The 60,948-nt window shown below is 37.3% G+C and overlaps 2 protein-coding genes across 10 annotated transcripts in view; one reads left to right on the top strand and one right to left on the bottom strand.

The window, feature by feature from the left end:
- Window positions 1-1,879: 1,879 nt before the first annotated feature.
- On the bottom strand, window positions 1,880-50,272 carry CPNE3 (copine 3). Of its 5 annotated transcripts, none has more exons than XM_060610848.3 (17): window positions 50,139-50,255; window positions 48,352-48,426; window positions 35,816-35,955; window positions 35,356-35,535; window positions 33,573-33,647; window positions 32,436-32,507; window positions 27,073-27,156; window positions 24,363-24,452; window positions 19,371-19,469; window positions 17,394-17,480; window positions 16,567-16,626; window positions 15,949-16,082; window positions 11,632-11,686; window positions 11,500-11,551; window positions 8,184-8,317; window positions 6,842-7,078; window positions 1,880-4,984 (listed from the first exon to the last, which is right to left on the bottom strand). In XM_060610848.3, exons 3-17 carry the CDS (start codon window positions 35,945-35,947, stop codon window positions 4,874-4,876), a joined length of 1,602 nt encoding a protein of 533 aa, XP_060466831.1. In that variant the 5' UTR covers window positions 35,948-35,955; window positions 48,352-48,426; window positions 50,139-50,255; the 3' UTR covers window positions 1,880-4,873. The 5 variants fall into 5 exon arrangements, with proteins under 5 accessions (XP_060466831.1, XP_060466832.1, XP_060466829.1 ...); XM_060610849.3 differs by lacking the exon at window positions 48,352-48,426 and adding an exon at window positions 40,910-41,099 and having other exon boundaries at window positions 50,139-50,252; XM_060610846.3 differs by lacking the exon at window positions 48,352-48,426 and having other exon boundaries at window positions 50,139-50,272.
- Window positions 50,273-57,904: 7,632 nt separating this feature from the next.
- RMDN1 (regulator of microtubule dynamics 1) overlaps window positions 57,905-60,948 on the top strand; it is a 57,291-nt gene continuing 54,247 nt past the window's right edge. For 2 of the 5 annotated variants that reach the window (XR_009603548.3, XM_060610844.3), the window contains exon 1: window positions 57,905-58,164. Coding sequence is in view for 2 of the 5 variants with exons in the window: in XM_060610844.3 (XP_060466827.3) it covers window positions 58,036-58,164 (129 nt within the window). In the remaining 3 variants the exon portion in view is untranslated. Of the gene's footprint in view, window positions 58,165-58,209; window positions 58,311-60,948 lie in introns of those variants that run through there. The other 3 variants (XM_060610843.3, XM_081792272.1, XM_081792274.1) reach the window with 3 other exon arrangements.

The raw sequence follows: 60,948 nt of genomic DNA, 5'->3' as shown, positions 1-60,948 counted from the left end.
ATGATCTGAACTTCTTGTGAGAACTGGCAGGATCAGTCCTGACAATCTTAGGACAGTGGTGGGGAGAAAGGAGTGCTGGAAAGAGGGGAGAAAGGAACATCTTGCCAGCAGTGTTCACGGGTTCCTTCTGTACTCGTGACTACAGATGCCTGAAGGCGTAAGAAGGGATAGTCTTACTTAAGCACGAAGGGCTTACTAATTCTTTTTTTTTATTATTTCATTCACTTTATTTTTTTATTTTAGCATCATATACTATCTTCTTTTCCGTATTAGATTATAAGCTCTTTGAAGAAATTTTACTCATTTTGACATTGCCTGTTGATTGCCAGTACTAAGCTACTCAATAAATATATGCTCAAAGTGAATACCTCTTACTGGATAGAATAACTGGTTGAAAAAGAGAAATTATTTCCTCTTCAGTCATCTTTCTGAGAACTCTCTTGAGCTCCCCAATTCCTGATATTCTTCTGAGTCTGGTCCTAGAAGACCAGGTGCTATTAGAAAACCTGGTATGTTGAATCTGCTTGTGAAAAGGCCAAAGATATCACGGCCTCCCTTTCTATTGTAAGAATAAAAATTCTGCTGATAATATTTGTCTCACTCATCACGTCTTCTTGGGGAGGAGAGAATCAATAGCCAAGCCAGAATAAAATTCTCCAAGGACACTGCAACTTGCTGTGAGTTTTCTGGGGAATGTGGCCGAATATGGCCATGCTTGGTGACAAGTGACAAAGGTCATGATCTTGCTACAAGCAAGGATTTGACAATCCTGGGGATCTGTGTTGCCATCAGGTGTGAGCCAGCCTCTGGACCACTATGGAATTGATAAGATATGGGCCTAACAGATGATTTGATGTGGAGTCAGGGTTGTGGCAGGAAAAGCACAGAATTCAGAAACTAACCCCAAATCAAGCACTTAGCAAGTGACCAGACAGCTGAGTTTCTACGAGAAGGTAACCACCACTGACTCCCTCCTCAAGGCCTCAGGAAGGCATAGCCATTGGCAATAGGCATCCATCATCTAACCTAAAATCTGAAGCCCTCCAGTTTTTCAAAAACATGAGCCTGATCACATCATTCTTTTGTGTAAGTTGATTCAGTGGCATCCCAGTAACTTTAGTCTAAGCCCGAACTCTCTTGCATGCCCCTGAGGTCTCGCAGGATGTAAACAACACCAACCACTCCATTTTATCTCTCCTCCCTCCTACCACTTTCCCACCCACCTTTTATATTTCAGCACACCTTAAGTTCTTTCCATTCCTAAAAGTCTAAACTTGCTGTTGACCTAACCCCATATAAATGCTTTTAACCCTCTTCACCCAGCTAACGTTAGCTGGTCTTAGCTTAAACGGCACATCCTCAGGGAACTGCTCTTTGCCAGATGGATGGGTCAAGTCTCCTGCTACAATATGTTACATCATACACTGATCTCATGTTTCTGTAATTACTCATTTAATGTTTTCTCTCTCCCCCAGTCCATTATTTCTATGAAGGCAGCAGCTGCAGCCCCTAGGTCACCACTGTATCCCCAAGGCCCTGCCCGATGACTGCAACATAACAGAAGCAATTAAAACAAAAAACAAAAAAGTAAGGTGGGTATACTGCCCTGCTTAACACAACTGATTCAACGTGAGCACCATATTGTTTAGGCCATCCAGCTATAAGCTGAGAACCTATCCCTTGCACCCAGAAATGTATCTTCAATGCATTCATTATATTTTAAATGAATAACTCCTATAAAATAATAAAAAGCCCCAAACTGCTCAGTGCAGCAATACATGAATACAGGCCACCCTAAATACTATATTCACTTTATTTCTAATTTTTCTACTGGTTTTGATAACAATTTAGAGAAAGAATAAATGAAAACAAGGCACTATTATTGAATCACATCAAGAAATAACTTTATCCAAAGGGAATTCAAATGGAAGATATATTTAACATGAATTCATACATTAGTAACTTATACACTTATTATCAAGTACAACATCATTAAAGCACAAGATAGTCTCTTGCCAATCATAACCAAACCTCTGGCTTCCCTTATGTGTCACTCCCATGACTATCAACTGCACACAGAAAGAGACTAGAAGAAATTTATTGAAGATGGTTTTCCTGGAAATTTATAAAATGAAAAAGGCAAAATATGTCAAATAAAGCATAAACAGCAATGGGGCCCAGAACTTTTTCTGGAAAGGGTGCCTAAGGCACTACCAAAATGAACAGTTGTAAATCCCTGATCTGACTTTGAAATTTTATGATCTTAAAAATTTCAATTCAAAGCACAAGGTGACATAACCATGCTAATTGGTATATATTATTTTCTCAGTGCAGGCATATGTGAGAAATATTACGTTTGCCCAGGGCACTGTCACCCCAATACGTGTTTGTAAGACAGATGATCATATGAGATGGAAAAGTCAACTTGGTTATTTTTTTTAATGCATTTTAAGAACTGGTGACAGTGCAGTGCATGGTGGCACAATAGGGAAAAGGACTATTTTTATACAAAACAATATTAAATCAGTATGTGATGAGGTGAAATGGTGAAATAGTAAGAATTTTACCAAATGATAATTTAGAAACTGTAAATGCTTTTATTCAGAACTGCAAAAAGGCATCAATTATCCTCATTTGCTGGAATCATAGTTCCTATGAATAATAGCATCTACTGATGAACCTGATCAAGAATGAATTTTTAAAAAGTAATTTAAAAATTGGAATGATTCTGGTTAAAACCAGCATATAAAATTATGAAGACCAAATCAGACAGTGGTGACAGAAGTAGCAGTATTTGGCTAATGAAAACAATGAATGCTCACGACCAGTGGTTCCCAGGTGCCCAGTGCTGGTGACTCAGGGCTGCCAGCGGCTGGTTAAGGGGAGGGAGGAGGAGGACCAGTGAGAGGGACTCTGGACCCTGCTCCAGCGTAGAGAAGCTCCACTTCTATCTGTTTCACCATACATTGAGGATGTGTGTATGTCATTTTTTTTTAAGGCTCCAAAAAAAAATCCTGAAAACCACAGCAATATATATATGCTGTTTCCAAGCACACAAAGAGAACTGAAATCAGGACATCTGAGACAACAAAGGCTCCAAACTACTGGAAGAATTACCAGTTTTTTTCTCACTTAACTAATGCTAAAATGATTTGTCAACTGAGATATGCCATAGAGTAACAGCCTATTAGGCACCTTCAAGTTAACAGCACGTATGCAGATGCTAGCTAGCTAAGTGGGAAGGCAGGAACTGCTCGCATGAGTTAGGCAACCACAAGCACAAGCAGGTCTCCTCTTAGCCTGACCTTGACAACATGTGACTTCTGAGAAGCCAAAGTTCTTCATGGCTGAGAGCTCATCTCCCTTCGACATTTCAGAGAATGAGAGATATGAGCTGCGATGCAAGTTTCAGTAAGGAAAGGCATGTCAGCAAGGCACCAGGTGCATCCACTTAAGGACATATGATAAACACACAATTTTTAACATTAAATTGTTAGAGATGATTGGCCAACATATGAATATGCATAGTACTTGGCACACAGGTCCTTTAATAAAATGTTACTGAATCTATTCTGAAAATGTCTGAATATGTTCTAAAGGGTAAAAAACAGAGAAAAAAATAATTCTACTCTAAAAAAACAAAAAGCACGTAAAGTCCACCCTATCCTAATGCAGCAGCAGTGGGAAATTTTTTTTTAAGTTACAACAGGTTTTATGCTGAATACATACATTCTGGACTTAGGAAATAACACATTATTAAAATGCAAAATTTGATTTTGATTAATACATGACCACTATCATGAGTTTAAAAATCAGACTAAAATGTTACTAAAAAAACGGAGCAAATGTCTAAATGAATCTGTACAAATGTACAAATCAATGTATGAGATCTTAGCAAGGAAAATATAAAAATTGTCTTTTTTTAATAACTAAAGTATTTCGTTAGTTAAAAGGGAATGGAATTCTGAATTTCCTCTTATATGTTTGGTCCTCATAGCTTCTGTGGACAAAGCAGTCCTAACCATTTTAGCAAATTCCAATTAAAATACTCTAATAATGTTGAATCTAGGATAAACTATCATCTCTGCAGATACAGAATCCTGAATGTCCCACATAGTAAATGAAAAGGTCGAATCTGACCATGTTTACAGTATTCCACAATAGAAATAAAAGATCCAGAAGGGCAAATAAAAATGGCTTACTTACATGAGGTTCCTTTTACCTACTGATTGTACATTTTAAGAATTGAATATGTACCTTCCCTTCGAATGATTCAGTATTATTTATGAAGTCCTAAGCGAATGCATACTGTTTTGTAAACTGCAATGTCTAAAGTGCAGCAATTTTGAGGCAAAAGTGAATGAAGTTTTATCCCATGGAAAAGCATTGAATACAGTTATAGGAACAAATTCAATATCATGTAATTTAAGAAGTTCTTGTCATCAGGTATGGACATTGGTTTATAAAACATATATTGCCTAGAACAAAGTATAGCAACCTGTAAATCACATCCTAGCAATTTTCCATTCTCTCTAGGGGCAAACATTCAAAAAACAGCATTTTCACAATATGTAAATAAACAACCACAACCACCAAATCAGCTCTTCTCACGCGAGCTTCTAATCCTGATAGTGTCACTGCAAGTCACTAGCAATCACAGCACTGATTGAGCAGAGATTAACTTAGCACTTTCCTCCAAAAAAAGTATAAAAAGAATGCTTTAAATAGATATAATCCACAGAGAACTAGGTTTACATCATAAATGCTAGGGATGAAAAGCATGTAAAATAACAGATTCATGATTTGGGGTGGGAGAGGAATCCATTGCTCCATACAGCACAAAAGAATTCTGCTCCTGCGGCCATGGCTCCTTTCATTTCTTAGCTGGGTTCTTGGGAGGAAGGAGTTTGTATGTGTTGAAGTAGCCCACCACCTGCTGGGGGATCTCTGCCAAGACACACTGAGCAAGCGCTTCTTTTGGAGCCTTACGAAAAACAAAATCAAAGTGACTTTATTAGTAACCAAATTTGTACTGGCATTTTGATAACAGACTAGGAATACCTCACCAGTCAGTAAGAAACAGTAATTCCCAATTCCTAGGCCTGTATCTTGTCTTAGGAATGGTCTATGAAGCATGGAATAAGCTAAGTAACTAATGTTACTTAAGAGTGTTTTATTACCCCCACTAACATTTATCAAGTCCTTTTTTGGTGCCAACATTTTGGCATTTGACAATTTTTTTTGTTCCTTAGCTTTTAAATGTGGGTCTTTCATTTACTTAGTGTTAATTTTTTTAACTTTATATTTTGAAATACAGATTCATAGGAAGTTGCAAAAATAATACAGAGAGTCTTCACCCAGTTTCTTCCAAAGGCAATATCTTATATAACTATAGTGTAATATCAAAACCAGGAAACTAGTAATGGTACATTTCACAGACCTTACTCAGATTTTACCAGTTTTATTTTACATGTGTTCATTTGCATGTGTGTTTGCATTATTCTGTGTAATTTTATCATCTGGGTAGATCTGTATAACCATAACCACAATAGAGATACACAATGGTTTTGGGTGCCTCGGGGGCTCAGGTCATGATCTCATGGATCGTGAGTTCAAATCCTACATCTGGTGAAATCGAGCCCTGCTTGGGGTGAGCTCCTGTCCAGCTTCGGGTGAATCCCACTTCTCTCCATCTTTCTTTCTCTCTCTCTCTCTCTCCCCCCTCCCCCGGTAGTATTCTCTCTCTCCTTCTCTCTCGCCCCTCGTTCACTTGCACCCTCTCTCTCTAAAAAAAAAAAAAACAACAAAAAAAGATACACAACAGTTTCATCACCACAAGGATCCCTAACATTACTGCTTTTAATCACCTCCCCCTACACTGACACACTGGCTGGTGGGAATGTAAAAGAGCATAGTTTCTTTCATAATTAAACATGCAGTAATCATACGACCCAGCAACTGCACTTCTGGGTATTTATCCCAGAGAAATAAAAACTCATGTTCACACAAACACCTGTACATGAATGTTTATAGCATGTTGGCATATAATAGACAAAATCTGGAAACAATTAAAGATGTCCTTCAATGAGTGAATGGTTAAATAAACCAGTATACCTATACCTATACCTATACCTCATGGAATAGGTATAGGTATACCTATACCATGGAATACGCCTCATGGAATGGAATACATTCCATGGAATACACCTCAGCAATCAAAATAAACACAAGCAGCAACAATGCATAATACTATGCTGAGTGAAAAAAAGCCAATCCCAACATTTCTATAACATTCTTGAAATGACAAAATTATAGAAATGGAGAACAGATTAGTGGTTGCCAGGGGTTAAGGCAGGGTGGAGGTGCAAGGGAAGTGGGTGTGGCTCTAAGAGGGCCACAAGAGGGGTCCCACAGGTGATGGGCCTTATTTACATCAACGTCTATATCCCAGCTGTGATTCTGTGCTGCAGTTTTACAAGACATTACCATTGGAGTAAACTGGGTAAAACAGGGTCCTGAGAGATTTTCATCAAGTCAACTTCCAGTTTGACAAATTCATCATATACTTGTACAGAATTTTTCTGTTGTTACATACATAGGTAAAGATAAAATTAAAACATTCACAGCAACACCACTTATAACAATTTATCATATAGACTGCAAGAAACACACAAGTACACAACTTGAAGCAAAACTGCTGAATCTAATCAGCACTCTTCAAACCAAAAATCCACACATCCTCTAACCCCAGACTCCCACTCAACCACTTGGTTATGGATTGGTGAAGGTCTGTCGTCAAACTCCTTAGTGTATATGAAGAATAAGGAGGAGTGGTACTCACATTCTGGAACTGTCTGAAAGGCACAAACTGGACGATATCTCGGATGGCTACCTCGCCTGATGGGGACCGCAGACTTCCACCGTCACCATCCAGAAACTCCATGGCACTGAAGTCAGCACCTCCCACTCCAACAATGATGATGGACATAGGAAGCTTGGCAGCATTAACTATAGCTTGTCTGGTCTCATCAAGGTCTGTTATCACACCATCAGTAATGATTAAGAGCACAAAATATTGCTGCCAAAAAAGAAAATTATATCCACTGAGCACAGGTTGAGCTCCCAAACAATAAAAGCAACAGTTAAAAACATCTCCAGCTTGATGAGTCTTTCAGTCTCTTTCTTATTCATTTTCCTTTCCAGTCTCTACCTAGGATACCATCTACATAAAATATTCTAAGACTCTCTAATGACAAGGAAATTTATTTATACAAAAATTGCAGGTTCATTAAAAATGCAACAGACCACAAAATACAGTTGGTATAAATATACAGAAGCAAGACATCTAAATGTCAGACATTAAACTTTTAGTGAGCATTGGAATAAACACTTTGATGTAACAGAAGTATTAAATATGTTAAAGTATCGATCAAGAGAGTAAGTGGCAACTCTGTTTCTAAAAGGTCAAATATGAAAGAAGCAGAATTGTTTATCAAACTAAAGTGCACTTTTTGAAAAATGGATATGGTTTGGGGAGGAATCTTTCTCTCAATACTGTCATCTCTGATAAACATTTTTAGGGAATGGTAAAATGTTACATAAAGTTGTTACCCCATCTTTTGGATCATTTAAGTCTAGAATGGAAATAAGTTTTATAACAGAGCAATCATGTGCTAAGTGTTCACTCTGCCCCAGGCACTGTGCACTTTATATGAATTATATTATTTCACTTTTCAGCAGTTGTATGAGGTAGTTATCCCTGCCTTACTTTTGGGTATAATGAAACTAAGAGAGATTTGGTATCAAAATCCAACAGATAATGGTTGTCTAATTCAGACCCTTTTAGGACAGTAAGTAATTTTTCATCACTAACTGAAACAGTAAATTTCCTCAAGCCTTAATTTGTTAAGTCTACCTTTGAAAAGGTAGGTATTAGCCATTTCTTTTTAGTAGAACCTATCTAAGAAAATTAATTCAAATGGAAGAGAAAAGACTCATGAGTACAAGGGTTATTTTTTTGTTGTCCTGCTTTTAATGATCACTAATTTAAAAATAACAGATGTTACTCTGAAACCAAGGACAGCTATCTTATTATTTCATGCTCTTTGTATCTTGATGGATCTCGGCACCAAAGGCAACTACCAACCCATATTCTCCCTGTCCCCTGGCACTATGATACTTACAGAAGCTGTCTGTTGTTGTGTTGCTGCAGCAGCAAACCTGGCCACATGATTTATGATTGGAGAAAAATTAGTTGGTCCATAGAGTTTTATCTGAGGAAGGCAGGCCCTATATGCCTCTACAATGCCTTGGATTCCTAGGCCAAGAAAAGCAGTATTAAAAATTGTCAAGCACAATTTAATTGTTCATTGTTCACTACACCTGTTAATTTAATTAATATACATGTATAATTATATATATGTATATATATATATATATATATATATATATATATACACACACACACACTATATTGCTTTAAATAGTTAAAAATTCTATATTCAAGAGTTTCTCTTCAGCCATATATTACAAAACTTCTTAGTTATGCTCTATTGCAAAAACCTAAATGCTTCCCTCCTCCAACCAAAGGCATTTATTTTCATCTCAGCCAAATTATTCATTAATCTATAGTAGGACTGTTATATTGCCTAATTTTTGTTGTTTTAGGACTAAGACTCTAATGGAAAAGAATGAAAAAGGTGCTGTATCATACAACTGACGATAAGGCGTAAGTAAAAGTTATTGATTAAAATGGAAAAACTTTTGCATAGATGGCCAAAGATTCTCTGGACTCAGATGGCTATAATCCTAATGTTAATTCTAGTCAAGGGTTTATTCAGTAACTTAAAGATTAAGCATGGTATGATAAACTGTATAGTTCTAAAAACTCATTTCCAGCTTGTGTTTTACATTTTGCTGCAGAAATACTAATGTGTTTGTTGATGCAGTACCGCCCAGGCCTGCCGAGATGTTGCATAGTAGAAGACGGGGCAGGGCCATTTGACTAGCTTTGACCACGCATGTAGATGGACATGACATTCATGTCTAAGTAGATATTTTAAGAACCACTGCCTATTTTCACCAGCAATCTTGCTCTTTCCTTCTGCAAAGAGAGCAGAACATCTCAGTCAAGGTTCTGAGTCCCAGAAAGAGAAGAAATACCGAGCAGACTAGCCACATGTAAAGGGATATATAAAGTGAGCAAGAAATAAACTGTTATTATTATAAATTACTGAGAGATTGGTTATTATAACAGCACAACTTAGTGGAATTTGAATGGCATTCCTGGTAAAAACACTCCTGATGAAGTTTTCATGTGACATACATGCCTGTTGAATCTACCCCTAACATTAGAGTGTCAAGGATGCAGGTAAGATACTAGAAATCCTCAAGAAATTCCCCCACTATACTTGGTGAGATTAAGGAAATCTGCCTGAAAAAGTTTTACATGTAAACTAAAACAGGTGTCTTGCTTTAAAAATGTCCAACAGGGGGTGCCTGGGTGGCTCAGTCAGTTAAACCTCTGACTTTGGCTCAGGTCATGATCTCATGGCTCATGAGTTCAAGCTCTGCATTGGGGTCTGTGCTGACAGCTCAGAGCCTGGAGCCTGCTTCAGATTCTGTGTCTCCCTCTCTCTCTGCCCCTCCCCTGCTCGCACTCTCTCTCTCTCTCCCTCTCTGTCAAAAAAATAATAAATAATTTTTAAAAGTTCTATTTAAAATGTCCAACAGAACAGAGATCAACAAGGAAAAGAAGTATATACTTGATTTAAAAGCTTCACAAGACCAGTGCTCTCCTCTTAACATTTAAGAGTTCTAATTAGCTCCTATTAGTCACTTTGAAGTTAGGAATAAGTCTCATGAACATCCTTTGAGAAAGTGACTAATTCATATGTACAGGTGACTTTACATGCACAAGGTGAAGCTGTAACTAGTGGTCAGTCAGTTCAGTGCTAACAAAAATAATATTAACATAGGCCAGCAGCAGGATCTTACTGCAATGATACATGCTATAGAAAATTTGAGTCCTCACAGCAATAATATTCTTTTTCATTTTTATCATTTCAGTCTGCTTTTCAATCTGAAGATATATAAGCTGTTAATTAAATTTCTTCACAAATATCCATTGCCTTCAGTTCCTCCACTAAAATTAAATTATGCCAAAATCCTTCCTTTGCATTAAAGGAACAAGCAAGACATATTATTTCTGGGCACCTAAGTTCAATGATTAATCAAGAAAAGGGAATTCAACTCCCTTGCTTTAAAATAAGGCATATTTTTTTTCAGTACAGTATGTCCTCTGTCTAAAACCAAATGGATTATTTTTTTCAGACTATAAACCAAAAATAGAAAAGCTATGCTTGGTGACAGCCCAAAGATGGGCTCATTTTACTCAGAGTAAATGAACTTCTAAAATGAACTTTCACATGATGTAAGTCATCCATATTTATTGGCAAGAAATAAAACCTAATTAACACCAAATTCCAAAAATTGTTCCAATTTCATCATAAGCACGAAACACAGTTCTTGACAAGAATTGCTATTCCCGATTTCAAATGGCTAGGGATAAAAAGGTCACAACCAGCCACTGAAAGTACATCAAAGGAACATTGAATTAGTATGGAAAGTGTGTCCTAGAAAAAAACAAGAAAACCCTAATACAAACTATTCCCAACAAAATGTTCATGGTCTTCTGCTCTATGAATATTGTTCATGAAAACTGAAGATAAGGAAAGAACGCCCTCTTCTGTTAGAAATCTAAATATTCTGTAATTGTCAAAAGGACCCTTTGCAGAAAATTAGCTTATTAGCTACAATTATATGCTTCTTTCCCTACCTCCTTTTCCTCCTACAAACAGTTCAGACTTGTATCATATTGTAGGACATTTGGCATTTTAGCTGGATTGTTCACTGGGGTAAAAAGGAGGAAAGACTTGGATATTTGAGGTATAAAGAAGAAAATGAAATGAAACAGATGTTGGTTTTCTGCTGTCTATGTAGAGGAGAGCCACTGTGGGAGCTTAATTCTTTGTTCTGTTGTTAGCCCACTCAGATGTAATCTGAGTAACAAGTAATTTGATGCTGGACATGTTTTCCTTGTAGAGAGTGACTGCTACTCTGAGAAAAGCTTCACAAATCTGTATATTGGATTACTTGTTTTATTAAAGGTTTGTTTTAAAACCAACCTGTATGTGAAAATAATATGATTACGAATATTGATCTGTTCTCAAGACTGAGAATCTTGTTTTTCTATTGAACCTCTCAAGGTAGAACTTAGCCAACAATCATCTTCATAATAGATTTGCACCATTATTATCTTTACCACTTGAACCAACAACCTGGTGTAATTCTTCCACTTTATACAACAGAATGTTAAATATGTCACGAAAAGAAAATGAGGAAGGGAATTTGAGTAGTATTGAATCACAAGAAAACAACAAGTAACAAACACTAGTGAGGCTTTCTGTGTAAAATCTTCCTGTTAACTTTTTAGCTTACCGTTGCAGTAGGGATTGGATGGATTAAAGTTCATTGGAAATTCATGCGAAACCTGTCAAAAGATGAAAGGACTCATTAGACCCTGTTTTGCTTTTGTTGGAGGGAAATATTTAAAATAGGATTTCCTCTCACCTGCCACTGAGGAGGTATCTGAGCTCCAAAACCAAACGCTGGAAACATTTTATCACTAAAAAGAAAATTTGAAAAAACTGAAAAGTAACTTTTTTCTCAAAATAGAAAATTTTATCTTTGCTCATAATAAAACCAATAGAGCTTGTTTTAAAAAAAATTCAAAATCTAAGGCAAACACAAAGATTAAACCCATAATAACCACTAGAGAACTAATGTTAATATTTGGCAACTATCACTCTAAGTACTTTTCTGTGTAACAAGAGTGAAAAATGTCTCTCTCTATATATATTTATAAAACTGGAGTTTATATTCATATTTTATAACATACTCTTTTCTACTTAAACACTGTATATCATTTTGCTGAATAAATATTTAGATAAATCCATAAAGCCCTAAAAAACAAAAGTTCATTCGCTTATAGCAAACTCATTTGGCAGCAAAACCTGACCTCAACTGATATGAGGTTATTTATAGCTTTTATTCATACTACTGAATATGAATATTCATACATTTGGCCACAGAAACATGGTGCAAAGTCACATATAAAATTCTCACATTTCTGTAGCAAAATATATGAATATTTGGCCCCAATGGTGTGGGGATAAGGGATTATGGACCTGAATATATAACATCATGTGAATGGCTAAATATTCCACTGTATGGATATTCTCCCACAACCAATAAACATCCAATGCTTTGCTCTTATAAAACACTGTAATGAACATACTAATTTTTATGCTGGGATATTCTTTTTATATTAATTCTTAATTGTTCTTTTTGCGTTTAGGATAGAACCTAAGTTAGACACATTCTACACTTGCAACATGAAAAAGAAGTAAACACCTATTTTGGTAAATGTATGTTTTTTGGGGGGTGTCTATTTCAGCAGTTTGTCTATATTCTATACAAAATAGTATGCTAACAGGGGCACCTGGCTGCCTCAGTTGGTGGAGCATGTGACTCTTGGTCTCAGGATTGTGAGTTCAAGCCCCATGTTGGGTGTAGAGATTACTTAAAAATTCACCTGGGTGGCTCAGTTGGTTAAGCATCTGACTTCGGCTCAGGTCATGATCCCACGGTTCGTGGGTTCAAGCCCCGTGTCAGGCTCTGTGTTCACAGCTCAGAGCCTGGAGCCTGCTTCAGATTCTCTGTCTCCCTCTCTCTCTGCCCCTCCCCTACTCTGTCTCTCTCTTTCAAAATCAAATAAATATTAAAATAAAATAAATCAAATCAAATCTTAAAAAAAAATAGTGTCCTAACATATATAGGTATGATTTTAGGAATACAAATTCAGTTCTTGTCTAGTTTAGCAGCTGTAACAACCCCTTTCCCTAAAATGTCATCTCTATCACATCTCTATATTAAGTTCAAGTACACCCTAGGCTCTATTTCAAGACTTGTTTTGTTCCACTGTCATGTACTAGTTCTGTAATATTAATTAATACACCTTTTTTTACAGTTTATTTATTTTGAGAGAAAGAGATCAAGCATGTGGTGGGGAGGGGCAGAGAGAGAAGGAGAGAGAATTTCAAGCAGGGTTCAGGCTGTCTGCACAGAGCCCGATTCAAGGCTCCATCCCACGAACCATGAGATCATGACCTGAGCAGAAGTCAGATGATTAACTGAGTGACCCAGGTGCCTCTAATTAATACAGCATTAAAATAAGTTTTAATATCTGCTAAAACAAAACTCCCCTTCATTTCTTTTTTTCTCCCCCTCAAAAATTTTTTGGATTCATTTTTCCCACTAGGAAATTTTAAAAATCATTTTATCAGGGTTCCATTGCAATTTTGATAGGAATTGCTTAATTCTGGGATAATTTTTATATATTACATCATTATGACATCTGCCTATCTAGAATCATGGTATAGCTCTCCATTTAAACAAGTTTCCTTCTTTGTCCCTCAGTACAATTTTGTAGTTTTCCCTCACTAAAGATCCTAGAACTCTCTGAATTCATGCTTAATTTTTATTGCATTATGAACTGTGATCTTGTATCTGCTATAATTTCTTCAATTGGTTATTGCTGGCTACTGAGAAGTTACTGATTTTTTAATTTTATGTTGTATCTGACCACCTTTCTGAACTCTCACTGATTTCTAATATTTTTTTACTTGATTCTCTTAGGTTTAAATTTATTCCTTACAGGTTTGGTAGAATTTATGTATGAAACTGTCTTGGCCTGGTTCTCTTGTGAGGAGTGGCTCTTTGGACTATACCATTCCTTCCATGGTTCTAGTCTCTTCAGGCTTCCTGCCTCTTTGAGTCAACTTTGCTAATTTAAAGCTTCCCCCCAAAATCTTCCTTTAATCCAGATGTTCCAGTGTAATAAGTTTTATTGAGTATTAACTTACAATTGTTAATTTTTTTTTTTGGATCTATGCTTATAATCTCTGTCTCATTACTAATATTCTATGCATGTTGTTGGCAAGATTTGCCTATGTTTTGTTGAACTTGCAAAGAATCATCTTGTCATTTAATTTATTCATTTAGTGGTGGTTTTAAAACTTTCCAAGTCCCTTACTTTTGGTGCTTAGAGGACATACAGCAAAGTACACAAAATAGCCTGGAGAGCATGTCTCTGGAGCAGACAGCCCAGGCTCAATTCTGTTTCTGCCAGTTACCAATTGAGTCACTCTGGACAAGCTACTTAACTTCCTATGCCTAAATTTTCTCATCTACACAATGCAGATGATAATGGATGATAATAGTACATATGTCACAGCAAATTATAAAGATCAGATGAGCATCACATAGAAACTACATTAAATTGTGCCTGACACATGATGGCTCATACACAGATAGAATCTGCTATTATCATCATATCTTTATTTTTTCTTCCTATTCTTTAATTTTATTTTGTTGAAACTCTATTTCATTTATATTTGATTTTTCTTCTTTAAAAAATAAAAGCATGTAAAGCCAGAAATTTTCCTCTATTAAAGATAGGACCATGTATAGTCTTCTTGTTTCCTTCTATTTCTAAATAGTCTGTTGTTATAGTTTGATTTCCTCTTTCATCTAACAACTACTTAAGATTTTTTTAAATTTCCATATGGTAAATTCTTTTTAGTTATCCTTTTGTTATTAACTTCCAGGTGGCAGTCTGAGAAAGAAACCTTATAAATTTTTTATTCTTTATATAAACTCCATTTTAATTGTGTTGCTTTAAAAGTTTTATTATAGGAGAGCCTGGGTGGCTCAGTCAGTTAAGTGTCCAACTCTTGATTTCGGCTTTAGCTGTGATCTTGTGGTTCGTGAGTTCAAGCCTCACATGAGGTTCCATGCTGACAGTGCTGAGGGGCTCCATGCTGAAAGTGTGGAGCCTGCTTGGGATTCTCTCTCTCCCCCTCTCTCTCTGTCCCTTCCCCATTTGTGCTCTCTCTCTCTCAAAATAAATAAATAAAAACTTAAAAATTTTTTTTTAATTATTTCTAACTATTTTCAGTTGAAATACTTTCATACTCTTTTATCAAATATGTCCATGGTTATATTTCCATTTTGGATTATATAACAAAGTATTCTATAAAATAATTTTTTATTACATTTATTGAGTTTTGACTTAAATCATACCAGGTTGATATTGATATTGCCACCTTTGCTTTAGATTAGTTTTCATTTGCCTGAAAAGATTACCTCTTTAAATGTTGTAACAGATTAATAAAAAGCTCCATCAATTTGTGTAAGGGCTTTTATCATAAAATAATAGGCAAAGGCAAGTGAAAATTTATACTGTGCTCTAAGAGATCCAGAACAAAAATGTATTAATGTAGATTGCTTTCTATTGTTTGGTAAACCTTCAAGAGGACCTATTTAATCTCTTAAAAATCTATACATTGAGAATCTATTCAAAATATTTTATAACAGTTAAGTCAAGTTATCTCTTGGCACTTGTTCAAGGTTGCCATTAAGAAAATAATTTGACAGCCACTGGCAAGAAACAGACATGTTAGTAAATAGTGTCTGTGAATGTTTACAGAATGTGTCATCTGAACTTCAATCACACAGGTAACTTATCCCTAATGAGTAAACCCCAAGGAAACCAGATCAAAGAAACAAGCTTGTGGGCTCTTTATAACTGATCACAGCCAGAGATTAGAGGTCAAAAGTAAACACTAAGACTGTCACCAAGAAAAAACTAGAAAAGAGAACAGGAAAGAAATTTTAGGGATAAAGCTACCCTTACCATGCCCCTTCCCCTCCCCCCTGTCAACCCCAGCAGTCTTATCACCAACAACTATATCCAAGTACTAGCAGATGAAACAGAAACTGCCCCTTCTGGGGAGTTATAAAAACAAATATTTTAGTCATACTCACGCATCATAATCTTGAATGACCAGTCCCACAGACCAGATAGCAGTCAAATACTCATTAACACCATTGGGGCTGATGTAATGAAGGGAATCAGGAGACCTTGGGTCGCCATTTGAGCCAGTGAAGTCCACTCCCACCTGCCAAATAACAATTGCAGCCCTTAATAAGGAAAAGCCTACACTCGATGTCCAGGAGATGAAACAAATATTCATCCCAGAGCCTGCTGCTACCATTTTCTAACAAATGCCTGGGCCTACCAGTTTTTCCACAGACAAACAATTAAAGCTTCAGCATGAAACAATCTGTTATTCCTATTTTTTCTAGATGCCTCAAATCCATGACTTTAGATGTAGGGCTTATTTTTGTATGTTGTTTGACTAATGCTTCTATAATTTTAAATTGCTATAGGACATATTTGCTTTCCATCAGAAGAAACAGATCTGATCAACAAAGTTGAAAGCTTGTGGATGAGCTTATTAGACAACCTGTCTGAGGAGATCATACTAAACAGCTTGTATAAATTTCATCACTAAGTCAGTTTTACAGGAAGGATAGAACACTGCAAAATGGTAGGAAAAAGTAATATGTTACACGACTTTTGAAAAAGTCAGTGTTACTTACAGTAAAATTCAGCTGACATCCTCCCATGATATAGTCAAGGAATGTGCATTCCACTGTAATCTAAAAACAGATAGCACTGTTAAAATTAAAACTCTTTTACTATACAAGAGATACAAAGAGCTCTCTGGCATACGTTTTTAACAGTTTAGAAACTGAACAAAACATGATATAAGCATGTGGAAACCACCCCAGCATTTGAGTTTAAGGTACCGCTGCCCCTACTTGTCATGAATTTGTATGATTTTAATTTGAGATAATTAAAGCAATGTTAAGATTAGAATATTAATGGCCAAAGATGAAATCACTTTAGGTTTTAAGAAACTGGCAATGAATCTAATATGTTGAGAGCTTTAATAAGCATAATAATTGAATTTTTTAAATAAAAAACAAAACCAGAAAAACCTCATTTGTTTGTTGTAAGAAATCTCTTGAATTTTCCCCTCTGTTTACAATATCTCAACTCGAAATTATGACCAGGATAGATGCACTGGGTCAGGTCATTTCTGCTAATGCTCTGGGAAAATACCATGATGCTTCATATTTCTTACAATAAGGAAAAAACTTTAATAATCTTTTCTTTTGCTAAAAAGTTGTCAAACCTTGGAACCAAATTTACTTGAAAGATTTCTTTACTATTTCCTACTCTCTTCTTTTCCTTAAGGGTATCCAGATGCTCATGTGATTTTCAATTGCCCAAAATTCAATTCACATTTCTTAAGAAAAAACTTTAATATTCTTTGTCTGTTTGCTTAATATATACCATATTGAAAAAAGCACTTGAAATGGAATCTCATTACACTTACTATAAATGGTCAATATCAACTAACCTCACAATGTTTCACACTGATAACACCTGAATTCTTGTAGCTTTTCTTCTTTTGCCTCTTTTTTTCATTTATGCATTCAAATTCCACCTATAGGAAGAAAAGACAAAATGTTAATTCTTTCTAGCAATACTAAAAATGCCAATGTGGGCCGCCTGGGTAGCTCAGTTGGTTAAGCATTCGACTCTTGGTTTCGGCTCAGGTCATAATCTCACAGTGCTTGAGTTCAAGCCCCACATCGGGCTCTGTGCTGACAGTGCAAAGCCTGTTTGGGATTCTCTGTCTCCCTCTCTCTCTGCAAAGTGTCTACCAAGTGGCAGGCACTATTCCAGGCACTGAAAACAGAGATGGTAAGATATGGCCTTGCTTTTGAAGAATAAGAGTAGGTAAACCTTGCCATGGCAGCAACATTAAAAGCCTCATTCTGTCATGGAGGAGGGAAGGATCAAGATAGTTGGATTTAGGAAAACTCTACATGATCCATAAAGTATTACAGAGTTGGTTGTTCATTCAATATCTTCTAAAAGTAGTTCATTTACTGATTCTGAAGGATAGTGACAACAATCCGGATCACTCTTCATATTTAGTTCTTTTAGGTAGCTTGCTTTTTTTGAATTGTTCAGATTTTTAGCATTTGCCATTAGTTCTGCTTTAAAAAAAATTCTTTAGGATATTTACAGCTGAATTTTGCTGTTTTAATTGAACTACTAGGTATGATTTTTTAAAGTTTATTTATGTATTTTGAGAGAGAGAGCATGAGAGCATGCGAGTGAGGGGGAGGGACAGAGAGAGAGAACCCCTAGCAGGCTCCGTGCTTGGGGCTCAATCTCATGAACCATGAGATCATGACCTGAGCTGAAATCAAGAGTTGTATGCCTAACTGACTGAGCAACCCAGATGCCCCTAAACCATTAGGAATGATTTTAAAAGCCTTTCATACTTCACACAAACATTTTTGTATAGTCTACTTCTAGTACCTGGCCTTTGTGACCAGGGAGTAGGGACAGGGCTATAGATCTCTATGTGACCTACTAAAAATTCTAGTCTCATTATGTTTGTTTAAAACTCATTTCTCCCCATTACTTAAACCAAATGGCTCATAAGTGTTATTTATTTATTTTGTAGTTACGTTTTGATCTAAAACTATCAGTATCTTTTAGATCACCTCACTTACATGACTAGGTAAAAAAGACCTCATCTAACCATAACTTACTCTTATGTTTTCAAAATCAAAGGCTATATGCATGAACATTATGCAGGTAATAATTCATATTATTCTATTTTAAGTAAGCTATAAAGAGAATTAATAGCTTATCTCATTCAAACTAGAAAGGAAATAAGATGGGAGCAATTGATAAATTTTACTTATAAAATGCTCTGGAATAATTTTTAGGCACCTCGGCTTTAGAGACAGGAAAGTTTCAGAAGCACTTTTAGCAATATGTTGGGATGCTAAATAATAAACTGAATGTAGTTAAAGCACATTAATGATCTTGACAAAATTAGTGCCATTAGATGGAGGCTTAATATTACATAATTTGAAATACCATAATTATCCTTTTATCCTTCCCTTCAGTGAAGAAAAGTCGGAGAGAAGAATGAGAGGCATATTGTAAAAGCGGGTCCAAAAGGAATATAAATGTACACAGATCAAGTCCAGGTATTTATCTAGTGTTGTAGAACTTAATTATTATGACCAATGAAATACCAAATGCTTTAAAACTAGGGTTTTCCAATCAAACCACATATGTTGTCTGAAGCCAAAGGAAACCAAACCTCTAAATACAAATGTAAACTTATACTCCAAGATGAATTTTGGATCATCCAATTACTACACAAATAAAATCCACAGATTTCATAGCATTTTATAATACAGAGTAAAACCATGGCAAACTGTTTGCTATACCAAGGGGGAAAAAATGAAATAATAAATACATGGCCAACCATAAAGTACATTCAAATGACAAAGATATAACTTACAGGTGAGTTTCTGGAGGCTTCTTTCAGTTTTGTCATGGTGGTTTGAAATGTTCCAATGAGATCATGTGACCCATCATTATCATAATCATAGCACTCTACCTGGAATTAAGTATAATAAGAATATATAAAAATCAACAAAATTTTGTTTAAAAGGATTGGCTGCAATAATTGAGACTTACCAGGAAGTGCCCTTTTAATTAAAATAAGTGAAAATGTTTATTATGCAGCTCTACTTAGAGAAGTAGGAAGTAACTTCCTGGAGGAGTAATACTGAAACACTTCAAACCCCAGCTATCCTTGGAATGGGGCTCTAGGATAGATCATAGGCAGACAAAAAGTACAAATATTGTTTAAATTCCATATTAAGCAGTTCCCAGTTCACCATCATGCTCTTTATAAGAGCTGATAAAATCAAAATGAAATTACGTCTTCTTTCTCATCCACTTCTTTACTTTGTTATCACTATACAATGACTAAAAGCCATCATCTGCAGGAAGAAAGGAAGTCAGATCCTAGACAGCTAAAAATTGTATAATTAAATCCTAGATGATTTAGAAATATGGAATATGTATTTCATCAGCTGCAATCCGGTAAGGCTAGGTTTGTATTCAGAGTTAGATATGATGAAGTCATATCTGCATCCTTCTGAGAATCACAAGTCTTACAATAAAAAAGAAAATTCAAGGGAAAGAGTACTTGATCCATTGAGGAACTATCTATTCTAGGTCATATTGGCTCTATTTCCATGTAAGACAGGGTGAATTCTAGTCTTACCTATGCCTCTGGTCAAATGTTTGCTCTTTCTTACAGCAGGCAGAAGAGAGCTGAGGGTATATTTGTTTATATTTTTGTTTTTGTTTTTATTTTTAAGTAGGCTCCACCCCCAGCATGGAGCCCGATGTGGGGCTTGAACCCACGATGCTGAGATTAAGACCTGAGCTGAGATCAAGAGTCCGATGCTCAACTGAATGAGCCATCGAGGCACCCCAAGAGCTGCATGTAATTTTGTGCCAAGTTGACAGAGTAACCAGAGGGTAAATATTCACAAGAATACCTGATTATTCATTGTAATGAAAAAATTAATGTGGTGTGAACTGTTAGCAAGGAGAGGTGTCCATTGTGATCACTGGATAACTAACATTTTTAGAGTGCTTTATAATTTCAGAACAGATTATCTCATTTCTGCAAACATTTTTATGTGCACTGCACACATTCTCTACTTAGGCTTGTGAAGTAGGCAAAGGAATTAAATAGTCATAGAAGATGATATGTTTTATTTGGTAACCAATATAGGTAAAGCTATGCTGAGGGCACTTTTGAATTCTTCAAGAGCCTATGATTTAAAATAAAAGCCTATAAGAAGAAGTGATTTGCCAAGAAAGCATCCTTTACAAAGTTATATTAATTGCCAAGCTAAAATGCTGAGCGATTCTATATGTTCAGCCAGCAAAATGATTTACCTTCTTCTCAGTTCTATGAGAAGTGAACTAAGCGCCTATAACAAGGAGTCTTTCATTCCTTACTAATATTTTCATTGGTATTCAGGAAGACTAAAAACCAATCAATAAAAACAAGGCCCAGAATTGCAATTTTGAGTAACAGTAAAGGATTTTTATTTTTAGAAACACTTTGGTCATGTACCAATTATGACAGTTTGATTCTTGCCTTATGTATCTGGTATTTAATTTTTAAACCAAAGCCCTTTATCTGACTCTTCAAAGTATCAGGAGAAAAGAAAATTAATGATCTTACTATTTTTTTTCTAGAGAAATAAAATTAAGATAAAGCCAAAACACTCTTAATATTTTCATGCATTTTTAATGCATTTCTTTAAATTATGGAAAATAGAACTGGACCTTTTTTTTTTTTAGGCAAGCTCTATACCCAATGTGGGGCTTGAACTTACCACCCCATGATCAAGAGTAGCATGCTCTATGGACTGAGCCAGCCAGGTGCCCCCAAATTTTGCATTTTAGATTTGCATTCAGCAAACTCCAATTTATATATAAGATCAAGCTTTTTTTTTTTTTTTTTTAATTTTTTTTTCAACGTTTTTTATTTATTTTTGGGACAGAGAGAGACATAGCATGAACGGGGGAGGGGCAGAGAGAGAGGGAGACACAGAATCAGAAACAGGCTCCAGGCTCTGAGCCATCAGCCCAGAGCCTGACGCGGGGCTCGAACTCATGGACCGTGAGATCGTGACCTGGCTGAAGTCGGACGCTTAACCGACTGCGCCACCCAGGCGCCCCAGATCAAGCTTTGATAAGGCCAATTTTATTTTTAAGAAGCTTATGAACACCTAAAACTCTTCATATGTTTAGACTGCCTGAGACTTCAGGGAATGTTAAAATATTTTTAAACTGTAATTTCTGATAGCACACTATAATAAATATACAGGAAAACCTCACTGTTGCCCCCACTGAAGGCAAATGTTTGGTGCTAAAGAAAGATGTAACATTTATAATACTGGCATATGGTCAGATATAGTTTGAGGTAAATGATATAATAATTTGTGCCATTTAATTTCTCTTCTCAAAAATACAAAAACTAGTACTATTGGCTGTTTTAAACAACAGTATCAGCAGTGCTTATGAAATTGAAATATATGCATATATACATATGCACATATGTATATATGTAAAAGAATGTACACACCACACAATACTACATTCACTAAGGCATTCCCATTTTAGGCAAGGTGGTAGCATGCATGATTATTTCTTTTATTCATTGATATTATGAAAATAATAATACATGCTGGAGTGATAACACTGGCACGTTCACACAGCAAATTACTAATTATTCTGACTCTATTCTGTGCTCTAATGCTCTTTGCTACACCTCTAAACAGTTTCCAAACACCACAAGAATCACAGATGTATGACTTTGTGATATTGCAAAGAAATAGAGAACTAAAGAAAGACAGTCATGATATGGCAAACCAAATTGTGTACAGTTAAAACAAACTGAGAAACTTTTAAGAACGGAAGACATTCATCAGAGAAAGCTCATAAAATCAGTTTACTTACTATAATAAAATAGCCCTGTAAGCATGCCACTGTGTGCAAAAGAAAGTTTAAAAAACATTGTTTCATTGTTAACATATTATTATAAGCAACCAGTTATGTTTTAGGCATTTTTCCCCCAGGCTTTCCTGTTTCTCAGAGCTAATAAAGTATCAACTTACTATTTTTTTTAATCTTTATTTATTTTTGAGAGAGACAGAGAGAGTGACTATAAGCAGGGGAGGGGCAGAGAGAGAAAGGGAGATACAGAATCTGAGGCAGGCTCCAGGCTCTGAGCTATCAGCACAGATCCAGATGCAGGGCTCGAACTCATGGACCACAAGATCATGACCTGAGCCAAAGTTGGATACTCAATCGACTAAGCCACCCAGGTGGGTGCCCCTCAACTTACTATTTTTAATGTGAAATGCAAAAGTTTAATATGACAATAGAAAGTAATTTTTAAAACTACTGTTCTATTTATTTGTTACCTAAATTTTCACTGCTGTTTGAAATACAACATAAATCATACTTATATTGATTTTCAATGTTTATTTATTTATTTATTTTGAAGGTGGAGGGGCACAGAGAGAGGAAAAGAGAGAATCCCAAGCAGGCTCTACCCTATCAGCACAGAGTCCAATGTGGGGAACTCACGATCCGTGAGATCATGACCTGAGGTGAAATAAAGAGTCGGCGCTTAACCAATTGAGCCACCCAAGCGCCTCTATATTGATTTCTGAAGTTCTCTGTCAACTGAGGACAAATTTTTACAGAGCTAAGGAATGAAACTGTTTTCAATGTAACAGTATCTATTCTATGTATAATGGTTTATAAAACTTCTACTTTCATTAATTTAATCCTTCCTTTCTTTTGTAACATAGACATTATTTTCTCTGTTATATAAATGAAGAAGTCAGATGACCTCCCCAAGATCCCTTATCTGGTTGAAAGCCTAAGTCAAGACTTGAACTATAGCCTGACACAAAATCCAGTGTTCCATGCCATCACCTTTCCTGTTTTTACCATATTCATTACCAAAGGAAAAATAAAACAAAAACACCCACTTCAGTTTACTGACTCTAAACACAAGAGACTTCTATCTGGAATCTTATGTAAAGAGACTCTAGGGGTGCCTCATTTGCTCAGTAGGTTAAGTGTCCAACTTTGGCTCAGGTCATGATCTCACGGTTTGTGAGTTCGAGCCCTGCGTCAGGCTCTGTGCTGACAGCTCAGAGCCTGGAGCCTGCTTTGGATTCTGTGTCTCCCTCTCTCTCTGCCCCTCCTCTACCCCCTCACAGTCAGTCTCTGTCTCTCAAAAATAAATAAAACTTAAAAAAAAAACAAGAGACTCTAGTAAAATATGTCTTAAAAATAATAAATATTTTCTGTTAAATAGCTATAAATTAAACCATTAAACAAAAATTCTTAGTCACCTGCTGCTACTCCCTGTACCCACCCTGCTCTCCTAACACTTTATACTAAAGCTATCTAAAAGTTTTCAATGAATACTATCTTGCTCTGAAAATAAGCGATGGAAAATGCCACCACTATTCTCTTTTGCTGCTCCTCTCTGCTATAGGGGGAAGCTTTGGGTTTTTAGTTAAAGTAACATCTGCTTTTATCCACAAGGGCCATACCAAAGTCAAAGATTGCAGTTAAAGGTTTCTATTTGCAGAGCAAATGAATCTTATTAAAAGGAGGAAAGATTTAAATTGGACATTCTATTTTTTAAAATGAAGAGTAAAATAAAAATCACAATGTTTGAATTAAGCATTAGGTCAACATATCAGTCAAACATATCTACTCCTTTGAACTATTTACTTACCAGAGACATTTCTATTTTAGTATTCCTAAATAAAAATACAATTCAATCCTTACAGGTATCTATTATATCATTAACTTTTATTAAATACTATCTAATCTATTAGTTTTATGAAAGACGTATGTGTGTATAAATAACATCCACATAAATTCAAATTACCTTGATAGTTTTGTCCATATCTCCATAGCACAGGGAGTTAAGAGAGATTTTAAAAGGCCTCCAAACAGGATTCAAGTTATTTTTAATAACCTGTAAAGATTCCAAGACTAGTTAGAAAAATATTCAGTTCATTAACATTTTCCCTTCCTTTTCCTAGATTCTTGCTATACTCTCACAATCATCCTTCACCTCTTCACCCAGTCAACTTTTTCAATGAGAAACTTAGGTAGGACAATATTATACAATTGTTATAAGAAAAATGTGACAGATACATTCTGAGAAAAGAAAAAAACTACTTGGAAAATTTATTTTACCCATCACAAGGTACATTTAGAAACTACTGATTGTTGATTCTGTTGGAAACCAGGGTTTTCATTGCAGGACATAGAAGATTCAAATTTGGAATAAAAAAAGGATGAGAAAGAATCTGGGTTGGACTTGAATTGAAAAAATAGTCTAAATTGATGATTTAAAATTGTTATAAATATACATACACATAATAAACAGATATACACAAATACACATTTCCTAGCTCTGTCCATTGAAAAGACCTAAATGCAATGACATCTGGGTAGCAATGAGTACATCTAGCACTACTCTCTTAAGGGTTGATAGGGGGTGGGAGGGAGGGGTGGGTGGGTGATGGGTATTGAGGAGGGCACCTTTTGGGATGAGCACTGGGTGTTGTATGGAAACCAATTTGACAATAAATTTCATATATTGAAAAAAATAATTTATTTATTTTTAATTTACATCCAAGTTAGTATATGGTGCAACAATGATTTCAGGAGTAGATTCCTTAATAGCACTACTGTCTTAAAGGAACTGGGTTCCTCCAGAGAAATGGCTCATTCTGGACCTGGGATAGGGTGAGCACAAGGTGACCTGAGAATATACTTTAATGTAAAGTAAGAGAATGAAGGGTGCCTGGCTGGCTCAGTCTGAAGAGCATATGACTCCTGATCTGGGGGTAATGAGTTTGAGCCCCACATTGGTGTAGACACTACTAAAAAGTAAATAAATAAATAAATAAATAAATAAATAAACTTAAAAAAAACATAAATATGGGGCACCTGGGTGGCTCAGTTGGTTAAGCATTCAACTTTGGCTTAGGTCATGATCTCGTGGTTCTTGAGTTCAAGCCCCGCTCAGGCTGTGCTGACAAGACAGAGTCACCTGCTTCAGATTCTATGTGTCCCTCGCTCTCTGCCCCTCCCCTGTTCATTCTCTCTCTCTTTCTCTCTCTCTCTCAAAAATAAACATTAAAAAATTTTTAAAAATTAAAAACAGTAAACATAAATAAATAAATAAATAAATAAATAAATAAATAAATAAAGTAATGCTTAAAGACTAATGGGGTCATGTTAAAAGAACCCAGGAGCCTTTTGACATCACTCTCCCTGGTCAAACTTGGATTAATTTGAACTGCAAAAATAATGACCATAATGATTTGTGACACAAATACGCTGCTATAAAAGTCATGAGTCTATAATGATACTAAAAATAAAAAAAGGATGTGGGAGAGGAGAGATGAAAGAAGAGTATCTGCTATTATATGTAAAGGGATAAAAGATTTAGGAAAAAATCACTATTTTATAACCCCTAATATAAAAATTGATTCAGGATGGATCATCACTGGACAGGTGATATGCTAAAGAACAATTTATTCGTTCAGTCTCAAAGTATCACACCATAGATCACTTATTAATTACAAAGTTTAAAAAATGGGACTTTATCATAGTAAGATCTGGTGGTCACCAGCTTAACCAAGTAGAACAAGGTTGGCAACATCAATACTGGACAACCTGATACTATGGGTCCCTTGATGATGCAAAGCAAGATGCACACATAATGTTCTTGATGGAAATGTTTGATTTGGATACAATCGTAAGGAAACAAAAGACTCAGAATGTTGGACATACTAGCCTTGATTATTCAGGAGATTCAATGGCATGAAGAAAGATATAAGGCAGATAGGGAGAAGAATCGTATATACTGGGAACATAAGAACCCAATGCAAAATGTGAACCTTGAATTGATCCTGGACAAAACTATACACACACACACACACACACACACACACACACACACACACACACACAGATTTGTGTGTGTGTGTGTGTGTGTGTGTGTGTGTGTGTGTGTGATGTGTGAGACAACTGGGGAAATCTGAAGTTAAAGGATATACTGGGTGATATTATAAATCCATATTAATTCTCTCAAGTGTAGTTGTGTAGGAGAATGCCCTTGTTCTTGAGAAATACCTGTTGTAGTATTAAGGTGAAGGGAATTGATATCTGAAGCCTACATTAGGACAGCTTTGCAAATGGGAACTATTTGTGTGCATGGGTGCATGCGTGTGTGTGTGTGTGTGTGTGTGTGTGTGTGTGTAAGTGAGAGAGAAAGAACACACATACAGATATGACCAGTTGGTAAGTCTAGGTGAAGGATACACAGGTATACATTTTAGTGCTTTTTACAGGGTCTTAAATATTTCAAAATAAAAATTTTGCTAATAATTCAGCATAGTAGCACTTCCTCATGAAAAGAAGAAAAAAAATGAAAAAAATGAGTATGTTGATCTTGCATCTCTGTCTATATATGTCTGAACTCAGATTGATATTTTTATAAATATAAAATTTTTTAAAATTTAGATTACTAGAATTCCAACAGAAACCTCAACTCTACTTTTTCAAATTCAGATACTCACCTCTGTTCGATGAACCATTAGCCAGTTTCCATCAGATGTCTGCTTGTGGAATTCCAGGTATGGATCTGACTTTCCAAATAGATCCTACATTAAAAAAAAGAAATCAATTCTTCTCCTTTGAAACCATGTAAAACCATACTTTATACATGTTACGTGTTAGCAATATCAAAAGTCTAACTCCATAGTACAGATATATACAACACAGTACAGTAGTAAATACAAATCCCATCACCTTACTCATGAACTTATAAACTTGCTGATGTCTATAAGGGGAACTATTAAGGCATTTGTGATATATGCTCATAATCCTATGTATCACAACTTCACTTCTCAAAAAACATGAGAACATTGCTATAAAATATAATGAACAACAGGACCCATAATCAATAAAATATGTTTTGGGCTTGTTTTCATTATTAACAGTATTCATTTGCATAGCACTGAATAGTTTGATATAAATGCCATCCCAAACATTAGTCATACTATATGAAGGGCAGAGCAGTTATCAGCAATAAAATGGATTCAGAGAGGTTAAATAACTTTGCCAAGATCACACATCTAATTTAATTGACGGATCTGAGTCTTGACTTTATATCTTATCCTTCTATGTCCAACACTCTCTCCCCAATTCCACACATTTCTTTACATACATAAGGGAGTAGAGGTAAATATGTAGAGTGCATAATAGAATTATTTCAAGGGTACAAAATACATCTTCTTTTTCCTCTGTAATTCACCACAGCACCTGTATAATGCTGACGCACACTGAGTGTTCAAAAATACCCTTATCGCTATCCTCAACATAAACACACACACACACACACACACACACACACACACAGATAAAATTCTGGAAGAATGACCAAATCACTCACAGAGGTCAAACTTAAGCAGAGATTATAAATGATTTTGTTTTCTCATTTTTGTTTGTTTTCATTTTGAAATTTCCATACTCCTTAGAATATATTACTTATTATTTGTCAAAATGAAAAGACACCTGTTATATCAGGATCTCTTTACTTTTTTAAATTTTTTTAATGTTTATTTATTTTTGAGAGAGAGAGAGAGAGAGAGAGAGAGAGAGAGAGAGAGACAGCATGAGCGGGGGAGGGTCAGAGAGAGAGGGAGATGGAGAATCTGAAGCAGGCTCCAGGCTCTGAGCTGTCAGCACAGAGCCCGATGCTGGGCTTGAACTCACAAACAGTGAGATCATGACCTGAGCCAAAGCTGGACACCTAACCGACTGAGCCACCCAGGAGCCCCAAAAAGACACCTGTTAACTCCACAGTAATGTATGCAGTTAATGTCCTTGAACTGAGCATTTTCTGAGTCCTAAATTAACCTCAGTATTATATTAAGAACTAAGATAATGTTACTTCCCTCTTCAGCAGTTCAATGTCAAGCAAGTAACATATTTGGTACAGTCAAAAATATAAACACAAGGGTGCCTGGCTGGCTTAGTCTAAAGAACATGTGACTCTTGACCTTGGGGTCATGAGTTTGAGCCCCATGTTGAGTGAGAATACTTAAATAAATAAACTTTTAATATATATATGGGTATATAAACACAAAGGCTATGCAGAACTTTTAAAATTTAACCTTATCACTAAGAAGAGTCTTAAGAATCAGGGGCGACTGTGTGGCTCAGTCATTTAAGCATCCAACTTTTGGTTTTGGCTCAGGTCATGATCTCAAGGTTCGTGGGACGGAGCCCTGCATCGGGGTCTGTGCTGACAGCATGGAACCTGCTTGGGATGCTCTCTCTCTTCCCCTCCCCTGCTTGCCCATATGTGCATACTCTCCCTCTCTCAAAATAAATAAATAAACTCTAAAAAAGAATCACTGTAATAAGTCTCTCTGTGAACCATTTTATAATAGCACTTTAGAAAAGTTAACTTTCTAAAAACACATTAATGTACCCTGTCTGGCCTATCTTAGAAATAAACCTATGAGAAGGGCAGAATCATTATCATTCTGAAGGTTAGACAACAAATGTTGTTTGAAAGTTCATGAAGTTGTCAGTAGTAGAATTAAAAGAAGAATTATTAGTTCCTGACTCAGACCTCCATAACATGTTAAGTGATGAAAGCAAGGTGGAGGAAGTGTGTATATGTACATAATATATATATATATATATATATATATATATACACACACACACACACACACACACATATATATACACACATATATACACACACATATATATGTATGAAGGTATATATGTATGTATGTTACAGTTACCCAAGGCCTGGGGGTAGGGAATATAAATACAAATACATACATACATACACACATACATACCTATCTATATGGACATATCAATATACACACATATACATATGTGTATACACAGAGACACATAAATTACATAAACATACACACACACAAAAATCTTAGATTTTTTATAAAATTAAACAATTAAACCATAGAACAAATTTAAAAAAATTACTACCTACCAAGAAGAAAAAAGAAAAAAGAGTGGATGGGGAAAGATGCTAAATTTCTTGAATATATCTAATAATATAGATTTGGCTTTGGAACCATATAAATCTTTTACATAATTATAAAAGAAAGTTAAATTTTTAAAAATTGAAAATAATCCCTAAATTTCAAAAGCAAAATTCAATTGTGTGTCATTGTGATAGAATAATAACTAAAAGATTTCTTTAAACCAAAAGAATTTGAATATACAACCCACGTAGAATATATAACCCTAAAAACAAAAACAACTTCAAAGAGGGGTGCCTGGCTGGCTCAGTTAGTAGAGCATGCAGTTCTTGATCTCAGGGTCATGAGTTCAAGCTACACATTGGGTATAGAGATTATATATGTCAATCGATTAATCAATCAATAAAATTTTAAAAAAGAATTTCAAGGGGCGCCTGGGTGGCTCGGTTGGTTAAGTGTCCGACTTCGGCTCAGGTCGTGATCTCATGGTTCGTGGGTTCAAGCCCCGCAACAGGATCTGTGCTAATATCTCAGAGCCTGGAGCCTGCTCCTCCTCCACTCATGTTCTGTGTGTGTGTGTGTGTGTGTGTGTCTCTCTCTCTCAAAAATAAACATTAAAAAAAATTTTTTTTTTTTTAAATTTTTTTTTTTTCAACGTTTTTTATTTATTTTTGGGACAGAGAGAGACAGAGCATGAACGGAGGAGGGGCAGAGAGAGAGGGAGACACAGAATCGGAAACAGGCTCCAGGCTCCGAGCCATCAGCCCAGAGCCTGACGCGGGGCTCGAACTCACAGACCGCGAGATCGTGACCTGGCTGAAGTCGGAAGCTTAACCGACTGCGCCACCCAGGCGCCCCTAAAAAAAAATTTTTTTAAAGAATTTCAAAGAAAGCTCAAACTGTTTCCAGTAAAAATATTGTTAAAGATAATGTGGATAATTTTATTCTGAAACTATTAGATATTATAAAAGGCACAACAGAGAAACAGTTATGTTAACATCCTTACGAAATGAGATTTTCAGCGTAAGAGACAGGAGGTGTAAATATAGAATTAAAGAAGTAAAACCCTGTAATTCTCTATCTGAACTGGAAATAGCTGTATAAATTTATGATTTAGTTTTTCTTTTAAAAACAAAAACAAAACCAAAACAGTCTTTCCTCTGTCTACTAAAAAGCCTTAGAAACAATAAGTGGCAATAATCAACAATAAGCACCCCTAGCACCAGACTGGTCTCTAAACAACAATTTCCACTAAAACATAATAAGGCTTCTTTTAATCTGCCAGTCTGGGGAAGAAATTAGATAAAATAATCCTGGAACATCTTGTCATGCCACAGAACAAGGAAGCTATCCAAAGATTCCTGGAGATATGCCAATTGACTTCAGGAACAAATTTAAAGAGATTCCCAAAGGCCAAAGTTAAGATAATTTAAGCATCAATAAAAGTTCACTGATAAAGAGCTCATATAATACTAAAAATAAAAAACAACAAACAAATCCTTATTGTCACATTTAGAGGATGATAGGGAACCAACTTATTCTGAGAAATTGTATATATTGGGGGGGAAAAATCAAACATTTTAATTTGCTTCCTGTACAATAATATCTCAGAATAAATAAATACCCAATGTGGGTAAGAATACTTCTCTTTATGGAACTATCCTCATTAATAAATGAAGAAGCAATGATAGAGTGAGAATCTCACTATTTAAAGGACTCTTAATAAAATAATATATCTAGGTAGCACAGTTATCATCAATGTTCACTAACATCCCAAAAAGACAGAACTCAACAATGTGAGCCTCCTGATGTAATGCCACCACCTATGAAACTGCCGTAACAAAATACCATCAAAATATCATCAGATCATTCCTCTAGATTCAATCACCAGCTTATATAAATCAGGAAATAAAGGTGGAGAGATAAACATGTTAAATGATACCACAAGTATTTAATCAGCTATATGCAGAATGTTAAAACATCTATAGGACAAAGGAGTCAGTTCTTTACTGAATAAATTGCATGATGGATGGATGGATGGATGGATGGATGGATGGGATGAAGGGAGAAAATGAGGGGGAATAATGGAAAGAGGGAGGAAGGAAATAAAAGAAAGGGGGAATTTATGGATTAAAAAAGACTTAAAACATACCAACCAATTATAATGTTAAAAGAGTCTTTGGAGATACACCAGAATATTTACAGATGAAATGATATGATGTCTGGGAGGAGAGAAGGTAGATAGGGGTGGAGATAAAACAAAATTGGCCCTGAGTTAGAAGTGTTGAAGATGGGTTATGGGGACATGCAGATGTTTTTTAAATGCTGTTCTTTGTATGTTTAATTTTCTCCAAAATAAAAATAGTTCCTGACTACTAGTCTAAGATGTTTACAAAGTGAATTGTAAGGTAAATGCAAATGATAAAAACTTGATTGGATTATGTAATTAGGTATAAAAATCACTCAAAGAATTATACTCATTCATGCCATAGACTAAGTTGTTGTGTTATTATGTACTGGTACTCCTCCTTCATTTAAAAAAAAAAAACAAAAACATTGACTTTTGGAGGCAAAGAGGAAAATCCATAATTAACAGAACATAAAATTTTTCCTTCTTTCCCTAAAGTAATCCAACAACACTCTCTCAAATATCTTTTACAATAACATTAATGCTTTTATTAACTCTTCTTTTAAGATAGACAAACCCTTTGATAACATCTAGAGGAAAGAGGTTAAGGAAAATGGATTATGCTTAAAAATAGACTGAAAAGCAGAATTTGGAAGTAACTAAATACTAAGTGATGTTCAGATGATGGACTTCATAATGCTAATTGCATTATTATTTTTTTCAAAAAGGAATCAATGTGAGGCAAAACATGATATCCTTGTGGAAATGTGCATCAACTACTCACCTTATTGTCCAGTTTTCTTGCCTCCATTTCAAATAAGACCACTCTGTTATCCTTTATTTCTTCAGCTGAAATCTATAAGTGGATTTCATTAGGTAAGTGAAAGACAATATTTTTTAGGGGTTCTGATAAACTTAGGAAGTACTGATTGATTGTTATTGTGAGTAAATCATACCTAGAGAACACTTTAAATTGAACTTTAAACTGAACTATCAGATCAATAATTTTCATCCAATGTAACTGAAAAACTGTTCTACTTAAAAACAAATTCCAGGCTATCATGACACCAAGGGCAATAAAGCTAACTACTGTAATGCTCTCTGTCCCACAGAAGTCAACACCCCAAAGACACTTAACATTCTTCTGTCTCAGGAAATTTAAACCAGAGCAACAGTTGTGTGGTGAAATGTACTTGACAAGGACAATAACCCTCAAACATGGCCTCTCAGGGAGCCAGCCTTCTATTCTTGGATAAAGTTCAAAACTACTGCTCCAGGCAGTGATAACCTGGACAGGAACTCTGGAAGATAATTATCTTATTCTATTATTTAGAGGTACTTATTTAAAGTGTAGCATTATATAATTTGAAGTCTAAAACAGTATAAACCATATACTCATTTGCCTAGGACCAATAATCAGCAATGGAAAAATCTGAGTGGACGGATGGGTTGCAGAGTGCAAGCACAAAAAAGATGGTTAAGAGTTGAGAGGCTCAATGGGCATGGCATGATATAGAACCGTTTGGAATAAAATCCATTATGCAAAGTTTCTGTCCTATTAAGGGAACTATGTTTGCTTGTAGAGGGTCAAACTGGTCCATTCAGATGATTAAGTTGTTTCTCTCTAGCTTGGGAATTTACACTTCCATGGGGGAGAGGCAAGCATCACCAAGGTGCACCTGATTCCATGGGCAACACAAAAGACTCAAAGAAAGAATTCCCACACTGCATTTTTCTCCTTCTTTTTTGACCCAATACATTTCCCATTTTGTGATCATTATAAGGCAAGTGCCAATGAAGGGCAACATTCAAGATCAAATGATAAAAGCACGGCTACAGAGTATTTGTCTGGTATGTATAGTTTCAGCATGTCCTATCATGCTAAATGTTTTCAGGCAAAAGACACATATCTTATTCTTACCGTAATGGTCCCTTTCCCCGCAGGTTTGCCATTTTTAAGCACCAGTGGTCGAGTTAGCCTCTTACTGGACACAATCTGTTAAAATTGGAAAGTGATACAAAGAGCTATTTCACTTCAACATGTAAATTTTTAAGCTGAATGGTTTGAAAAAAGAGTTGAGTATAAAGTAGACTTAAATCATTACATATGGAAACATTAAGTCAATTCCTTAAAGACTGAGAGATTATAAAACACATCTATTTATTTAAAACCCACTGGAAAAGATTTCCATGGAGCCAATCCTGACAGATACAATCTTCCCAACCACTAGTTTCTTTATCAACTACTTCAAAGTTTAACTGCTTCCCTGTAATGGAAAAAGAGGGCCAGATTCTCTTCACATACACTAATCACTGACCTGAAAACCCTGTAGGTAAGAGGTGGGCCTCAGAACACTCAAAAATGGGATTCAATTTTTCAACTGACACATAACTTTGATATAACCCCCACAAAATATCATTTTGATAAGCAAACCATAAAAGACTCTTAAATACAGGAACAACCTTAGGGTTGAAGGGGTGACAGGCATTAAGGAGGGCTCTTTTCGGGATGAGCACTGGGTGTGATATGTAAGAGATGAATCACTGGGTTCTACTCCTGAAGCCAAGACTACACTGTATGTTAACTAACTTGAATATAAATTTTAAAAAAAAGGGAAATTAAAACTGAAAAAAAATATATCATTTTGATTAAAACAATATAGTACTCTCAAACAGAACATCTCTGAAATTCATCATAATTTTAGCTACAATGTGATTTTTTTTCCAAAAAATAACTACTTTAATTTCTTCTTTGATACTATTCATTAAAGTTTTAGAAAACCAACCAGCTTTTGTCCTTGAGAATAGGAAATACCAAGATCCACAAACAATTCAACACTGAAAAATAAATAAATCTAAGCAATATATGTCACCCACTGAAAAACAATGGCTGCTCCCTCCTGAGATCTTTCCAGCTGTTTTGCAAATGGTCATGATCTCTCCCTAGAAGTCAGACTCTGAGCTAGGAGCTAAATAGTGAGCCTACAGACATACCTGTACCCTGATAAAATCTGTCATATACTGGAAAGATGGATAATTAAGCAACTATAATACAATGTGGTGGATGTTAAGACAGAAGCAGTAGAGAGTACCAGCTGAGATTAGGGTTGTGCTCCAAACTACTCAAGGTGTTCAGAGGATGCTTACTAGGGGAGGAAGGCTTACACTGATGTACCTAATGTTTAGGAAGAGCAAGCCAGGTAGAAGGATGGTGTTGGGCCATCGGGGATCTAGTGGGACCAGTCACATTAGTTAGAACATCAGAGAAGTTGATGTTACTTTGAAAGCGTTTATGACTTAAACATAAGAACAAAACTGTACTGAAATATGTAAATAGGAAACCTGTAAATAGTACACAAAGCAGCTAGAGCAATGGTATTACTTACTGAAATGCTGAAATGACAAACTAAACATGTCTAAAAAAAAAGGAAAAGAAACACCCCAACGCAAAAGAATTAATGGGCTCTGCCAAAAACACACAGTTCCTGCCCTTATGAAAAATAAGATTAAATTATATAATGTTCAAACCAAACATATATATATATATATATATATATATATATATATATATATATGAACCAGGGCTTTAAAGTGATTACATGTTTTTCAACTCTAAAAATTAAACTAATGAGCACTTGTCAAAAATGCCCAATTCTCTGGTTAAAATTTAGATGCAAGATAGTACAACAGCTAATTATACTCACTTGTCCAAGGGTACATTCAAATTCTCCTAGGAAGTCATCATCACTCAGCACGACAGTTTTGTTGTCAATGTCATAAATCCCAAATTTCAATTTCTGAACCACCTCAAAGTAGTAATCAATAATAAATGTCTTGGAAAATGTGGGATTCAAGCAATTCTTAATCCTTTCTGTGCGATCAACCTATACTCCCCCCAAGACAAAAAGTTTCTTCAGATCAAAATGCACTCACATTTTAGCATCTTACTGTCCTACAGGTAACTAGATATAGGCATACTGGATAGGTAAAGGAAGTTTCTATACATAGATGAAAAATTCCGCAATCAAGGACAAACTTGCCTAAAAAAACTGCATTAAGAGATTGTTAATTTTAAATTGTTATTATTTTAACAATTCAAATAAGCACTTCACATTATCAAAAGAGCAATTCAGATTGCTTTTCATCTACAGAATTTAACATTACCTCATACCACTGTTGACCACTCGTATTCAAAAATAACACACATAAGGGGTCCGACTTTGACCCTACATCCATATCCAAAAGATTGTCACAGGAAATGCTCAGTTGCACCTTTGTAACGCATTGGGCAGCCATCTCTCGAGCTGTGAGAAAACCAAGGAAATGAGAAAGCCAATGAAATGGTGCCTTTAAGAAGTACGTGCACGCTCAATGAAATAGTGGAATTCTTAGGACAAACTGTCAGAATAGGATCACAGAATAAACTTGCTAGAATATGACTGTTAATATATGCTCCTTGCCAATTCAGATGGCTATTAGCTCATCCCAGTGATGTTGCTTTAGTCAGATTCTCTTGCTGGGATGAAACTAATTTACTGTATGACAATAAGATGCAGCTTTTAAGATGGCCAATAAAACATACTAATCTTTTCACTTTATTAAAAGTTTTACCATTCAGAAAAAGTCCAAGCAAGTATAATCTTGATCCTTCAGTTAAACATGGTATTCAGCTGAAACACAAGACAGATTAAACTACAACCTTTATCTTTATTTATTTAGCAAGATACTGAGTGAGGTATTTTATTTTCAAAGAATTTCAGGAGCACCTGGCCGGTGCAGCTGGTAGAACGTGCAACTCTTGATCTCAGGGTTGTGGGTTCAAGCCCCATGCTGGGTGTAGAGACTGCTTAAAAATAAAATCTTTTTGGGGGGCGCCTGGGTGGCTCAGTCAGTTCAGCATCTGACTTCAGCTCAGGTCATGATCTCGCGATCCGTGAGTTCGAGCCCCATGTCAGGCGCTATGCTGACAGCTCAGAGCCTGGAGCCCACTTCAGATTCTGTCTCTCTCTCTCTCTCTCTCTGTCCTACCCTGCTCGTGCTCTGTCTCTGTCTCAAGGATAAATAAAATAAAATCTTTTTTAAAAGAAGAATTCTATCTAAAAGTCAAACCTGGAGAATAAAAGACCCCAAGTACCCCCTCCACTCCCTATCCCATCCCCATACATTTTACAGCAGTAGTTCTCAATCTTGGCTGCTTATTGGAATAACCTGGGAAGTTTTCAAAGCGACTGATGCTAGAGTCCCACCGAAAGAGATAAGGGTGCAACCTGGGCATCAGCTTCTTGGATGACTCTAACATGTAGGCAAGGTTGGCAAACCCACTCTTCCACAGACAGCATCCAGCAAACAGGCATGGCCTAACTTTCCTCAAGACTTGCTGAGGAATACCACAGTTAACCTAGCTTTCACACACCCCTCCCCACTCCAACCTCCAATCAATATATGAAGATGACTGGGGACAGAGTGGAATACTTGGGAGCTGGCCTTGAGAGGTGATGATATGTTGAGGGTAAGCTGCCTTCTTCCCTGAACCCAGGGAAAGAAAGAAACTGTAGGTTTCACCAAGAAAAAGAAACAGGCATTGCATTCCTTGGTTGAAAGTTCACTTAGCCAACTGTCTAAGAGTACAGTGCAGGTTGATGGTGGTAGGACAGGTTCTGGAGGTAGGACAGTAAGATGTAGTATTTAATGCCCTTGACCTCCACTTTGAGATGAGCTGACATTCTGGGACAACAGGGACAAATCCACTCATCATCCTGTTATACTTAAACAGGATATCTGTGCTGTACAAAATGCTTAATCAGGTCTAAAATGATAAGGATTACTATGAGAAGAGCCCTTTGGCAATGTCAAAAACAACTTATGTCTCATGGAAACTCATTAATTGCTCTAATGGACGCTCTCAAAATTGTAGGGATCCTCAATGTGTGCCAAAAATCAATATCAGCATTTAATATTCCTAAATTAAAGAAGAATGAGAATGAGGTAGGTTTCATACTCTTGGTAGCTAGGAATTCCTTTTAAAAGCGATGCTATATGTGTATACCTTCACTTGGAAGAGAATTATTCCTTAATAAGAAACAAAATTCACATATTTCCAATTCACCTACTAAGTATCCTATTTTGTAAAATAAAACTACTATAAAGTCATATTTCTTTTTTTTTTTTGTTTTGCCAGGTTACCTGTGTCTAAATTATTGAGTGCCAAAATACACAGTGCTGACAATATGCGCCAAAGATATCAAGATAAAGGAGAAATCACTGAAGCAGACAGAGAATTAACAGTATCAAGAGTGTGGATGAGACTTCATTCTCCAGGCTTTGAAGGACTCCATTAGGTGAAGAGGGAGACAGCATAGAAGTAGAAAAGAACCAAGACATTAGAAGACACAGTGAGGATGCCTCACTGTGTGTCACAGAAGTGAGCATCCACATTGGGGGAAACCAGGCTGGACAGGTAGGAGGGGTGAGTTTAGGGTCACCTGAGAGCCAGCTGAAGGATTTGGGGGGTGGGCAAGAAGGTGCTACTGATAGTTCTCAAACTAGGGATGGCAGGATGAAATGGCTTCTTTTAAAATGTCACTTGTGTCAAATCTCTTCTAATTCTACAGTATCTTAGAATTTAGAACATGATACCCATAAGGTCTTTATATCTAGCAATCCATGGATACAGAATTCACGAAAATTAGCATGTCTCCACACCATCTAATTCAGAAGATTAGCTATTTCCTTTTGGAAATACGCACAATGTTAAAGAGCATTTGCAATGATAGCATGAATACAATCATCATTCCTTTACAGTTTGATTTGTGAAAAAAGAAAAAGTGCTAAAAATATAGTAAGAGGCAAGAAGAAACTGATAGGAAAAAAGAGATACCACCAAACACAAAAGCACAGAGACAATGGTCCAGTTACTTTGAACTTATCCAAATCCATGAAGTCTCTGGCATATTGACACTGGGGCCTCATCCTCAGTCTCTTCTTCCTTGGATTCTCCATCCTTGACTTTTCTTCGTCTCCTATTCCAACCCTTCATCCTCCTCCCCTCCAAGAAACCGTGAGCATCCCTTCAGGCTCTGTCACCTCCTAATGTCATGTCTACCTTTACTTCTTTTCCCTCTCAAGGCTTCAGGCATCCACTTGGCATATAGTACTCCCCAAATCTACATCCTTCAGCCTTGTCCCTATACACAATTACCTTTTCCCTATTCTACATCTACTGTATTCGGCCCTTAAGACCCTTGACTTGTCCCTTCCTCTTCATTCCCCCATAGGACAGGCTCTGGAATCAGACAGCTGAGTTCTCATCTGGATCCCACCAGTGACTTTATCTGTGATCTCAGGCAAGAGCCTTAACCTGCATATAACTTCTCAGTTTCTTCATCTACAAAATGAAAATAATAACTGTCCCTTCCTCATATAGTTGTTGTGGGGACTGAATGAATGAATATATTTAAACAGTGCCTAGTACATAGTAAGTGTTCAAAAGTTGCTTTTATTATTATTATTATTATTATTATTATTATTATTAATTTTAGAACTACCTCCCCCCAGATTCTGATCTCCTCCAGTGTATCCCATGTTTTATATTTTTTTACTATTCTATTCTGAGATGATTTCCCTAATTATTCCAACCTACACCAAGTCCCTCATTTGAATTCCTGCTGCACTAATAGTAACAGATAACTACAGTATAGGAACAAGATCAAATTTGAAGGAATGCATACCTGGGTTGAATCCTGCATCTGGTGATAGCTGCATGACCGCATATAAATTACTTAAATGTTTTGAGCCTAGATTTTCTCATTAGTGAAAATGGAGATACCCCAAGGAAACTTATAAATCTGGAATGTGCCAGCCATCTTGCTCTTCATATCTAACATAGAATCTATGGAATAAATATTACTTATATAATTTTTCCTTTTGCATAAGGTAGTTTAGAGTCTTGTAAATTGTATGTCAGCAGTACCCAGGATAATGCAGTACCCTGTGGACAGACTTAGAATGAACAAGGATTTCTAAAGCTTCTGAAGAACATGTAGTGTAACCAGAAAGCCCTCAAATTTCCAAGGATGGGGACACAGAAAATACAGACCATATCTGTGTGTGAAGTTAGTCTCACAGCAAAGAGACACAACACAACAGAGGAGCATTATTTTTTTCCCTAACAATGCTCATACAAGAGCTACAAAACCAACATGCCAGACACACCTGATTATGTAGTAAATTGTTGACAGTTACATAACTTAATTGCTGTTGGGACACAAATTTCCTCTATTAGCAGCATTCCCCCATGAAAAAGACTCTGAATGCAGCCTCATTTTTATCTAGAAACTCATTATGACTGAATGACAAATGGAAGAAACTACATAAACAATCAGGTCTGGAACCTTGTTAATAGCAACATTCATGAAGATGCTCTTTTCATTTCCTTTCTATGTCATTATCCAGCACATGATACACAATTTTAAAAAGAGCAATAAGATATTCTTTTATGATGGAAGAAAATAAAGCAAATGTTTTGTACCCTTTGAGGATGGGAAATAGGAGATTTGGCTGGGATAAGTGACCAGGCAGAAGAATGTGTGTGTACAACTAACGAGTAATTTTTGTATTTTACTACCCAAAAAGTAGGATGATAGAAAAGACAGAAACAGCCCCTAGGAGTGGACAACAGCTTCTCTATTATACAGATTCTTTACCAGAGAATCGTTTGGTTTCTAAGTGCAAATAACCCCCAAAAACACTAAACCCATCAACCATTCTCCTGGTCACCCTAACTTTCCTGAATCAATTATTTATTTTGAAAGAGAGAAAGAGAGTGCAAGTGGGGGAGGGACAGAGAGAGGGGGAGACAGAGAATCCCAAGCAGGTTCCACACTGTCAGCATGGAGCCTGACGTGGGGCTCAGTCCCATGAACCGTGGGATCATGACCTGAGCTGAAACCAAGAGTCAGATGCTTAGCCGACTTAACCACCTAGGCGCTCCTCACTTCTGACATTTTTAAAAAAAATCATTACTGACTATCCAGGGCCTAGTTCAATTAGCTACACCTGGAATTCATGGCCTTGTCTACATCTGCCCCCAGCCTGCCCATCTAAGTTCTTTAAGATCCATTTCAAATGACACTTTCTCCATAAAGCTGTTGCTGATACCCACCTAAAGTACATAACTACCGACTAAAGTAGTTATGTACTGACACTTTTTTCTTTCACTATTGTTACTTGTATGCATGGCTCATCACCCTTTTTATCTACTGTGAGCTGAAGACAGACACCCATGTTTTACTGCTTCCTCTTCATCCTGAAGCAGGATATCTGGCACAGGTTTTTCATGGCAGAAATAGCTGTAGCTTTGGAGTCAGTATGCTTGGTTCAAATTTGCTTCCTCTTGTTAATTTGGGTGTGTCAGCTTTACCAAATTATGTCTGAACCTCAATGCCTTCATCTATAAAGTGGGGATAAAAAATTACCAGACAATTTTGGTTTGTAGGACACTCAGCATTTTGAAATATTCTATGAATGGTAGCAATTATTTTATTGACTGCTCAAATATTTTAATTGACTGTCTAAGCATCAATGGCTTATTATTCAATATTAAGACATAAAACACCTTTCTCATCCTTGTTTATAAAGAACTTCTTAAGGGCTCCTAGGTGATTCAGTCAGTTAAGCATCAGACTCTTGATTTTGGCTCAGGTCATGATCTCACAGTTTGTGGGTTTGAGCCCTGCATCGGCCTCTGTGCTGTCAGCATGCTTGGGATTGTCTCCTCCCTCCCTCTCAAAATAAATGAATATTTTTTAAAATAAAGTTTAAAAAAAATAAAGAAGTTCTTAGAAGAATAATAAAAGAATGCCTAGGATTTACACAAAATTAATTTGCCAAGCAATCAGGCTTTATTATAGATAAGTGTTAATTTTCCTAAATCCTCTCAGAAGAGTTTGTTTACCTGAATAACTGCCTAGTTGGTGTATGGGGGAGAGGGGACAGAGCCAGTGGCAGTGACTCATTATTTGTCCTGTAACAATGGGGAGGGAGAAGTCAATGCCCACCCACCAATGTCTTTAGTACACTTCACTCTTTAGCTACCAAATGAGAAGGCTGGCAACATTACAAAGTTCTCAAAGGTCCCTTCTGGTTCTAATACGATGATTCACTAAATGGTATACATATTGCATCCTGGATGACCTACAATGAAAGCAAGCAGGGTAACCTTGGGGCAGCTGGAATGGGGCCCAGCAACATCAGCAGTACACAGCCCATGCAGTGTTTCTCCAATTGTGTGGCTCAGAACAGTTATAAGTGTCCCTCTCAACCCACACCCCCCAAAAGTGGGAGAAGGGTAATATGGCAATAAGTCTAAGAGCTGCTACACCTCTTGGAGATCCCAGGTCAAATCAACAAGTGTTTACATCAAGAGGTTATTGTGCACCCACTCTCATGTTAAGGACAGCGGGGACTTGATACAGCAAAAGAAGAACTTGGAGCTCATTATAATCATACTGGGGAGATCCATTCATTCAACAATTATTCACTGAATATCTTCTATGTGTTCTAAATGGGGTAAGGGAAGAATGCAACGCAAAAGCAGAATGCCTAGCTATCTATATATACACAGAAATACACAACATGATAAACCCGCATGGTGCAGACAGGAAGCAGTCAAAGTGCCCTCAGAGCTGGAGAAGAAATCTATAGATTTCTACTTTTACCAAGGCTTAAAACTATGTTCTGTTACAAAAGAATGTGTATTCATGTTGCCACTTGCTACTGGATTTTGGATAGAGAGTGGGAGAGGAGAGAGAGTTAATAAGTACATACAGTTGGATAAATTCTGGTTTTTGCTTTCTACAAATTTTTCAAAATGCTTCCAAATAATATATTCTCAATTTTATGAAAAAACCCTGGTAAATTGGACAGGACAAGGATTACTACTATATGGCAAGAGGTCAATACATCGTAACTACGTGATACATCGTAACTATAATATCTGGATTGCCCCAGAATATGTTAACAATATTCAGCACATTGTTAACTTCCAAACAACACATAGTGTGTATTAGAAAAAAAAAATCCCCAAAAGTTTAAATTACTTGCCCAAGATAAACAAGCTGATAAGTAACAAGGCCAGCATAAGATCCCAGATCTGTCTGCTCTCGTGCCAGATGCCCTGGGAGCACTAAAGCCTGCAATTAATCATTACTTAGTATAACAGCAATAGTCTCTAATTAATTTCCCAATAGCTTTTTAGTTAGTATATCAAATGTAAATATTCAGTCTAACACAAATTAATGAACACAATCTTAAAATTAGAAGATTAATATTTAGCCTACAAGTATGATTATCTTTCTTAAACAAAGACAACCAGAATAAACAGTAACGGCCAAATAGTGGAAGAACCGGAATGGTTTGTGTTTACATCACAGAAGGTCCTTTTCCAGACAGCCCATTACGTTGTGAATTACTTAAGGTGAAGAAAGCATTTTCTTCTTGCTAAAGTCTCCACACACACAGATCTACATGGGGGACACAGGATCTCAGTGCTTTCTGAATTAATGCAGCAACATTAATTCTCAGGAATATACATACTGAATATCAAGTGAAAAACTTACATTAAAGGAATTGTACAGTAAGCTTGCCCTGTATTTATTAAGAAAGTGATGCCCACATTTGTTTTTAAACCCTGCAATGGAACACTAGAAATGGGGATAGAGAATTAGAATTAGGTCAAGCACTAAAGCACATAAACAGAGAAAAGGGCATGTTTTCTTTTCAATGTGAAAAAAGGACCAACAGGAGGGTCACTGGACTGGGAGCTGGAGAAGGCGGAAGTAGTTCTGTGTCAGTATACCACTGTGTGCAAGCGCTGTAACTTCTCTAGGCTTGGATTTTTCGAGTGTTAATTCTAAGAGTTGAGCCAATCACTTTCAGTAACTTCTAAAGCCTCTTCTAGTTAATGTTCTATGACTAATTTAATTTAGTGAATACAGAACTTGTTGGGGAAGTCGTACTAAAGGCATAGAAAAATAAAAAAGTAGAAAATAGCAGAAAAATTATCAGAACCTAAAAGGGAAATGGAAGGAAAAGAACAAAATTTTCCAAATTCAACTTCCATCTCCCACTACCAAAAAAGCTGTTTCTGAAAAAACATATATTTAGATACTTTCCCACCAGTTAGGTACCTTTGCTTGGAACTGTTATTAAATTTCCTGTCCCCGAGTGACTTGAAAAAGTAATGCACATCAACAAAACACAGGGCCCAACCTATTAGGTACATGCAAGATAATAAGGAAGTGAGTTTTACAACCATCCATGGAATCTCACTCCCAGCTCATATCACAGCAGCAAAAGCAATCAGCTTTTGACCACCATTTTTTTTAATGAATTTCCAGATTCTTGAATTATCCTAAATAAAATCCCGATAGCAATACTATTGCTGATACCTGAAGATGCAGAAGTGCAGAAAGATATAAAATATAAAAGTGTTCACACTTGATCACTCTTACTTTAAACACAGAAAGTATATGCTGTTTTAACCCTGTCCTTATTGCTAAAAAGTGAGCAATTAACTAAGGCCCCTTCCTTGATTTCTCTAGAAAATTCCTAAGATTATATTAATCTGTTTTATGATTCACAGCAGGCTACAGAGTTTACTTCACATGTGTTTCAGGTTATACTGCTTTACCAATCCCTTGGCTACTTTATATACATTTTGGAAATGTCACTGATTATATTGTCAAGCCTGTCAAATGAACAGTTCATAGTAGGTGCACTGAATGAGGTGTTAATAAAAGTCAGAAGCAGTTACAACATCTCAATATTGCCTCACTTTATGAAACACGCATCTTGGCAAAGTTAGTTACAAAGTAAATATCTACTAAGTGAATCACCTTTTACCAAAAATTGTATTGATAAAAATCAGAACTACATTCCCTAGCAGAAAATTCCAGGATGCTCAGTTGAAAATGTTAAAATTATAAGGGTTCAGTGAAGCCTCTGGCCAGCTGTGAAGCAGGCAGTTTGGATTTTATATAAAGGCACATTGACCTGCTGAGACTGATGCCCCTTGGTGTTCAGAGAGCTTGAAGAACTCCCCACCTAATGGAATCTCCTAGATGTTGGGCTGGCCATCAGAACTTCTCTCCTTTCCCTACTATCCAACTATGATGCCCAACTCTAAAAGCAGGCTTTCTAAAACTCGGCTCCCTTCCTACTCTTCTTAGCTGGGCACATACAACATTTAATTGAGCAAGACAGGCATTTCACATTTTGTCACTTATGTGCTCCTTTCTAGTTCATAGTGAACAATGACATGACAATTCTTTCTTTCTTTTTTTTTTAAATCCAATCAGCCCATAACTTTTTTTTTTTTTTTAATGTTCATTATTGAGAGGGGGAGGAGCTAGGGAGAGAGAGAGAGAGAGGGAGACACAAAATCCAAAGCAGGCTCCAGGCTCAGAGCTATCAGCCCACAGCCCCATGTGGGGCTCAAACCCACGAACTGTGAGATCATGACCTTAGCCAAAGTTGGATGCTCAACCAACTGAGCCACCAGGAGACCCAATGACACAACAATTCTTTCAGTTTAAAGCTGGAACAACTACAACTACTTCCTTCTCAAGATTTAAGTTTGTATGTCGAGCAGGGGCAACTGGCTGACTCAGTCACTAGAGCATGTGACTCTTGATCTCAGAGCTGTGAGTTCGAGCCCCACGTTGGGTATAGAGATAACTTAAAAATAAAATCTTAAAAAACAAAACAAAACAAAAACGGAGAGAGGGTGTCTGGGTGGCTCAGGAGATTAAGCAATTAAACGTCTGACTTCGGCTCAGGTCACGGGCTCTGTGCTGACAGCTCAGAGCCTGGAGCCTGCTTTGGATTCTGTATCTCCCTCTCTCTGCCCCTCTGCCTCTCATGCTCTGCCTCTCTCTCTCTCTCTCTTTCTCTCTCTCTCTCAATATAAATAAACATTTAAAAAAAAGTAAAAATTTTTATGTTGAGCAAGGATTGTTGAAATGTTTATACATTTCCTGATTACAAGAATATTCGTTTCTGGTTACTTAGCACATACACTGCAGGTTGGTTTTAACTTTCCGGCAAGCCCCTTTCTGTTTCCCAACCAAGAACAGTTAAAAACACTATTCACTCACTAAACACATATTTATAGGACATTTACTGTGTGTCAGGTACTGTTCTAAGGTGTTGGGAGAACAATGAACAAAACAAATACCCTGCATTGATGAGGTTACACTATAGGAAGACAGACAATAAAAAAGTTAAGTAAACGGGGAGGGAGCCTGGCTGGATGAATCGGTAGAGCATGGGACTCTTGACCTCAGGGTCACGAGTTCAAGCCCCATGTTGGGCATGGAACCTACTTAAAAAAAAAAATAAAAATAAAAAAAATAAGTAATCAACCTAATGGAATTATAGAAGCTTGAAATGGTAAATGCCTAAGATGAGGAAACCAGTCTCCTTTGAACAACATATATCATATCAGAAAAGACTGTGTGTAACATATGTGTGAGTTATAAAGTATAACAATCAAATAAACATCTGTAAAACCACCATTTAACTTAGAATCTTTGAAGATCTACATCAAGGGTCAGTAAACTTTTTCAGTAAAGGAACAAAGAATAATATGTTAGTTTGGGCTGGTCAAGAGGTCATTCATGGTGTCTGTTACAACTACTCACTCTGCCCTGGGAGAATGAAAGTGGCCACAAATTAAATGGGCATAGCCGTGTTCCAATAAAACTTTATAAAACAAGCAGTGGGCTGGATCTGGCCCACAGGCTGGAGTTTGCTGACCCTTGATCTAGGTCAAAGAATATGAAGTGCTGGAATCACAGACTCTTAGAACATTGGAATCATAGGCTATTTGACTCAAGGGATCCTACAGTATTAGGCACAGACTATTTGAAACACAGGATTCTAGAATGTCACACTAGAACCTCAGAGTGTTAGAAGTATAGAGCTGCACTTGTTAGATGTTAGAATTTTATAGATGGTCTGGACATTAATGAAGGAATTTGGTTTGACCAGTATGGTAGGCTACTGAGCATTTGAAATGTGGTGCCTCTGAGATCAAGTGAATAAAATACACACTAGATTCCAAAGATTGGTATGAAAAAGATATGTGAGATCTCTCAATAACTTTTTAGATTGATCACATATTAAAATGATAGTTTAAATATATTTGGTTAAATAAAATGTATCACTAAAGTAAAAAAAAAATAAGTAAAATATATAGTATGCTAGATGGTAGTAAGTGCTAAAGAAAAATTAAGCAGGGAAGGGGAGAAAGAAGCATTTAACAACACAATCAGTAAATACTTTGATTTTCACTTCTTTTTAAAACATCCTGACCCCTAAACAGATGAAAATGTGACCAATAAGTTTCTCTTTACAGTTGCAGATATCTATTTTAACATGTACTATCACCATAGAGTCTAGAGGCATGGTAAACTAAGGCTCAGAAAATTGAAGTAGCCTAATGGCAATGCACGTTACAACTATGCTGTGCTTTGGTAATTTTCACAGGAACCAGACAGAATACATTCACTTGGTAAGAGGATATTTCAAAATGATTTGCTAAAATGAATATGTAGTATTTCCTTCTATTTTTCATTGGGAAACTGTATTAATATCTACCCATCTAATTTATATTGGTAAATTTGACCATTACACTGATTTTAATGTTTTTTTAAATATGACTGCAAAAAAAATATGATTGCACACTGATAAGCTGTTATATACTAAAAGAATAAACAGCATCTCCAAAAGAATCCCAATACTCCTCCACGAGCTTCTTCAAATTTAAGCCAGCATAATCAACTTAAATATAGTTATCATAAACTTACCAAATGTATATATAACATCTGGTTTTGATTATCATATCAGAAACTTAAATAACGTAGTTAAATAAAATCTATGATAGCTTTAGGTGTTCATTTAAACCTCCTTCTTAGCCAATCTTTCAACAAATCTTCTACCAAATATCCTCCTTAATTGTTTGTTGGACTTTAAACTGACTAGCAATCCTTATAACATAAGTGAACATGAAGGGAAAACATTGGTGAGAAGGAAGCTAACCTATAGCATAAAGGTAATAGTGGGTACATTAAAGGAATGTCCAAGTTTGGACTCCTCAAACTTGTTGAGTACCACCAATGATAGTGTCACTCATCCTTGCTAAAAGATCCACCTCAGAGACTATGCTTTTGATGATCAGTGGTGGTTCATTATAGATCTTTGAAGGTCAAAATGTTACTTAGTCATATTTCATATCCAACACTAACCTTCTCAGTTTTGCTACAGGTTTCTAGCGTAATAAATCACTGACTAAAGCAAATTTTGAAAAAGGAGGAAAAAGAACTCTATAGTAGGAAAAAAAAAAACAAAACCCAAAACATAGCAATAGTACCAAAAAAGAAGGAGGGCAAGGAAAACTACGTCTAAAGCCATACCAAGCATTGATAGGAGCTAGGATCCAGTATGAACAGGTTATCTGAACAGATACGCAAAGGAAATATTCAGGACCTCAGTGACAGCATTGGAAAGGATATATTAAAAAAAAAATTGAAAATGTGTAATACTTAAATTGCCTTAAATTTATGTGGAAATCAAGACCGTTGTCTATAAAGTGTATACAGTTATAGGTGAAAGTAAAAGAGGTGTCCAGTCATTAAGCAAACCTTAAAATACAAAGAATCCTTTGGTTTCTCCCATCCTGAAAACACCTCTCCTGCTCCATTCTTCAGGGGCTAGATCTAAAAGAAGATATCCTACAAGAGAACTGCACACTTCATTGGAAGGTTTGTGACAAGCACCTTTCAGTTTGAGGAGTGCTAAAATTCAGCTCGCCCTCACATCCTGAGAGTCTCCACATAGTCCAGTCCCCAAAACTTGCCTCTTTGAATTTTTTCAGCCCAGAGTGGGATGCATTTTTCCAAAACATCAGCCAGAAGGAACCGCCTTTGAAGAAAATATCAGAAAGGCAAAAAAGTGGGCAAAAAAGATACCACAGATTAATCTATGGGTTTCACGATAATTGCCACCATATATGTCATCTGTTCTCAGTTCTCCTTATCCTTTCTTGCTTCGCTCTACCTATGCTCTAGGCCTACAGTTTTGTTTGGCTCTGGCGGGTAACTGAAGTTTGCTGACCCCAATTAACGACAGGAAGATACGTGTAGCTATGTTTACCACTAACTGTGTGCCAGGCACTTTGTTAAGTGTATTACAAATATGATCTTATTTAATCCACATAAAAACCCTACGACAGGATGTATTTTCTATCTTACAAATGCAGAAACAGGCCTTAAAAGGTTAAGTAATCTGCCCAAGGTCAGACAGCTAACACACAGCACAGATTCAAAACCTAGGTATTTGTCTTATCCCAAGAAGTAATGTTCTTTACATTAAGCCATAAACCTGTGCTCTGAAATCATACACAGACCTGAATTCCAACCCCCATGCCACCATTTAGCATGTAATTTGGCAAATGATTTAATCTGAGTTCCGAGTGTGAAACAGAATGACAATTCCACTTAAGTTTGTGGTTGTGAGCATTAAATCAACAAACATATATAAAAAATTGTCTAGCAAATTGTTTGTTGGACACTGTAACCAAAAATCGCTATATTTTAATCCCGCATTTCTTCTATTTGATTCTCTCTTTGGTTTATAGAGGCAGACACAAAAACACCAAGGGTAAGCAAAAATTGTGGATCATCATCCAAGCGCAACATTAATGGTCGGTATGCTAGGTCTCCCTGAGGATCTGGCACTGCAAAACGAATACAACTGCACTTCCTCCACGCCCCCGGTTATAGTGAGCCCAAAACACAAGACAAGAACGGAGCAGCCAGAGCCGGAACAGGAGCTATTAGGTACCCCTTCTCACAACCTCCTGCTTTACTCGGAAATCAAGTTACCTTTTCCCACCCGACCTAGCAGCTTCTCCTTGAATCCTCAGCGGCTCTGAAGCGTGCCCTTTTCCTCTGGGCATTCGATTCAGAGCGCGGAACCGTGACCCGGTTCCTCTCCCCCACTGGGCGCTGCGGATTTTCTAAGCGTGTCACCCTCCCCTGGGCCGAAGGCCCGACACTCCCGGCTTCGTGAGGTTGGCGATCCTGGGCACCGCCTACCCAGGTGCGCGACCGCCAGGCCCAGGAGGCTCCCCGCGGCCCAGGGCTGAACCCCGAACACCGGGTTCTCCGGTAGGCGCTGGCCAGCGCCGGGCCTCCCCAGGCCGCGGACTTTGCATGCTAAGGCGCAAGAGTCCCCTGAGCGCCGCGGCCCATCTCCGGCCGCGCTGAGCCCAGGGTGCACTTCCAGCGCTAGGGCCGTGCGGGCCCTGCCGCGCGGAGCCTGCGGGCCCCGTTTCTCCACGCCCAGGCTCTCTTCCTCCCCCAGGGGATCTGTGAATTGCTGGGGCCCCGCTACTCCGGCCCCGAAGCGGAGAGAGGCCCGCACTCACATCCCGCTCTCAGTAGTGGAAATCAGGTAGGGGTGGAGACCAGGCAGCCAGAGTCCACAGGGCAGCCGGGGCGCGGGGATTCACAGGAACCTGGGGCCCACTGGGCCGAGGGGCGGGGCGGAGCGGGTTGGGGTGGAGCTAAGACGCGGCCCCGCCCACCACGGGCACCTACCGCCCACTACTTGCAGACCAGATCTGCACCCCGTGGGTAGGCTGATGCTTAAAGGCTCTTTTTCTTTCCATTTATAATTCATTACAGAATCTTGAAATTTTTATTGTAACTAATTTAATTAGAAAACTAAGATTATCAGAAAGTGTATTCCACAGAAAGTGTAAGTATCCTATGTTCTTATTTTTTCCACTGTCTTGCTACTCAATGGTGTCACTATGCAGTAAGATGGGTCAGAACTTCATGGGAAGGTTTTATGCCAGTGAGAGCAAGTGAAGAGACACTCTGGAGGATCCATGTGATAAATTCTGACACATTTTCTGCACTGTTTCTTCTTTTTCTTCTTGCTCCCACCTGGGCTCTAATCTGATTCCTGGGTGTTTCTACAAGGATCTCCTGCCTGGAGGATGAATTAAATTAGCCATCTTGATTCCTTTGGGAAAAAAAGGAAAAGCAGGTACATAATACACATATGTCTATGTGGCAAGGCCTTGACAAAGCTGAAACTAAACCTAAGGTGCAAAGGAGGCTAAAGGGTACCTACTGTTTGACATTCAAGCTTCTTGGGCCTTTGAGTAGAGGCTGACTTCCTTGAAAGGTCACAGAGATGCTCTTGAGATCAAAGACTCCATGTATTTTTCAAATCATTATGCTATTGACTTAAACTGTTATATATTATAGAACATTGTTTAGAGGTTGGTATAACATACACTTAGTGAATGTATTTGTATGTCTAGGTGTAAACATATTGTTTATCAGTGTAAGTAACTTATTCACCAAAAAAAACCAACCTGAGGCATTAAAATGAGTTTCTTGGTGCACCAAAGCCAATTTCAGAAGTATAAAAGAATTAAACTATTTGAGAAAATTCATACCACTATCTGACCAGGAAAATCAGCATGAAAGTAGTGAAATGGAAGCTCCTAACCATTCTTATTTAGAGAGCTTTAAATGTGCACACTACCCTGAGTCATTTTACATCCAAATTTCATTTAATTCTCACAATTCTGTGATGTGTTTAGTACCATTAACCCCATTTCACAAATGAGAAAAATGTGATTGAGTAACTTGAAATTTGGTAGCTTAGTAATTGGCTCACTTGCCTAAAATCACAGATTCTAAGTAAACTAACTTCAAAATGTCCTGCTTGACCACTACTTGATGCTTCCTGCAGGTAAACAAACTACCATGGAAAATATTGCTACATGTGACTACTTGAAATTTAGAACTTCTGCACAAGGAAAACAGGGACAAAATCAATAGGCAAATACATCTGAAAAAATACGACAAATCTGACAGCCAAAGGAAGATTTAGTATCTTAAGTATAAATTGATTTTTAAAAAATAGAAAATTGGCAAAAGTTTCAATTTTTTAAATTGTGGAGGACATGGAAAATGATACAAATGAAGAAATATAGACTTTACTAAGTAAAAACAAAAACAAAAACTACTTTTAATCCAAAAATGCAAACAGAACACTTCTAAAATAATTATATCAGTGCAAGTAAAGATTCATTCATTTATTTATTGAATACCGTCTGAATGCCTACTATGTGCCAAGCATTGTTCTAGACTTGTGATAAAATAGTGACAGACAGAAGCTTCTATCCTAGAGGGATAACAAATAAGTTACTAAAAACAAATGAGAGATAATTTCAGATAGCCATAAGTAGCATGAGGAAAGTAATACAGGTTTATGTGATAGGGAGATAATTGGAGCTTTTTTCCCCCAAGACTTTATTTTTAAGTAATATCTACACCCAACCTAGGAATCAAATTCACAGCACTGAGATCAAGAGTCACATGCTCTACTGACAGAGCCAGCTAGGTGCCCATAATGGGAGCTGCTTTAGACTGGGGCTCAGGGAAAGTCTCTCTAAGGTAGTGATATTTAATTGAGACCTGAAAAATAAGGAAGAACCAATCGTGCAAAGGTCTGAAATCAGGTAAATAATGGGCAGAGACAGAAAGAGACAGCAAATTACAGGGACAGTAACAAGGCCTTTGTGGTTGGACAGTGGGGAGAAGAAAGAGAAGTACTTAATCTTGTTTTTATTGAAATTGTAAAAACAACTTTTTGTTTTAGTTTTGATTCTGATTTTACACTTAAGTGAAGGTCCTCAGACACCACTAATTTAATTGCAAGTTTCACAATTTCAAAAATACATACTGTGCATACCTAGCCTTCCTTACTTTTGGCTCCATTAAAACAAGGAAAGGGTAGAGACAAGGAAATAGTTTTGTACTTTCAGTACTCAATATGCAATCTCTCATTTAAATACATAGTGCTATAGCTATTTGATGTGTTTATTCATTCTCCCCAACTATAGTCTGAATTCTTTTCTACTTTTGCTCTTACTGTATTGAATGTGTATTTATGTATCAGCAATAACAAGATTCTAGAAACAAAGAACAAATAAGTATGGGACTCAACACCAGATAGATACTATTTAAAGGATGTTAAATGAATGAGATATTTATAAAATATTCTCCTACATGTTCTTCTACATCACTGGCTGTTCTCCTTATCTCTTTTGCTTTTTAAAATTTTTTTTAACGTTTATTTATTTTTGAGACAGAGAGAGACAGAGCATGAACAGGGGAGGGGCAGAGAGAGAGGGAGACACAGAATCTGAAATGGGCTCCAGGCTCTGAGCTGTCAGCACAGAGCCCGACGTGGGGCTCGAACTCACGGGCTGTGAGATCATGACCTGAGCCGAAGTCAGACGCTTAACCGACCAAGCCACCCAGGCGCCCCCTCTTTTGCTTTTTAATCCTCATATTCCTAGTTTTTACCCTGGAGTGCCCTAGGGCTAAGTTCTTGAATTTTCCTTTTTTCTATCTTCACTTGCATCCTTAGTCACCTCATCTAGTATTACAGCTTTGAAATCCATCTATATTCTGAAGGATACCAAACTTCCAAACCCTGAAATTCCATATTCCAATTCCCTACTCTACACTTGGACGTCATATTAGTTATCTACTGCTCTATAACTAACAGTTATACCTAATTCAGTGGCTTAAAACTAAATAGTCATTTATTATCTGTCATAGTTTGTGGTTCAGGAAGTGAGGAGTGACTTAGCTGAGCAGTTCTAGTCCATTACCTCTCATGATGCTGCAGTCAGTTATCAGGCAGGGCTGCAGTCATCTTACAGGGCTGGAGGATCCACTTCCAAGGTGGCTTACTCATATGAGCAATGATGCTCTTTGTTGATGGGGGACCTTAGTTCCTCTCCATGTGGGCCGCCTAAGAGGGCTGACTGAGTACCCTAATGGCGTGGCTGCTGGCTTCTCCCAGGGCAAACAATCCAAGAAATCAATGCAGAAACTCAATGACTTTCATGACTTAGCCTCAGGAGTCGCACATCATCACTTTTGCAGTATTCTATTGGTCAGACACACCAGCCTGGATTTAATGTGGGAGGGGATTCCACAAAGGGATAAATCTAGGAGATAAGGATCATCGAGGACCACACTGGAGGTTGGCCAACACAGATGTCTAATAAGCTTTTCCGATTTTAATGTACAAATAAAACTTACTGATATTCCTCCTCTAAGCTGTCTTTCCACAGTCTTCTCTATCTTGCATAATGGCAAAACATTCTTCCAGTTGTTTGGGTCAAAACACTTGAAGTCATCTTTGACTCTCTCTTCTCATACCCCATTGATATCTGGTCTAGTCTGTCAGCTATTCCTGTCAACTAATTCTATCTTCAAAATATATCCAGATTCTAACCACTCATATCTCTAGTCTAATCCAAGCCACCACTATTTCTTTCCAGATTATTGTAATACCCTAGTAACTCTTTCCCTACTTGCTCCCTTTAGTCTATTTTCTTTTTTTTTTTAATTTTTTTTTAACATTTATTTATTTTTGAGACAGAGAGAGATAGAGCATGAATGGGGGAGGGGCAGAGAGAGAGGGAGACACAGAATCAGAAGCAGGCTCCAGGCTCTGAGCCATCAGCCCAGAGCCTGACGCGGGGCTCGAACTCACGGACCGCGAGATCGTGACCTGAGCTGAAGTCGGACGCTCAACCGACTGAGCCACCCAGGCGCCCCGCTTTAGTCTATTTTCAAAACAGAAGGATCTAATTAAAATGTAAATTAGATTATGATACTTGGTCTCCATCTCCTTTCTGACCTTATCTCTTAATATACTCCTCCTTGCTCACTCTATTCTAACCATAGTGAACTTAGTGTTCATGGAAAATGTTACCTGCCTTCCTAGTTCAGGCCTTTGCACTTTCCTTTTTCTCTACATGAAATGCTGTGCCCCCAGATATCTTCATGGATTACTCCTTCTTCCTTGGATCTTTATTCAAACGTCTCCTTCAGTGAGGTCTTCTGTGGCCACCACCCTGCGTAAAACTGCAATGTCCACACAGAAATATGCCCTATACCCCTTCATGTTTTATCTTCCTCGTTAGCATTTATCATCATCTAGTACATCTTTTACTTATTTTGCTTACTGTATTTCCCTAGCTAAAATATACACTCCACTAGGAACTGTTCATTGACATCTAGAAGAGTACAAGGTATATTACAGATATGCAACACATACTTGTTGACTGAGTGAAGAAACTGTGCCAGGTCCTGAAATAGGCAAAAATCAGAGATGTCACTGAGTTTACAGTATAGTGAAGGTACACATTACCAATTCTTATCAACTCTACCTCCAAAATATACTCCAGATTAACAAATAATCACAAATATACATGTGAAATTATAAAATGAGCTTAGAGCCATGAAGGGAATGAAAGTATAGTAGGGGGAATCAAGAAAAGTTTTTCTAAGGAAGGTACATTTGGGCTGAGTGCTGAAAGATGAATAGAGGGTTTCCTGGCTGGCTCAGATGGTAGACTTGTGACTCTTGATCTCAGAGTTGTGAGTTTGAGCTCCATGTTGAGTGTAGAGATTACTTAAAAATATAATCTTTTTTAAACAAGAAAGATGAATAAAAATCAACTAGGTAAAAAACAATGGAGTGGGGTTGGAGCAAGGGGGAGGGTACCAAAGTAGTGGAATGGGAAGGAATCCTGACAGAGAGAATATCATGTAGGGAGATCTGAGGCTCACTGTGAGAAAGAAAAGATAGTGTGCCTGGAGCCAAGAGAGAAATATTACAGACTTAAGGAAACTAAAGAAACATAATAGTTAAATGCAACACATAAACATTTCCTGATTTGGGGAAAAAGTGGTTGGTATCAAAGACAGCATTGAGGCAATAAGCAAAATTTATACATTAAATAATAGTACTCAATTTCAATTTCCTCAATTTGATAATTGTACTGGGACTAAATAAGAGAATGTCTTTGTTTCTAAGCATGAAGAGTCATGAATATCTGCAATCTACTCTCAAAAGATTTAACAACAGAAAATAATAATAGGAATATAATATGTATATTATATATAATATATGTAAAGAAAAATAAAGCAAATGTGAAAAAATATTAACAATGGCTGAATCTAAGTGAAAAAAGAAATGGGAGTTCCTGCAACATTTCTAAGGATCTAAATTTTTTCAAAAAAATAATTAAAATTTCACGCTGGGAGCACCTGGGTGGCTCAGTAGGTTAAGCGTCAGACTTTGGCTCAGGTCATGATCTCATAGTTCATGGGTTTGAGCCCTGTGTCAGGCTCTGTGCTGACAGCTTGGGGCCTGAAGCCTGCTTGGGATTCTGTGTCTTCCTCTCTCTCTCTGACCCTCCCCACTCATCTCTGTCTCTGTGTCTCTCTCAGAATTGAATAAACATTAAAACATAAAATAAAATAAAATAAAATAAAATAAAATAAAATAAAATTTCACTCCGGCTGGGGTGCCTGGCTGGCTCAGTCAGTAGAGTATATGACACTCAGGGTTGTAAGTCTGAACCCCACATTGGGTGTAGAGATTACTTTAAAATAAATTTTTTTTTAATGTTTATTTTTTTTTGAGAGAGAGTGCGAGTGGGGGAGGGGCAGAGAGAGAAAGGAGGACAGAGGATCCGAAGCAGGCTCAGCGCTGACAGCAGAGATCCTGATGCAGGGCTAGAACTCACAAACTGTGAGATCATGACCTGATCAGAAGTCAGATGCTCAACCAACTGAGCAACCCAGGCACCCCTAAAATAAAATCTTTAAACAAAACTTCACTCTGGCTAAGATACCAGAAACTCAGTTTCAGGATTATCATGGCATCCAGTTATATGAATATATTATCCAGGAATACTGAGGTAGCTACCAGTAGAAATATGTAAACATGTTTCCCTCTGGAAAAAAAAAAGACTCGCGTTCAAAAAAAGTTAAGAAGAGGCTCTCTATATTTTTTAAAATATACTTTAAAAACAAAGAAAATAAAAATATTACTGATGCAATCCTAAAGAAATGTGACTGATTTAATGGGAAGTGGTGGAGGCAGAAATCATATATAGGGAGGATTGGGCTTGGAGTTTAAAAACATGGATTCCAGTCTTCCAACAATACCTACTAGCTATGTATCTTTGGTTAATAAATCTCTTTGAGCTACAGTTCACTTGTTAATTTGGCATACCCATTATTTCACAAGGTAGTTGGGAAGACCAAGTTAACTAAGGATGTGTTATTTCACTATGTAATACTGTATAGGTACTATATCAATTCAACCTAATTTTATTTATTTTTGTTTTTTTAAAGTTTATTTATTTTGAGAGAGAGGCAGAGAGAGCAAGAGAGAAAAATCCCAAACAGCTTCTGTGCTGTCAGCCCTCGGAGGGCCCCACGGTCGGGGCGCGGGGAGCGGAGGTTGATCTCGCCAACTGTGAGATCATGACCAGAGCAGAAATCAAGAGTAGGATGCTCAAATGACTGAGCTACCCAGGAGCCCTGTTTGCAACCTAATTTAAAAAAAAAAACAAAACAAAACTGTGACTATCTTCCCTTATTGCCCATCAAAAATGTGCATGTAATCCATTTGCAGCTTGTGTTTTCACCCACATCATTCCCAAACTAGAATTCAAAACCTCTTCATTGCTTCCAAAAGTATTCCATTCTGGTGAGAGGTATCCATCTTACCAAATATTTTGAGGGGAACCCAGGGGTTTTGTACCACACATCCCACAGCAAACAAGGGCATCACCTTTTTGTCAGGAGGCCTCTTCTCCCTTGTCTTTTCTACTAAGACCAGCTTGGGCTTCTCATTCTTTGTCTTTTATGGCTTCTCTTTTTCCCCCCAGAACTCCCCCTCCAATCTCTCAATCTCTTCCTGTCCCTTCTTTATGTGGTACAGATTAATTCTCCCAAGCATTTATTTCTAAAAAGGAAATACCACGATTACTAGGATTCTCCCTATCTTTGAAGGCTGCAGAGAATTATAAATAAATATTTCCTTCTTGCTTACTTAAATTCTCGGGTCTGAGAACTTTCAGTTTTGTTCTGGTGATTAATCCTGTGCTGAAGCGTTGACAGACTCTTCCCCCACCACCCCGCACCCTCAGGGAAAGGACAGAAAGGAGACTGTACCCAGAAGGGAACAATCGCCCGCCCCCAAGTCCACTTGTGCGCAGGCGCGTAAGGGCCACTAAGTCCCACCCAACCGGGTATTTCCCTCCCCCTAGAAACTGCCGGCCGGAAGTCGTGTGGCGGAAGAGGCGCTGGCCAGGAAGGGGCAGGACAGGGTCTTCCCGGGAAGGACTTGGTCTCTTTTAGTTCTGACGCGCTCCATAGTGACCCAAAAGGGTGAGGGGTCAGGCCAGCGAGTTGTAGGTCATGGCGCTGGCCGCGCGACTCTGGTGCTTTCTCCCTTTGGCACACAGTACTGTCCGGAAACCTTGGCTGTTAACGCGTGTTGCTGGCAGCTGGGGACGGTGCTGTTCTTGGCGACTCCGCGGCTCTGAGGTACCCCACTGCCCCGACTCCCGCTCCCCTCACTACTTGCTGGGCTGCAGGAGCCCCTTCTTCAGACGGGCGGCCCCGCACCGCCTTGGGGAATTGTAGTGAACTGCGGTAGGAACTCAGGGCCAGGTGTTCCCGGAGCTCTCCAGGTGACTCCAGGACCGACAGACCGGTCCTCTCTTTTTCGCAAGCCTACTTTTCTCTCTCAGTACGGGGGTGGGAGGAGGTATGAGACCTCCTTTCCCCTTCTCCCGAGACTCTGTCTTCTACCCGAGTTTCCTGTATGAAAGCAGAGAACTTAGGGGGAAAAAAACTTGACCGCTGTGAAAATATTTACTTTTGGAGATTCAGTACAGCTCCTGAGGCGCTAAAGTTTCCCAGACTTTGAAAAGTTTGTGGTGTGATTTAAAAACATTACTGTGACTCAGAAGAGATTTTGTACTATTTAAGGTTTAAAGTTTTTTATTTGAGTCCTTTGTTTTATCTGCATAATGTTCAGGAAGGCTGTTGGATTGTCGTCCCAGTTTTGGCTTTTCTATTGTTAGACTATTCGTTTGTCTCTGACAGGGGACTGGAAGGGCAATAGTGCATATGATACGTATTATTTGAACTAGATGTTTAATTATTTTGAATTCTAAAATACACATTTTTTAAAAAGTTTATATATTTATTTGAGAGAGTGAGAGCAGGAGCAGGGGAAGGACAGAGAGAGAACCCCAAACAGGCTCTGCACTTTCAGTGCAGAGCCCAATGTGGGACTCAATCTCAGAAACCGCGAGATCATGACCCAGCTGAAACCAAGAGCCAGATTGCTTAACCGACTGAGCCAGCCAGGTGCCCCTCTATTTTCAATTTTTTTGATTAACCTCCATGCTGTTTTCTATAGCGGCTGCACCAATTTACATTCCCCATCAACAGTGCACACAAGTGTTCCCTTTTCTCCACATCCTTACCGACACCTGTTATTTCTGGTCTTCTTTGACAGTACCATTCTAACAGGTGTGAGGTGGTATCTGATTGTGGTTTTGATTTCCATTTCCCAAACGAGTACCTTTTCATGTACCTGTTGGCTATCTGTATGTCTTTGAAAAAATGTCTCTTCTGGTACTCTGCCCAATTTTTAAAATTGTTTTGGCTGTTGAATTGTGAGACTTTATATATTTTGGATGTTAACCCTTTATCAGATATATGATGTGGGATTTTTTTTTATTAGGTTGACTTTACATTTTGCTGATAGTTTCCTGTGCACAAAGTTTTTAATTGATGAAGTCTCACTTGTTTGTTTTTGCTTTTGTTGCCTTTCTTTTGGTGTCAAATCTAAAAAGTCATTGCCAAGTCCAGTGTCAAGGAGCTTACCCCCCTATGTTTTTTTCTAGAAGTTTATGGTTTTAGATCTGATGTTCAAGTTTTTAGTGCATTTGAGTTAATTTTTGTGTATGCTATAATAGGGTGGGCCAGTTTTATTCTTTTTCTTGTGGTTGTCCAGTTTTCTGAACACCACTTATTGAAGAGACTGCTGTTCCTCGTTGTATATTCTTGGCTCCTATATTTTAAATCTGTTGGCCTGCATATGCATGGGTTTATTTCTGAACTCACTATTTTGTTCCATTTATCTATGTGTCTATAAATGTGTGAATACTATACTGCTTTGATTACTGTAGCTTTGTAATATATTTTTAAATCAGGAAGCACAATGCCTCCTGCTTTGTTCTGCTTTCTCAAGGTTGCATTGGCTATTTGGGGTCTTTCGTAGTTCCATACAGATTTTAGGATTGATTGTTCTGTTTCTGTGAAAATTGCGATTGGAATTTGAAAATGTCATTGAATCTGCAGATTGCTTCAGGTAGTATGTATAGTTTTACAGTACTCCAACCCATCAGCACAGAATATCTTTCCATTTATTTGTGTCTTCATCAGTGTCTTATAGTTTTTACTGTACAGGCTTTTACTTCCTTGGTTAAATTTATTCCTAGGTATTATATTCTTTTTGATATAACTATAAATAGGATTGTTTTCTTAATTTCTTTTTCTGATGAAAGTAAATTCTTTTACTGAATTTGTTTATTATTTCCAACAGTTTTTTTTTTTTTTTGATGCAATACCATGTTATTGCAAATTTACTTCTTTCCTTCCTTTTTCTTTTCTTTTCCCCCCCCCCCCCCCCCCCATTGCCCTAGCTAGGGTTTATAGTACCGTGTTGAATAAAAGTGGTGAGAATGGGCATTCTTATCTTGATTCTCATTTTAGAGAAAAAAATTTGTCTTTTCACCATTGATTATGATATTATCTGTGGACTTGTCATTTATTGCCTTTATTATGTTGAGATATGTTCCCTCTGTACCCACTTTATTAAGAATTTTATTGTGGGGGCGCCTGGGTGGCGCAGTCGGTTAAGCGTCCGACTTCAGCCAGGTCACGATCTCGCGGTCCGTGAGTTCGAGCCCCGCGTCAGGCTCTGGGCTGATGGCTCGGAGCCTGGAGCCTGTTTCCGATTCTGTGTCTCCCTCTCTCTCTCTGCCCCTCCCCCGTTCATGCTCTGTCTCTCTCTGTCCCAAAAATAAATAAAAAACGTTGAAAAAAAAAATTTAAAAAAAAAAAAAAAAGAATTTTATTGTGAATAAATGTTGAATTTTTGTCAGATGCTTTTTGTGTATCTGTTGAATTAATCATGGGATTTGGGGCCTTCATTTTGTTGTGTCACCCTGACTGATTTGCAGATGTTGAATCATCTTGCATCCCTAGATTAAAACCCATTTAATTATGATGTATTATCTTTTCAATGAATTT

Source organism: Panthera onca, chromosome F2 (genome assembly GCF_046562875.1).
Source record: "Panthera onca isolate mPanOnc1 chromosome F2, mPanOnc1 haplotype 2, whole genome shotgun sequence".
NCBI lineage: Eukaryota > Metazoa > Chordata > Mammalia > Carnivora > Felidae > Panthera > Panthera onca.
This window is presented reverse-complemented; position numbering and strand designations above follow the sequence as displayed.

Excerpts from the sequence above, each read along its gene's own strand:
- CPNE3 (XM_060610846.3), bottom strand. The coding sequence starts at position 35,947 with ATGGCTGCCCAATGCGTTACAAAGGTGCAACTGAGCATTTCCTGTGAC. Across the intron at positions 32,508-33,572 it reads CGGGGAAAGGGACCATTACG|ATTTCAGCTGAAGAAATAAA; the intron begins GTAAGAATAAGA and ends ATCCACTTATAG. Across the intron at positions 27,157-32,435 it reads CAAGAAAACTGGACAATAAG|GATCTATTTGGAAAGTCAGA; the intron begins GTGAGTAGTTGA and ends TTTTTAATGTAG.